Below are 72,089 nucleotides of genomic sequence, written 5' to 3' on the forward strand. Positions count from 1 at the left end.
TGGGATCCTGATGGGTTTGGACGCCCCAAAATGGAAGGAGAGCAGGGAAGGGTTTGTGGGGTTTGTGGGGATGGTCCATGCTGGAGAATGAGATCCTGATAGGCTTGGGTGCCCCAAAATGGGAGAGCTTGGGTTTGGGGAAGTGTGCCCATGTAAGGAGGGTGTTTGATAACAAACCCCACTTCCCAAAGTGGGGAAGGGTTTGTGGGGATGCTCCACAATGAGAACAGGCTGATGGAAAACCCTGGGGTGATGCTGGGCAGCCATGGGGGTTTGGGATTGTGGGGTTTGTGGGGATGCTCCACAATGAGAATGAGATCCTGCTGAGTTTGGGAGCCCCAACATGGAAGAGCAAGGAGAGTTCGGGTTTGGGGAGCTGTGCCCATGTAGAGAGGGTGTTTGATAACAAACCCCACTTCCCAAAGTGGGGAAGGGTTTGTGGGGATGCTCCATGAGATCCTGCTGGGTTTGGGTACCCTAAAATGGGAAGGAGAGCTCGGGTTTGGGGAGCTGTGCCCACATAAAGAGGGTGTTTAATAACAAACCCCACTTCCCAAAATGCCCCCTCAGCCATCAGAGCCTGTTCCATCTCCTAAATTTGCATTTTTCTGTGTGTGCTCACCCCCACTCAAATTATCCATCAATAATCAGGGGCAAGACAGATGCTGGAAGAACAAATGGCTGTGCCACGAGGAATTTGAGCCTAAAATTTGGAATGCTCCTCCTCCAAGCCTTCTTGATTCTTTCTCAGGCCACTTCTCCCCATCTGTGCCTCAGTTTCCCCTTTGTGAGACAGGATTTATGCATCCTGTGAGAGGAACACTCCTGGAAAACAGGACAGCCCCTGATGCTGCGTAAATAGGGCAGGAAAGAACCTACATTTCCATGGGAAGAGTTGCTTTAACCCAATTATTAATACACCATTTACTCAGAATTAACCACAATGAAAAGCAGCAAACTCCCAGTAAGTGACATTTCAACAGGTCCTGCTTTTTCTGCAGGACAGACTCGGCCTGGGGATGGGTTTACAAATCATCTTTACTCAAAATGGTTCTGTTATTTCAACTTCTCATTCCAAATTGGCAGGTGATGGCATTATCTTTTTGGGATGATATTTGGGATAATAATAATAATAATAATAATAATAATAATAATAATAATAATAATAAGAATAAGAAGAAGAAGAAGAAGAAGAAGAAGAAGAAAAATATTATATAATAACATATAATATACAATATATTATATACAATATATTATGTATTATGTATTATATATTATATATTATATATTGTATATTATATATTATATATTATATGTTATATATTATATTATATTATATTATATTATATTATATTATATTATATTATATTATATTATATTATATTATATTATATTATATTATATTATATTATATTATATTATATTATATTATATTATATTATATTATATTATATTATATTATATTATATTATATTATATTATATTATAACAAATCCCCTTCCTTATTTCAGATTCAAAGTCAGGTTATGTCCCTCCACTCTTTGTAATTTGTGTGACCACCTGTACTTCAGCACATCATGATAAAATGAAATAAAAATTCTTTTTTCCCACCTAAGCTTTGGAAGGATCCCCTCCCCCTTGGAAACATGTTTCATACTTTAGGATTTTTTAAACTAGATTTTCCTCCTAAAAACCACTGGCTCCACTTGAGAAAATTCACAAAATCTATATTTTAAAGTTTCATTTTTTAACTCCACATCTTTCATTCCTAAAGACCCCTATGTGCATCTTTCTGTGTGCATCCAACAGTTCAGTCCACCTTGAAAATTCCTGGAATTTTTGGATTTTTTTGTTAGATGGCACAGCACTGTAGGGAAAACAACAATTTCAAATCCATCAATGAATTCCAAATAATTCAGCCCAAGGAATCCAGGAAAGGGAGGCAATGCTGAGGGAGGCACTACTCAGCAATCCCCATCTCAGGAATTAAATGAATAAAAGCAATCTGAAGCAAAGAGGAACAAAATAGCAGAGCACACATTTCCACTTCCCCTGGCATCTCCCTCTCTCAATCATCTAAATGGTTCATTTAACCTGCTCCTAAGTGCCCCTGTGGAAAAAAAAAAAAATGCAAATTTTCATCCAAGTCAAAATGACTCATCACTTAAACAGGAGGATCTGCACCCAAGTCAGCAAAGAAGTGAAGAGTGAAATCAGGGACGCAGATAAGCCACAGAGCCACCAGCAAAGCTGAGCCTACATCAAAGAGCAGCAGAGAAAACCCAGCTTAAAAACGGTTCTGAGTGCCAGAAAGTCGTGTTTGGGCCTGAAAGATTCCACCAGAGCATCAGCAAGCCCAGAATTCTGGGACCTGCAGCAAAATCCCTCCTGTGGGAGGGCTGGATGAGGAAGGTGGATGAGGAAGATGGATGAGGAAGATGGATGATCTCAATGTTGGGATTTCCCCTGTTGGTTTCCTGTTTCTCCATCCCAAACTGGTTTGGATTGGAAGGGACCTTCAATCTCACCTCAGGGACACTCTCCCAGCTTGGCCTGGACATTCCCAGGGACGGAAACACCACAAAGAGCCTTGGCCATCCACCACACTTCCCTACCCTCCCAGCTGCTGAAATCCAGAGCTTTTTCTGCCTAGATGAAAGCTGCTCTCCACTCCAGACATAATAAAGCACAAAAAAAACCACCACGCAGAGGCTTTTAGAGAGCCAGGAGGAGAGAAGGAATTAGGAAACCCAACACCAGAGAGGCCCCAGCAGCACTCAGAGCTGGGTGAGGCCTTTCAGGCTGAGCACAAATATTATTATTATTTATTATGTAACACCTGGGATTGCTGCCTTTTCTCTTCACCCACAACCACCTCCTGGAGCACTTACACTGCCACTGTCCCTGCTTTCCCAGCTTTCTTCCATCCAGGTAAATACAGAGGCAGCTGAGTACCTATTATACCCTGCTGCTTCTGCCTTGCACTTATCCTATTATGCCATTACAGCTGCTCTAGGGTCGGGTGTTTTCTGTTTTGAGACATAATATTGTGGGCCTAAATCCCCCCCTGCCTGTCCCCAAAGAGCCCTTCAGGTGGCAGCAGGCAGGGCCACCCCTGTGTCACCATCCAGGAGCTGCTCCGTTCCACAGGTCCCCCTTTTATCCAGAAATCTCCTCCTGGGAAAAGAGGAAAAGGCAGCACCAGGAGCTGCTCATTCCCACAGGTGCTGCAGAGCCTCCCTTTTATCCAGAAAATCCAGAAATTACCTCCTGGGAAATAGAAAAAAGCAGCACCAGGAGCTGCTGCTTCCCACGGACGCTGCAGTGCCTCCCTTTTATCCAGAAATTAGGGAAATGGGAAAATGCAGCACCTACCCCAAAGCAGCAGCCAGCTGCAAATAAAGGCACTTGAAATGTGCAAAGAGAGACAAGCTGGAGGCCTGGCATGTAATATTATGTACAGGGAATAAATATTTTTTGGGTCCCACGAGCAGCTGAACTCACACAGAGCTGCTGGGATTTCAGCTGGACCTGCCACAGCAGCACAGGAAGGTGTGGCAGAGCTGTTGGTGGGATTATGGCTGAATCAGACAGCAAATATCTATTTATATGGGTATATATGTATTGATTAAATAGATAAATATATGTATTTGATGGATATACTTCTACAATTAAAATATATAATATTATCAATTAAAATATATAATACTATGTGCAGTGAATACATACTTTTGGGTCTCACAAGCAGCTGAACCCACAGAATTCTGTGACTTCAGCTGGACCTGCCACAGCAGCACAGGAATGTGTGGCAGAGCTATTGGTGAGGTTATGGCTAAATCAGACAGCAAATATCTATTTATATGGGTATATTGGTATTGATTAAATAGATAAATAGATGTATTTGATGGATTTATTTCTACAGTTAAAATATATAATATTATGTACAGTGAATACATATTTTTTGGGGTCCCACAAGCAGCTGGACTCACACAAAGCTGCTGGACCTGCCACAGCAGCACACACACATGTGGCAGGGCAATTGGTGAGATTGCGGCCAAATCAGAGAGCAAATACCTATTTACATAGATAGCTACATACTGATTAAATAGATAAATAGATGAATTGGATAGATATATCTCTATAATTAAAATATACAATATCAATTAAAATACATAATATTATGCACAATGAATACATATTTTTTGGGTCCCTCAAGCAGCTGAACTCCCAGAGCTTTTGGGGTTTCAGCTGGACGTGCCACAGCAGCACAGACATGTGGCAGAGCTATTGCTGAGGTCATGGCTGAATCAGACAGCAAATATCTATTTATATGGATAGCTACATACTAATTAAATAGATAAATATATGCATTTGATAGATTTATTTGTACAATTAAAATATATAATATTATGTACAGTGAATGCATATTTTTGGGTCCCACAAGCAGCTGAACTCGCAGAGTTTTTGGGATTTCAGCTGGACCTGCCACAGCAGCACAGACGGCTCCTCCTGTGAGGGCTCCTGAGTGGGACTGAGCTCTCCAGGAAAGCTCCATAGGAAATGGAAGCTGCTGACCTGGGAGTGCCTTTCCTGGCACAGCCCAGGCTGGGAGCAGCAGAGCACCGGATCACTTTGCTGAGAGGAATTACACAGAGTTTGGTGGCTTTTAAAATCCCGTTATTGCCACTTTGTGCCACTTAGGGGCTGAGTTCTGCCAGCAGCTTCTTGTGTAGAGGGGTGAAAATCTCACTGTCAATGAGGGAAAGTAGAGTAATCCACATGTTGGGAAGAGTTTGACCCAAAAATCCATTGGAGCTCCCTGAAAGGCTCCCAGCAGTTTGTTGGCTGTGAAATCAGCTTCCAGTCCAGCATTCCTGTAGTGAATTTTCCCCACAAACTATTTAATTCTGTTTAAACCTCCCAGCTTAAATTGTACCTGACAGAGATCCTGACACAAATTTCCTCCTCTGTGTGTCTGGTTTGCACGTGCTGCCAGCGTCTGTCAGTCTTTTCCTAAAGGCAGAATCACTTCCCAAGGTTTGGATTTCACTGAAATCCATGCAGAAATCACCAAGAACAGATTCACAACTTACAGCAGCTCCATAATTTTCCATAAAACCATATTTCTTTTTTATCACAGTAATATCCTTGTTCTGGAGCCTGTGGTTCATCCCACTGAAATGGGGATGAGATGAGAATTTGGGTTATTGTTTCTATTCCTCTTGTAAAAAACCCAGTGAGCATCATCATCACCGCCCATCTTTAGGGTGGATTAGTTCATGGAGATGTCTGAAGTCACCTCCTCTTAAAATGAGCCTGGAATGTCACAGAAATGAAATTATTTCAGTGGTTCATAAGGTTTTCATCTCCCAATGTGCAGCCCAGGGCATTTTAGGCTGTTGGTTTGTCAGAGCTGCTTTGTCCAGCTGGCCCAGCACTGGCTCAGGGTTAAACCAACAATTCCAGCCTGGGCTGCAGGTTCCAGGTCTAAAAGCCAAGACAGAGCCAGTTCCTCTGGGTTTGGGCACTCCAGTGATGCATGGAATCATTAATGTTGGAAAAAACCTCCAAGATCATCAAATCCAACCAGAGCTGAGTGCCACATCCAGGGACGCCTCCAGGCCTGGGGACTCCAAACCTCCCTGGGCACTCTCTGCCAGTATTTCACAATACAGAGCCAGTTCCTCTGGGTTTGGGCACTCCAGTGATGCATGGTTGGAAAAACCTCCAAGATCATCAAATCCAACCTGTGCCCAATTCCCACCAGAGCTCTGAGGGCACATCCAGGGACACCTCCAGGGCTGGGGACTCCAAACCTCCCTGGGCAGCCCCTGACAGTATTTCACCATACAGAGCCAGTTCCTCTGGGTTTGGGCACTCCAGTGATGCATGGAACCATTAAAGTTGGAAAAAACCTCCAAGACCATCAAGTCCAACCAGAGCTGAGTGCCACATCCAGGCTCTCCTGTGACACCTCCAGGGCTGGGGGCTCCAAACCTCCCTGGGCAGGCCCTGTCAGTATTTCACAACCTTTCCATGGGGAAATTCCTGCTGGTCCTGCCCCGAGCCGTTCCCTCTCCTCCTGTCCCTGTTCCCTGGAGCACAGCCCGACCTGGGGCTGTCCCCTCCTGCCAGGAGCTGTGCAGAGCCACAGGGTCCCCCCTGATCCCCCTTTTCTCCAGCCTGAGCCCCTTCCTAGCTCCCTCAGCCCCTCCTGGTGCTCCAGAGCTTTCCCAGCTCCATTCCCTGCCCCGGACACTCTCCAGCCCCTCCAGGTCCAGGCTGGACACAGCACTCGAGGTGTGACCTCACACAGGGACCATGCCTGAGATTATGGCTGAATCAGACAGCAAATATCTATTTACATGGATAGCTATGTACTGATTAAATAGATAAATAGATGTATTTGATAGATATATTTCTACAATTAAAATATGCAATATTATCAATTGAAATGTATACTATTATATGCAATGAATACATATTTTTTGGGTCCCTCAAGCAGCTGGACTCGCAGAAATTTGGGATTTCAACTGGACCTTCCACAGAAGCACAGTCATGTGTGGCAGAGCAGTTGGCGAGACCTTGGCTAAATCAGAGAACAAATATCTATTTATATGGATATATGTGTATTGATTAAATAGATAAATAGATATATTTGATAGATTTATTTGTACAATTAAAATATATAATATTATTTACAGTGAATACATATTTTTTGGGGTCCCACAAGGAGCTGAACTCACACAGAACTTCTGGAATTTCAGCTGGACCTGCCACAGCATCGCAGAAATGTGTGGCAGAGGTGCTGGTGGGATTATGGCTGAATCAGAGAGCAAATATCTATTTATAGGGATAGCTACATACTGATTAAATAGATAAATAGATGTATTGGATAGATATATTTCTACATTTAAAATATATAATATTATCAATTAAAATATATAATATTGTGTACAGTGAATACATATTTTTACAAATCAGCACATCCAGCCCCCATATGATCCGTACATGAAGGGAAGCTCAGCCTGAGATTCTGTTTCCAATTAAAAGCAGCTCTGCTGCAATTAATCACAGCCTGCTTGATGAAGTACACACTGAAAGGACAGCAGGGATTCGGGGACGCTCAGCCTGTCATCTGCAGCCACAACAAGTTGGATTTAAACCTCAGGACAAGGAGGGTTTGTCACCCAGCCCCTGGTCTGAGCTGCTCCCAACACTGTCCCCAAACCAGATGGCCCAGAAAGTCCCCAAATATAATTTATTAAAGTTTCAATTTAATAAAAGTCACTTAATAAATTAAATAACACCCATCCAACACTGGCTTTGAACACTAAACTCTCACTACTTTTATTTATCATTATTTTAATTACTGAACTCAACTATAAACCTGATTATTTACCTCCTTCCATTCTGTGTATCCCCATCCCATTTTCCCCTTTTGCACCTCCAGATGTTGAGCCACCCCTGGAAAGTTTACAAAGCTCTGGGATCATCTCAAATCCCGTGGGATGACACAAAAGTATTTGTGCTTCTTCCACAAAAGTATTTGTGCTTTTCCCAGCAATTCTAAAAACTTCAGCCAAACTGAACTCCTTCTCCATTTCTTTGCAAGGAGAAATTAAAAAATAAAACCTCTCCCAGGGTTTAACTCACTGAGCTATTACAGTTTTCAATAGGAAAAGGTCTGAGTGAAAAACTCCTCATCAGCTTTTGTTTTAAACTAAGGGCTTAGATTGTATCTGAGGCTGAAGCCACTGCTAAACACAAATCTTTTTTCTTTGCTCACAGCTTCTACAGGTGCAAGATAAAAATTAAAAACAGTAATAAAAAGGTTGTACCTTTCTTGTTCTTCTTATATTCTAAGATTCTAAGGGAATCTTAGAATATAAGAAGAAGAAGAAAATATTCTATTCATATTTAGAATAGAAATAAATTCTAAATATATTCTGATATACTTTTACAATGGAGAAGTGTTCTTTGGCTTTGATAAAGGCCTGGACGGGACTGTTCAATTCACAGAAATCATGGAATGGTTTGGGTTGAGAGGGACCCTAAAGCCCATCCCATGGGCAGGGACACCTTCCACTGTCCCAGGTTGTCCCAAGCTCCATCCAACCCTGCCTTGGGCACTCCCAGTGATCCACGGCAGCCACAGATTCCTTTGGGAAGGAATTCCAGCCATGAATTCCTTCCCAAAATCCCATCTCAAACTCTCCAAATGCCTCCAAGTCCAGCAGCGACTGAAAAAGCAACCAGGCCCTCAAAGGTGACGTCACACGAGTGTCCATTCTCAAACCACGGACGAAAAAATGATGGAAAACCCAAAGAACAGCAGGGAACACAATCTGTGAAATTCCATTTCGAACCTATAACTCACACCCAGGTTGAGTCCTTCATAGTCAAAGCGAATGTAAAGAAAGAAAACAATGCCCACAATTTTCAGGAATTTCCACCCTGAATTTCCACAATTCCTGTCAATGGAAGTGGGAATTCCATGCACAGCCTGATGAAAGCAATGGAGCAGATTGCAGGTGTATAAATACAACTGAAGTTGTACCACAAATCATCTTCCCACCCAAAACACCTTGTCGCAAAGAGAAATAACGTTCTGAAAGGAATATTTCAGAACATTATTTCTCTTTCCCACAAGGTGATTTGAGCACATGAGTCACTTCTGTCACAACACCAAAACAAAGCAACTGACCCATTAAAAAAATCCTTATTTCTCTTTCTTGCCAACACTGTCACATGAAAGTTTTCTGCTGTGCTCTCTCAGAGCCTGGTTTGGTTAAACTCTGGCACATGTTTTGTGCCAAGCAGGCTTTTCCCAGTGGAAAAGAAGTTCTTTCATGCCTTTTTTCAGACTCTTCCACTTTTAAAGAATCTCTTTTCTGCCAAGCTTTGCTCCCATCAAGGGATGAATTCCATGAGCAGGAAGAAGGAAAGCAGTGGGAATCCCCTGGGGAGGTGCTGCCCATGGCATGCAGAGCCCACCTGGACACAAAATTTCACCCTGAATTTCCAGAATTTCCACAATTTCCACAATCTCCGTCCTGGCTCAGGAAATGCATTCCTGTCAATAAAAGTGGTGCTTCTGTTTAAAACAGGGGCTCAGTTCTGGGGGTTTGCAGCCCCCAAAATCCTGAAAAGGCAGAGGGCTGCCTAATCCGTGATTTAAAGTGGTAACAAAAAATGGATTTGGGGTTGGCCAAAGGCTCATAACCCAAGTTCAGCTTTTCCTGACAACTCTCTGGGCTGGTTCTTGCTGCATTTTAGACTCTAAAAACCTCCACAAGTGTGCAATGGCATTCCGGCCATGGAGAGGACAAGATCCCTGATTAATGCACCGAATTCTCATCACATTTTGATGCAATCCAACCTCACTGAGACAATTTCTGTGTGTGAGAACTCATAACACCAGTGAAGCTCCAAGCAGGGGAATGTTACTTGCCTGGAGCTCGCGGTGGGATGGAGCTCTGGAGAAGTGAAGTCCTCCTCTTGTTCCTTGGGTAGCTCCTTCCTGCAGATTTCTGGCCCTGACTCCCAGCTCCAGAAGAATCCAGGTGATCCTTTCTCTTTTCCATGAGCAATTCCCACTGAAGTTACTCCTATGAGAGGGAAAAAAAAATAATAAAAAATTGAGGTATATTTATTTCTTTGTAGAACAGAGCTGTAAGTGTTGCTCATTGAAATCCCACAAGAAAGAGTGAAAGAGGTGCCTGGAACTTGAGCTGGCAGCACACAAAGCACTTCAACTTCAGATTACAGAACAAAATCTGGGGCAAAAAAAGCATTTTTATATTCTTATATAAAAGCAAAGTGAGCACAAGTTGTTTGGATTAATAAGGAGACAAAACAAATTTAAACCATTAAACACAGAGTGAAGTTTTCCCTTCTCCCCCTGAAACAGATCAGGTTGGAACACCTCTGCCCCTGAATCGCCCTTTTTAAAATTCATATGTGGGGCTAAATGTTTTTGCCTTTGCTCTGAAAAAACTTCTTTTTATCCCCCTTTTTATCACCTGACATCTCAGCCACGCTGGAGTGCCCAGACACATCAAATTCTCTGAGATTCCCCTACCCAGACCTACCTAAAGAAAACCCCACCAATTTCTCTGAGATTTCCCTACCCAGACCTACCTAAAGAAAACCCCTCATATCAGACATTTATTCCTAGATTTGGAAGGTCAGGGAGGAAGAGGAGGAGGAGGAGGAAGAGTGGGGCTCGGGGCAGTGCTGGAGTCACTCAGTGGGCACCTCTCAGCGGGAGTGCCAGGGCAGAGCTGTGCCTGCAGAAATCCCTGCCAGATCAACCCACAGCCTCCAAAAGCAAAGAAATGAGCCAGGCCTGATCCTGATTCATCAGCATTCAGTTGTGGATTCAGAGGGACAGCTCGGAATTGCCACTGGAATAAGGAAAAATCAGGATTAGGCACCATCTGTCTCGGAGAGGGGAGCGCCCAGAATCGCTGCGCACGTTTGAATCCTCTTCCCCCATTTCTTTAATCTCCTGCACATTCCAGGTTTTCCATTCAGCTCCGGTGACAAAAGATTTTTTTTTTTACAAAATGACAGTCCAGATTGAGAGAACAGAAATTACAACCCCTGACAAAAGAGATGCCAAACTTTTTATCAGCGCTAAGTGCTCCTTCCACGCAGAGCCTGGGCTGCAATGGGAAATATAAGGCAGATGTCGAATGGAAATTAAACATTGTGCTCCCAGGGTGGCCTCAGCTGCATTCAGGGCTTGATTTAAAACAAGGCCAGAGTTCTTTCATCATTTCTTCATGAAAAAAAAGAAAAAAGTTTCAAACGTAAAGATATTCCAAACAGGCGCATACTTGACCTAGAACTTGGCGGTGCAGGGCAATAAATGAGTGTAGAAAGCACCAGCACGGGGGAGAAAAGGCAAAGCGAGTTGTCTGGGAGAATTTGCTCCTCAAATCACTTCTATTTCGGCATCCTGAGAGTTAAGAGGGAACCCAGGTGAAATATTTTGGCCATTTTTCTAAATTCCCACCAAAACCTCTCCTTTGGGAGGCTCGGCCAATTCGATTTTCTGCACCAGAACCAAAACCAAGCCCGAGCACTTTGAGGAGAATTTCTCTGCGAGCTTCTCTAAGACTTAAACCATATTTACATCTGTGCCTGGTATTATTAGACACGATAAAATAGCACGAGACGTTTGCAATGGCTCAGATATTCAGCCTCGAGCAGCACATATCTGAACGGTCTGCAGTGTTTGCTTTTAATAATTCCTGATCATGTAACAGCTCAGCCAAAAGAAAATAATAATAGGCTTGCAAAAAATTAAACCCCCAGACTGTTAAATATCCTGTACACTGAGGGCAGTGAGGAAAAATTTAAGGATTGAAAGGATGATGCTAAAATTTACAGAAAAAAGCACAAATTGCATTTGCTTCTCTTTCAGTTTGTCAGATTCTTTTTTAACGTAAGTAAAAATAAAATATAAAGTGAAACGAATAAAATATTTACAGCTTGAGCACATAAATATGTTTGCACTCTTTTGGGCAGCCCCTTTGTAGAAATAATTTTCTCCTCTCAGCAATTTCACCTCAAACGCAGTAAAACAAAAAAAACTTTTGAGGCCACGACTTTGTAACCTCCCTGAAGTTTGGAGCACGGGCAGAGCTGGCCTGTGCACACAAGACAATCAAACACACGCTGAAATGCCAACCAAACTCCTGCCTGCATTAATTTTTTTCCCCTCTCCACCAAAGGAAGAAATTGTGACAAGATTTTACTCTGAATGCCCTGACAAAGCACGAGCAGGACACTCATCCCCCTTCATCTCCCAGCACAAGATTCAATCAGCTGAAACACAAACCTCATTCTGCACTGAGAGATTTTTTTTTTATTATTATTATTATATTTTTTTCCCCCAAATAAAACCAACTTGCAAACAGCCTCCCTGTCCTTTTTAAAACCCGTTTTCAATTGCTTTAAAACATAAAATAGAGATGGATGGATGGATGGATGGATGGATGGATGGATGGATGGATGGATGGATGGATGGATGGACAGCTAGAGAAATGCTTTCAGTCATGCTTTCTCCCCCCACACACACCTTTAAAATTGAAAAGCATCAGTATCCAAATAGCAACAGGAAATTTTTACCTTGTGGCTAAATAGCTCACTGTTCACTTTGCAGCTGCCTCTATTTTTTGCTGGGCAAAAAAAAAAAAATTAAAAAAAAAAAAAAATAAAAACCACCAATACAAAAGTCTTTCCTAAGAAAACCAAGCTTTTGACATAAGGGCAGCGCCAAACGCAAACCTACAAAGAAATTTCCTTTTTTTTTCCCCCCGTCCCGTCGTTATAATTCCTAATTTTGTGGGATGTATTGCTGGGGCTGTTTATCATAACAGTGTGCAATAAAAAGGACGACTAACTCTTGCAATTTTCTCCCTACTCCTCCCCTTGACAGGGGCCACTGATAGGGAAAGAGGCTCGGAAAAGCAGAGCAGTGAAAGGCTAAGAAACAATAGGCAACCATGGCTTTGACAATGCAGCCCTGAACCCTTTTTGCTCCCGCTGTGACACTTGCATTCAAGAGCAAGGGCGGCTGCCATCATAAGAATGGACAATGGCATAAGGAATACAAGGGAGAGAAGGAGGGGGGGGAGATATATAGAGAGAGAGAGAGAGAGAGAGGAAAAAAAAAAAAAAAAAAGGAAATCAGATGAATTCAGAGCTAAGATGGCAGAGCTCTCACCTTTTCCGCTTTTTTCGAGTAATCTGGATGGAGACGTCCCGCGGAGAAGAGATAAAAAGGGTTGTGCTGAACTGTTGGATGGTTCTGAAGACTTCTGCATTTGCAAACGCATTTTAGAACTATTTGTAGGGGTATATATGCTGCATGCCATCTCTCTGTCTCTGTCTCTCTCTCTCTCCCTGTGTCTCTCTCTCTTCTGTTTTATGTCCTGCTATCTCCATCACACACCTCTAATAGTACGAAGACTTTCTGCCCGTGGAAGTAAGTGAGAGTGTGTGTGTTCCTTAATGTTTGAATCCAAGACACACGTCTGCATGCATTTCTAATCTAAGGAGCCTATAGCAGTTACTACAACTATCAATTAGTCAGCAATAGCTCGAGATCCCCATGTGTCTGGGTGAACAAAGGTGAGAAACACATGCAAATAGTCCTCCAGCACCTGGGTCACGTACAGTAACTTAGCCAGCAACAAATAATTGCATCTGTTTCTGCCTTTTTTTTCTCCGTGCTCCTCGCTGCTCGGGATGCAAAGTTGCAGGTTATTAATGTGGGATTGCAGCACAATTAGGCATGGCACTGTATATTTGCAGCCCAACGACACAATAAAAGGGAATTAAGCTGAGCTGGGATGGGAATAAACGGGCGACGTTGAAGGGTTGAAAGTAAAAAGATGCTCTGAGCTGTAGCAACGCTTCGATTTTTGTTTTAGTTTTTCTTTTTTGGGATAACTGTTGCTGGGTTAAAGGATGTAAGATGTATTTGGTCGTTTCATATCTGTTAGATAAGAAACTGATTATTGCAGAGGAGACAGAGTGGATGCCTAATTTCCAGAAGTTAAGTCCATAAAGAGGGTAAGCTAAATCTGTTACTATTTTTTTTTTATTAATTAAGCGACTGTTACTTCTAAGACCATTTTAAGGGTGTTTTTTCAGATGTTTCAGACTTAAGCCAAACAATTAAGAAGAAAGATACGGTACCTTTCACTCTCTCCTTCTTCTTAACCTCACAAAAAAATGAGCCCCACCTTTAAAAACTGTCAGAATCAAAACGGACTACAAAAAAAGAAACGAAAATAAAAAAAAAAACTAAAAAAGATTAAATTAAAAAAAACCCAAAAATTAAGAGCAATAAAATGCAAAAAGCTCCGAAATCCAGCACCACCCTGACTCCACCACAAGAAAAGACAGAGCTAGGCTGCGATCCAGAGAGCATTTCAGAGGTGACAGCACAGGCTGGGGACAATGTTATTTACACAGATCTGATCAGAGCGGCCACGGGCTCCAAACTCTAATTGAATTTGCAGAAATTATCCAGCCCGCATTTCGGAGCGCGGGGAACTCCGAAAATGAAGCGGTTTCACAGAGTTTGGGGCTGAGAATAAACATTTTTTTTCCCCCCTTTCTGTAGAATACGCTCAGAGTCCTGCAAGGCTGCACAAACTCTCTCGTTGTGTCCCTTTCTCCTGATCTCAGCTTCCACGGGAGGATAATCTGTGACACCAAAGGCAAAATATCCTCGCTGCTTTTTGGGCTCGGAGGAACTGAGTTTATTTAGCTTGAGACAGCATAAAGGAAAAAAAAAATTAAATTAAATCATCTTAATTTCGAATAACTATTGAAAGCAGCCCCTCCCCAGCTCCCTCACCTTTTAGGCACAGCCTGTGGCTGGAAGGTTGGAGCTGCTAACGGCACTGGAGGTGCTCAAAATTAAAGGAGAGCTGCAGGAACAGCCTGAGGAGCCCTGGCTGGGAGCATCCCAGAGCCTGAAAATAAAGCAAGAAGGGGCTGGGAAAACCCCGCTGCTCAGTGGGTGCTGCGCTCTGACCCAGCTCCATCCCCAAACTTGGGAATTGCAGAACTGCTGGAGATTCCCAGTGTGAGGAGGAGCAGCACCTGCAGTGGCCGGGACCAGGGCAAACCCTTCCCCGCCAAAAAAAAATATGTATATAAAAAAAAAATCCCTACAAAAATAATCTCAACCCTCTCGCCGAACAATGAGACCTTAAAAAATCCACGTTGGGGAGGGTATTCCATGCAGATAGGCAGGGGGAGGGGGCGGGGGATGAGGACAACATTTCCCATCAGTGCCGTTTGTTCCTCAGGCTCGGGGAGAAAAGGCTCTTTGCCCACTTCAGTGGGAATTGCTCATCTCGGTCATGGGGCCGGGCTGGCTGCCTGCAAATGTCCAGCCCAGGTGGGAAAGGGCATTTGTTTCAGGGGCCAGGTAGAGAGTGATCACTTGATGCCTTCCTGGGGGTGAAAAGTGGTTAAATGATGGTAAAAAAATGGTCATTTCTGTGCTCATCTGCCTGCTAAAACATTTAGGCACGCAGGTCCGGGGATGGGAAAGGAGCTGAGGGAGGAGGATGGTTAAGGCAGAGAGCTGCCTGTTCCCACCACGATTTTACATCCAATTCTTCCAGCTTTCAGCTTTCTCAACACAGCCCATTCCCATAAAAATAAGGCAGCTTTCTTGAAGAACAAAAAAAGCCCCACGCAGATGAATAGACAGCACTAATCAGATGGAATGTAATCGAATACTCTTCTTCATCTAATCTGCCTGCTCTGTGTAATCTCGCTATTCTCCCAGCTCCAGCGCTTGTAACAGGCATGACATTGATTCCCATCTCGGATAATGTTATTTCAGTGTTTTATTCTCAAATGAGCCCACGAGTTGGGTGGCTGCTTGGCATTCCAAACTCTTCATCAACTTTGCACGGTGATCTCGGGGTGTAAAGAGGAGCGGGGCTGCTCCTCTCCCGCTGCTTTTTGGAGTGGTTGCACCTCCCAAGCACCAGAGCCTGGCAGGAATTTTGGTACAGACAAAAGAACCCGCAGAATTTAACCACGGAACAGCAAAATAATAAAAATTAAATAAACCCAAAGCTCATTCAAGAAGATCTGCCTGCAGCCAGCAGGCTGGGAAAAGCTGATATCTTTGCACACAGAGCTGGTGTTTTGGGTTAGTTTTATTTTTTTTTTAAGTGTTTTCTGAAATGCAGAACGATTTCCTTAAATAAACATTTCGGCAGGGTCCACCTAGGTTTTCCCCAAAGAGGAAGGAAAGCCTGGTGTGATTTTCCAGGACGAGCAGGATTCCCAGCGAGTCGGACAAATCGTTCAGCCGGGGGAATGACAGCAGTGGGGAGAGCAAACAAACCCTCCCAGACAAACAAATATATTTGGATGTAATAAAAATGTTGACAACCGTTATGTGATTAAAGCAATTGTTTTATTCATTTAAGGCCTCACCATCAGAATAATTTAAAATTAAGTGAGAAACATCAGCCCCTTGGGTTTTGCAGAAGATATTTAATTTGGAGGAATAGTTGTGGGGTTGTCTTTTTTTTTTTTTTTAAACATAGCTATTTTCAACGTTGCAAGATAAAGCTCTCTCTCTCTTCTTTTTTTTTTTTTTTTTTTCTAATTTTATTTTAAGAATAGACCCCATTTAGGATTTCACATTGTAAATCTCCCTATGTCTGAATGCTGTTACAAGGTTTGACAATGAAAGAATAATTCATGTCAGACAAAAAGAGCCCTTCAATCAGCTTCATGCAGCTTTTCTCCTGCAGGGCTATGCCAAAACGAATGTGGAATCCTGAACTGAACCATCCATCACATTTCCAGAGTCTTTCAATTAATGACACTGCAATCAGATCGATGGCGTGTAATAAGAAAAGAGCTTTGCATTTCTATACCTATTAATTCGCTGAGTAACTCCACTGGTAAAACGTGACCAGAAAGGGAAGAGAAAAGAAAATTTCATCCTCCTGGTGAGGTTTTGGGGGATTTTGAAGCCACGCTGGACAAGGCCGGGTGTCACCCCAAGCCCTGCTCAGAGCAGGAATCACACAGGTTTTTTTGCTGTTTTTTAAAAGCAGCACAGTCTCTCTTGCAGACAGGTATTTTCTGCATTTTCTAGGGAGACACCCTAAAGAGGAGCCTGGTTTTCTTGCAGGCTGGATGAGGGTGTCCCAGGGCAGGATGTGCAGCCTCGTTTTGCAGAGCAATTCAGTAATTAGCCATCAAACTCCCAGATCACACCACACAAAAAAGAACATTTCATCCTCCTGGAGAGATTTTGGGGGATGCTGAAGCCACGCTGGACAAGGCTGGGTGTCACCCCAAGCCCTGCTCAGAGCAGGAATCTCAGGTTTGTTTCTCAAACAAACAACAGGGTTTTTATTGTTGTTTAAAAGCAGCACAGTCTCTCTTGCAGACAGGTATTTTCTGCATTTTCTAGGGAGACACCCTAAAGTGGAGCCTGTTTTTCTTGCAGCCTGGCCCAGGGTGTCCCAGGGCAGGATGTGCGCCTTGTTTTGCAGGGCAAAGGCAGCAATTCACAAATTCCCAGATCACAACACGCAGAAAAGAACATTTCATCCTCCTAGTGAGATGCTGAAGCCACACTGGACAAGGCTGGGTGTCATCCCAAGCCCTGCTCAGAGCAGGAATCACACAGGGTTTTTGTTGTTTAAAAGCAGCACGGTCTCTCTTGCAGACAGGTGTTTTCTGCTGCTTAACCAAGCATTTTCTAGGGAAACACTTTAAAAGGAGCCTGCTTTCCTTGCAGGCTGGTCGAGGGCGTCCCAGGGCAGGATGTGCAGCCTCGTTTTGCAGAGCAGTTCAGTAATTAGCCACCAAATAATTCCCAGATCACAACACACGCCGAGGACGGAGCCGCCTCACGCAGCGACCGAGCCTCCACCAAAACGAGCTGGGGAGGGGGCGAGGGCAGGCAGGACACACACACACACACACCAAAAAAACCTTCTACAGCAGCCCTGGGATGAAATCAGGGTGACCTCGCGTTGGTGAAGTGGCAGAAGATATTTTGGATCGATGGCAAAATATTCTGGAGGCTTTGCTGCCTCACATTTCAATTCCCTTCCTGCAGCGCTGGGGGGATTGCTGGGAGAAGCAGGGAGCTACAGGCAAAAGGGAAAAGTGCAGCTCACCAGAACACAGGCGTGATTAAAGGAGATAATTTGCAAAATTTTTTCCTCTTTAAAGGTAGGTTTTGTGCCTTAAATATCTGAAAACTGAGCTTGAACTAAGGGTTTCACCACCGTGGAAGGAAGGAGTGAGACAAGAGAGGATCTGCAGTGATGAGAGACAAATCTTGGCTCCAGAAGGATCCCCTGGTATCATCCTGAACAGGAAACTGGAGGTGAAATGTCCCCAGCAGCCCCAGCCCTTCCTCTGGGCTGGATAATCCTTCAACCTCCAGCCCTGACATGAATTTCAGCAGCTTTGGCCTCACCTCAAAGGAAAAGGAGCTGCAGCTGGGACGGGAGATGGACCTGGGTCAAAACCTACAGAAAGACCTTCTTTAGGGAGCAATAGACTTTCAGGGAGGTTGTGTACTTTGGAAGTCTTCAGAAAAGGGAAAAAAAACAACTTTATGAGAGAAAGCAAGGAATGGAACAACAGGAAACAAGGGAGGTTTTCAAGGTTCACTTCCCCAAATATCAAAGAGTGCCCTTAAAGGATCATTCCTGGCTTTGCCTCTTGACATCTTTTACGAGCAGATTTCAGCAATTTTGAATATCAGCAGCGTCTTGAAAAATAAATTTAAAAAAAAATAAAATAAAAAAATAAAAAGAAAGAAGGGAAAGAAGGCAAGAAGAAAGCTTTGTGAGTGCTGCAGCTGAATGTGCCCACACAGGGAAGTACCCAGGATGGGAACTGAGAACTCCAGGGCAACAACAGCAAAATGGGGCAGTGCCCATGAGCTGACTTGCAAAATAACTGCAGCTCCAGCACAGGCTGAGGTGCCCAGACAAAGAACAATAAATAAATAAATCATGTTGGATCACAGGCAATTCCTCTGCAATAAAACAGGAGAGCTGGATGCTCCAGAAATCTGAAAAAAATGAAATCTGGGATGAGGAGGGAAGAGGCTGGAAGGGAATTTGAATAGGAAGGCAAATGGAAAATATTTATATTGCACGTCTACCAGCACATCTCTGCCTGCAGGGACACAAAGACACAGTGTGGGTGTGTCAGGATCCTGCAGTGTTTTGGGGGAGCAGGTTTTGGAGCCTGGGGAGCCCTCACACCTCAGTGACCTCCCAGGAACAGCCACGGCACCGTCCTGGCCCACAGAAAACCAGCCCTGAGTGGTTCCAGTGAGTTCAGCAGCCCCACACAGGGAGGTGTCTGTGATTCCAGGGCTTGGGGCTGTTCCTGCCATCCCACAGGGTCCCGCAGCTCCTCCCTGCCCGGACATCTCCAGCTCTGAGCAAACCCCTGCCCACTGCTTTTGGATAGAATTTTTTTTTCTGATCTAGAGATGGAGTGATGAGAGGTGTTTTAAAATCTTTTATTTTAGTTTTATGAGAAGGCTGAGATAATACAATGTTATCGTTTATTTTATCATAATTAGAAGGTGTTTTGCCATTCATAAAAAGACTTCAAATTCCTAGAAATCACTCCACGACCTAAAGAAGATCAACAAGATCACAGAAAACAAAAAGCCTCTACAACATACACTTCCCTCTCTGTTAATATTTTTAAGAAAATAGCCTCTTGTTGCCATCAACTTCAAAAAAATTCTTTTTTTCATCATTCCACTACATGCAGAAGATACTCCCCAATTTACCTTTCCCCTTCCAACCATTGCAAGGCTCAGTTTGTGCTCATGGCTCAGTAAAGCCCAAATACCCTGTTGGGACTGAAGGGCGCTGCTGCCTCCAGCCACGGTTCCAGCCCTGGAGCTCACAGAGCCCCACAAGGCTTGGGCAGCCCTGCTTGCATCTGCTTCTGCTGCAGCAGCACACAGACCTGCACACTGCTATTTTCTGGGGTTTTTTTTGGTTTTAAAATAGGTTTGGACAAGCTTTTGGGAGGGTTTCTCAGGTTCCTTCTCCTCCTCTCTCTCAAAGGAGCTTGGGGAGCGATCGCTGCAAATGAAGTTGATGAAGAGAAGATTCTCTGTTTGCCTTGCTCAGGGCTGGGGCAAAGGCAGCATCTGGGCTTGGGGTGAATCATCTGTCTGCAAAAACTGTGGGGCCTGCCAGCAGAGCCAGGGACCTCCTTGCTTCTGGACAGACAGACAAAAATTCCCTACCTGGAATGCCCAGAGCAAAAAAAAAAAAAATCCCCAACTGAGCATCCCAAAGGAAAAAAAAAAAAAAACCCACCTGGACATCCCAAAACAAAAAAATTCCCATCTGAACTGCCCAAAGCAACAAATCCCCATGTGAACTGCTCAAAGCTAAAAATCCCCACCTGAACTGCCCAAAGCAAAAAATCCCGACCTGGACATCCCAAAGCAAAAAATCCCCACCTGAAAAACCCAAAGTAAAAAATCCCAAGGGAGTAAAATCTCTCTCTGAGCTGCCCAAAGGAAAAATCCCCACCTGAACTGCCCAAAGCACAAAAATCTCCACCTTGACTGCCCAAAGTAAAAAATCGCAAGAGTAAAATCTCTCCCTGAACTGCCCAGAGCAAAAAAAAAACCCCACCTTGACTGCCCAAAGCAAGAAATCTCCACCTGAAAATCCCAAAGTAAAAAATCCCAAGAGAGTAAAATCTCTCCCTGGACTGCTCAAAGCAAGAAATCTCCACCTGAACATCCTAAAGTGAAAAATCCCAAGAGACTCAAATCTCTCCCTGCCCAAAGCCATGGCCAAGCCCCAGTTTTGGGGCCAGCCCTTTGTCCTGTGCATTTCTGGGAATTCAGCTGCCCAGGTGCAATCCCAGCATTGCAATGTCATTATTGCTTTGGCTTCCTCCCACTGCAGAGACACTTTCTCCATGCTCCTGGTGCTCCTGGCCGTGATTAATCCAACAATCCCAGGTCAGCATTAAAGCAATCGATGCAACAGGGGCTCTGCTCCTCAGGCAGCACCTTTAGAACATCCCTGGTGCCTCATCTGGGAACCCAACTTCAGCTTTCTCCACATCCAGAGTGCTGCAATTGTCCATTTCTAGCTAAATAAAAGTATTTTTATACATTTATCATAAATAAATACCTGGCAGCATGAGGTTACTGAAAGATAGATGAGAAAATGAAAACCCAAGGGTGGGTGAGATGACAGAATTAAAGTTGGGTTGGGTTGAAAAGGACTTTCAGTATCATCCAGGTGCTAAAATATTTGGAGGATGTGCATGGAATTACAAGGTTAGACATGGTTTAGGTGCTTAAATAAAGGGAGGGACAGATATTAGGACAATTCTGTAATTTCTGCGCACCTCAATGGGACAGGGGATGACAACAGGACGAGGAGTCAAAGCCCAAGGTGGGGTCAGGATCATCCCAGCTTCCTATTCCTCACCGTGCCATGAAATTAAATTTTGGTCTGGGGTCTCTCCACAGCCTGCCCTCACCCCTGGTAAAATGGAATCAAATCCCCAAATATTGGCAGCACCCAGGCTGGATTTTCCCGGTGGAGATTAGTCCAAAGGGGCTCTGATCTCTGGGGCCACTTCTGCTCTCAGCTGACACCAAAATGCATTAAACTGGAATGACAACAGGATGAGGAGTAAAAGCCCAAGGTGGAGTCGGGGTCATTCCAGCTTCCTATTCCTCACCATGCCACAGAATTTAAAAATCCCTTAAATTTTGGTCTGGGCTGTCTCCACGGCCTGCCCTCCCCCCTGGTAAAACAATGGAATCACATCCACAAATGTTGGCAGCTCCCAGGTTTGATTTTCCTGGCAGGCCCCAAGGGACTCTGATCTCTGGGGCCACTTCTGCTCCAAGCTGACACCAAAACGCATTAAACTGGAATGACAACAGGATGAGGAGTCAAAGCCCAAGGTGGAGTCATTCCAGCTTCCTATTCCTCACCGTGCCACGAAATTAAAAGATCCCTTCAGTTTTGGTCTGGGTTGTCTCCACGGCCTGCTCTCACCCCTGGTAAAGCAATGGAATCACATCCACAAATGTTGGCAGCTCCCAGGTTTGATTTCCCTGGCAGGCCCCAAGGGACTCTGATCTCTGGGGCCACTTCTGCTCCAAGCTGACACCAAAACGCATTAAACTGGAATGACAACAGGATGAGGAGTCAAAGCCCAAGGTGGAGTCATTCCGGCTTCCTATTCCTCACCGTGCCATGAAATTAAAAGATCCCTTCAGTTTTGGTCTGGGCTGTCTCCACGGCCTGCCCTCACCCCTGGTAAAGCAATGGAATCTCATCCCCAAAAATTGGCAGCTCCCAGGCTGGATTTTCCCGGCAGGCCCCAAGGGATTCTGATCTCTGGGGCCACTTCTGCTCCCAGCTGACACCAAAATGCAGCTCCCAGGCTGGACCAGCCCGTCCCAGGGTGTCCCAGACCAGCTCAGCCCCCCAGGCCCATCTGGAACGGGATCAGGATGCACCTGACGGGAGGAGAGGCACAAAAATGAGTTTATTCATTGTCCCTTCTGGGATCTCTGCTCAGAGCCACAGGGCTTGGGGTGGTGATAACCCAGTGGGTTTATTTCTCCTTCTGGAGGGGTGGAAAACTGAGCCACAGCAGGATTCCCAATGAAACGTGGAGGCAGCTCCAAAGCTGAGAGCAAGAAACGGCACCCACACAGCCTCAGAGCCCATCCTCAGCCAGCCAGCAGCAATTAAATCCTGTTGCCTCATCAGCAGCCTGCCCTCAGTCATTTAATCAACAAAAATATTTCAGTGGTGCCAACTGGTTTTAAAAAGAATCCTTTTCTATTTTTTTTTATTTCAAAAGTTGTGTCTAGAGTTGCTAGAAAGATTTTCAGCATGATGGGTTCTACCTAAAAACACACAAAAATCACCAATCAGCCTCTGGGTCTTTATCTGTATCTTCCAACTACTAAACTTTTAAATTCTGGGCATTACATGTTTGGAGCTGACACTGTATTCATGATTTTTGATCAAAATTATTGAGGAAGTCGCCCCACACAAGAAACACTTCTAAGAAACTCATTTTAAATAGTTCAGATCATTCAATCTCTGGACTTGCCCCTTTCTCTTCACAGGTTAAGCAGATTCCTGATTTGTAGATATTCACATCTACATTCTTAATATTTACCAGCATTCCTAAATTTTAGATATTTCCATCTACACCTCTCCAAGTGTGTAGCCCTGGGATGAGGAGCATGAGGATTTCCTACAGGGCATTCCTAAATTTTAGATATTTCCATCTACACCTCTCCAAGTGTGCAGCCCTTAGAGCATGAGGATTTCCTACAGGGCTCTGGCAGCCAAAAACTGATAAAACTTTTGAATTTCCTCTGACATTTGAAAATAATAAATTTCCAAAGTCTCGGTCATTAAACTGTCCCGCACAACTTTGTGCCATTCAGACTGATCAGTTTTGGGAATTCCTTGAGTTGTGAGAGTGGTGATGGGCAATGTTATTTGTGCTAGTTAAGCAAATATCTCATTAATTCAAATATCTAATGATTTCCTTCTGTTAGTTACCTTGGTTCTCACCCTCTTATTGTTCTTCTCCCTCTCCTACTCTTTTAAGCATAACACAAAAATAGATTTGCTCTTGGCAGATATGGTGATAACTCACAGAAAAAGGAGCTTAATCTTAAATAACGCCAGGACACAGGAACAAAACCAATCTATTCACCTTCCTGTGGGCTAGAAAATAAATTTTATTCACTCCAAAGCTGAGGAATGGCATAATTGGGCCCCATCAGATGCTTATCAGATTGATGCCAGTGGTTAGTGAGCCTTAACTGCAAACACAGAAATATCAGTGCTCCTTTTGGAGGGAAGTCACCTCTCCTCCAAGGCTCCATCAGTCACAGGGAAACTGTTGAACCTGGAGAAATAAAACTTTCCTGGTGGTCACAGCAGTTGCCCGGTGGAAGAGTTTATTACCCTGACATCAGGCTGTGAAATTACCATTATTATTGAACTCCAAAGTGAGCACTGCTTTTTTCAGCAGTGCATTACAACAGGCTGAGCATGCTCTGAGTGGGTTCAGAGCTCCAGAGGCACAAAATGAGGAATTTCAGCTGTTTGGGCTCACGGGAGGATGTGCAGGAGCTTTAACACCCATCCAGGAGAGGTCAGGATTTTTGGTTGCCCATAAAACATCCCCAGATCAACCCTACTTAAGGTTTGCTATCAAAACCTTACATTTAGTAAAAAGACAATTATTTTAATTATCTTTTTGTCATCTAAAACCACAGAAGAGATGATGCAACAGGGGTCTGGACTCTTGTGTTCATTCCCCAGGGAGCAGAGACCAAATGCCCTGGGCAGGTTGGATTCACCTTCCTGGGGTCCTGGACATTCCAGGTATTTATCCAGCACCCCTGGGCTATTTTCCAAATTTTTCCAGTTTCTTCCAGGAATTCACCTTCAGAAAGAGGTTTGGGAAAGAACAGCATTACCACATCATAACTCTCATTACCTATGGGTTTGCTAAATAAAACAAAGTCTGGAGAAGCCCCTGCCCTGGGCAGGTTGGATTCACCTCCCTGATGTCCTGGACATTCCAGGTATTTATCCAGAACCCCTGGGCTATTTTCCAAAATTTTCCAGTTTCTTTCAGGAATTCACCTTCAGAAAGAGGTTTGGGAAGGAACAGCATTACCACATCATAACCCTCATTACCTACAGGCTTGCTAAATAAAATAAATCCTGGAGAAGCCCTTGAGAGGGAAATTCAACCTGGTCTGAGGTGGTGGGGTCAGCAGTGAGGGTTTAGCCCATTTTTTGCCATTTTTCCCATTTTTCCCATTGGAAATCAGGCCCAGTGAATGCAGCAGAGCTGCAAAAACAGCCATGCACAAACCGTGATCAGAGGCTGAGGTTTCTAAACCGTATTGAGGTTGCAAAAACAAATTGACATCAACATATGGGGGAAGTCTGAAGTTGCAGCAAACATTCGCAAATGTGAGAAACTTTGGCATGCAAGAGTCCCCATTAAATTCAAATACACAATGCACAAGATTAAAGTTATTCAGAGGCATTAATGTTTGCGAGATCAGACCCCTGAGATGTCTCTGTGTAGTAACAGTTACTTTAGGTTTAATCTGTTATTGCATTAATATCTATAAAGAGCATATATAAATACAAATCAGATGGCAGCTGCAGTCTCGCTGAAGAAAAAGATTGAAGGGCCTGGGGGGAACTGAAATTTCCACACGATGGGAATTTCCAGTGCCATGTATTTTGGGGATTCTCATCCTGCTCAAACTGCAGCTTTCTTTTTCTTTTATTTTTTTTTTTTACACAATGCACACACAGATATGAGGACAAAAAAGGCAAAGAGAATAATTAGGGAAAGGAGAGAAGGACAATAAAAATTGTTTTCAAGTGGACAGATTGGCCTTGCACAGGAGCAAGTGATGGTCCCAAGCATGGCAGCCCCCCTCAGATTCCTGTGAAAAGCCTGATGTGCTCTACTTAACACTTAAGAAAATCCACTGGGGAATAATGACCTCTCATTTATTTTGGCTGCAGTGATGTTGGCCTGTGCTTCTGTTCCTCTCACTCTGAAGATTTCAGGCGACTTCAGAGCTGGGGCCTGGCTCATTCTGCAGCCCTGGCAGTTAATCTGCTCGGATATTTCCCCAAATAACCATCTGCTCCACCTTGTATTTGTTTCCCTCCCCGACTATCTCAGCCCTTGCTCCGTCCTGCTGGCTTATTCAGCACTCTTTAAATTTCTCCTCCGGCCTTATGTCTGCTTGCTTATGTTTTGGACAGACAATAGAGGTGATACAGGCCATTATTCATGAGGAGCTTCAAGTGTAACGTGAGAAACATCTCATCTCCTGACCCCTGTTAGCATAAGAATCGCTGATAAAATTCTGGACTGAAAGAGAAGAATCTTCTGGGAAAAATATCGGCAAAAGTTTCACTTGAGATGGGTTTTGTAAGAATAATCCAGATTAATTCTCTGCCTAAGGACCAGATGTAACTCCTGGTGCAGTCACCAGGACTCTGAAGAGATGCTGTGGCAGAGACCTTGGGGGTCTTGGAATTTTAAAGGGAATAATATTCTTAATATTCTTTACACTCCCCCAGCCTGTGTTCCTGCATTTCATATTTTTTACCCAAAGATCACAAAGTGATTTCCACCCTCGAGTGAATTTAGCCTACAAACACTCCCAGAGAGGGTGTAAATATTGATTCCACATCTGGATCACCTGAATTAAAGAGTGGAGATATCTCCTTGGATCATGTATCACCAAGTCACCAAATTTTAACCATTTTGTGCTCATTTTAGCAGAGTTACATCTGAAAGAAGTTGGGGTGAAGCAGTGGGAAAATCACCATTCAAAGATCATCACCTGATCATGGGAAACAAATTTTGGAAACACAGTTTCTTCTTTTTCCTCGTATCAGCCCCAGGCAGACTCACAAGCAAGGAATTGATGCTGTTCATGCCTCCAGTGGGATTTATTTGCCATCAGTGGGGTTGATTTAGCAGGAGCAGAGCCCTGAGTCTGCTGAGCACAGACTCAACACCCCTTTGAGTGAAAAATGTGAAATAAATGGCAAACAAACCAATTAATACCCCGGGATGGATTAATGGGAACAAAAATCTCACTCCAAATATCCCAAACCCAAATGGAAAGCTGCCAAGGGATGTTTATGGATGCTCCAAGGGCTAATGGCATGCAGAGCCTCATCCTTCAAATCTCCCAGGTCAATGGAACAGGAATATGTGCATTTCCAAATGCTCCTTGCTTGGCTGATCCATCAATATGATAACTAATACACACTTAAACTCCTCGATGGACTCCCTGAAATTAAAACAACCAGAGAGCGCTGAAAAAAGCTTAAATAACCATTACCGATGGATTTCGGATAAAAGTCAAGGAATAATTCCACAAAGATCACCCAGCACAATTGCAAAAAAAAAAAAATAAAACAGTTTTGGGGGTGGGAAATGGAACCAATTCCATTTTATATGCAGAGATAGTTCAGTAAAAACTCTGCCCAGATTAAAGCTCAACAAAGTTGCTCTCCTCGCTAATTAATGTGATAAAAACATCAGTAAATGAAGAATTTTCTCCTTCCAACAGTGACAGAGCAGATGTTTGCTCAGAGACAGGGTTTGGGGACAGGCTGCACCTTTTCTCTCCTCATTTATGGAAATCCAGAGTGGCTGCTCAGTATTATTTTAATGTTGAGCATGGTGTGGGAGATCCCTGTGGTCACTCAGGGTCACTTGTCCTGGCTGTGTCCCCTCCCAGCTCCCTGTGCAGACTTGTTGAAGGGTGAGGTGCAAAAAGGGGCTCTGTGCAAGCTCTGCTCAGCTGGAACTAAAACATCCCTGTGTTATCAGCTCTGTTGTCAGCACAAATCCAAAACACAGCCCTGTGCTGGCTGCCATGAGGAAAATTAACTCTCCTGCAGCCAAAATTTCAGTTTTAGCATCACGCACAGAGGTTTCAGCTGAAATGAGGGCGCCTCAACGCTACAGACACACTCCCCTCTCACTGGGGGAGTAAGGAAAATATCAAATATTGCCCAATTCCCCACAAAAACAGGCAAATGAGGAGAACAACCTCAGCTGTGAGTCCTGAGAGAATTTCCAGCACAAAACAAGTGAACCAGGGGTGGGGGTTAACTCTGAACTCTCACAAATCTGAGGAAAAATCCCTTTGTGTAAATCCAGGTTTGGGGCTCCCCTCTCTCCTGGTGGAACCTGCTGCTCTTGCATTGGCCTGCACGTTTGCAGTGTGTCATTCCCAAAGCTGAGCCTTCCCAAAGCTCAGATGTTTTCCTCTCGGAGCTGCAGGAGCATTATCTGTGCTTAGCAAGGACCAGCCCACAGCTGGGTTACTCTTAAAAGCTTTCAGGGTCTCCAGAAACTTTCTGAGATTGGGAAAACCATGAGGAGAGATGGGAGACGTTTCCCTCAGGATTTCAGCCTTTGTTTTCCTTTCCCCTCCATGTGCAGCCAGAAAAATAACATCACATGAATTTCTGGTTGTGGAGCCGTTCCTCGGAGAACAGGACAGTGAGCAAATCATGTCCAAAATCATCCAAATCTCCACTTCATGCTCTCTTCTCTCCACACACAGAGTCTCTTCTAAAAAGGGGATAAAAGATGAAGTTTGTGGATTGTGGAGCTTGACTGCTTTAAAAAATCAGAACAAATCAGCTGAGCCCAAATTAAACTGCAGGAGATGGTCAGAGGGGCCCAAACCCCACATCTACTCTAAACCTTGGCACCTCCACATTTCTGAGGCTTCTCTGACCTCCTTTAGCCTCTTCTCCACACAAAATTTGACTCCTATTGACTCCTATTTGACTCCTATGTGGGGGTGCATTTGGAGGTTTTTGGGAAAAAATCAGACAGACCCAATCAGCTGGGCCCAACTGAAACTCCAGGAGATGGTCAGAGGAACCCAGCCCCAGTATCTACACTAAACTTTGGCACCTCCACATTTCTGAGGCTTCTCTGACCTCCTTTAGCCTCTTCTCCCACACAAAATTTGACTCCTCTTGACTCCTATGTGGGGTTGCATTTGGAGGTTTTTGGGAGCTCTTGTAGGTGCTGCTTTCTTTGCAGGGGCTGCAGGAACAGAAATCAGCCCTGAACATCTTGGATTTTCCACGAAGAAATCTTTCCAGGAGCAAATGAAGGGAACGGGCTCCCAGGGCCCCTCATAAATTGTGGCAAGGAGAGGCCTGTGCTTCCATGGAGGACATTTCAGAGCAGCATTTCCTGAGGCACTGCTGAATGCTGTGCATTTGCAGGCAGAGATGATGTCTGCAAAAGGCCCGGCCAACAAAGGTGGCAGAACAATGCAGCAAGAAACAAATGAAAACCCCTTTTTTTTTTCCCCCCCTTCATTTATCTAAAAGAAACGAGGCCTGGTTCCCTTTGTGTGACACCATTCAGTGCCCAGGAGCTCGTCCTGATCTCCTGCAGCACATCCCAGCGCTGGAGCCACCCCAGGTCCCTCCGGCAGCTCCCACACCTGCAGCAAACTCCAGTTCTCCTCATCACCCACTCCCCTGCACGCTTGCTGGTGACCATGAAGGCGATCACATGAATTTGTGAGCGCGAGGTGGGGGAGCAGTGCGGGCCTCCATGGCTGGGTTTCTATGGAAACAATTCCCCCGGCATCCTCAGCCCACATTCCGTATTCCTGTCTGGCTGCCTCCTTCTCACACTCCAAATCCCGCTTCTCCAGACACTCTGCTCTGGAGGGGGATGCCTGCTGCTCCCTGCTGCTCCTCAGTGAGCTGGGCAGGAATGGGATGAGAGGAACGAGATGAGAGGAATGGGGCAGCCACTGCTCACCCAGTGAGCTCAGATGGGCAGGAATGGGATGGGCAGGAATGGACGGGGCAGTCACTGATCACCCACTGGGATGGGCAGGAATGGGGCAGCCACTGCTCACCCAGTGAGCTCAGATGGGCAGGAATGGGATGGGCAGGAATGGACGGGGCAGTCACTGATCACCCCGAGAGCTGGGCAGCACTGGGATGAGAGAAATGGGGCAGCCACTGCTCATCCAGTGAGCTGGGCAGGAATGGGATGGGCAGGAATGGGATGGGCAGGAATGGGATGAGAGGAATGGGGCTGCCACTGCTCACCCAGTGAGCTGAGCAGGAATGGGATGGGCAGGAATGGGATGGGGCAGTCACTGATCACCCACTGGGATGGGCAGGAATGGGGCTGTCACTGCTCCCCACTGAGCTGGACAGCACTGGGATGGGCAGGAATGGACTGGGCAGTCACTGATCACCCAGTGAGTTGGGCAGCACTGGAATGGGGCACTCACTGCTCCCCACTGAGCTGGGATGGGCAGAAATGGGGCAGTCACTGCTCCCCACTGAGCTGAGCAGGAATGGGATGGGCAGGAATGGGATGGGGCAGTCACTGATCACCCACCGGGATGGGCAGAAATGGGGCACGCACTGCTCCCCACTGAGCGGGACAGGAATGGGATGAGCAGGAATGGGGCAGCCACTGCTCACACCTGAGTTGGGCAGGAATAGGATGAGAGAAATGAGGCAGTCACTGCTCCTTCCTACTCCCCACTGAGCTGGATAGAACTGGGATGGGCAGGAATGGGGCAGTCACAGGTCCCCACTGAGCTGGGCAGGAATGGGGCAGTCACTGTTCACCCAGTGAGCTGGGATGGGCAGGAATGAATGGGGCAGTCACTGTTCCTTCCTGCTCCTCGCTGAGCTGGATAGAACTGGGATGGGCAGGAATGGGGCAGTTACTGCTCCCCACTGAGCTGGGAAGGGCAGGAATGGGATAGAGGAATGGATTGGGCAGTCACTGATCACCCAGTGAGTTGGATAGAACTGGGATGGGCAGAAATGGGGCAGCCACTGTTCCCCAGTGAGCTGAGATGTGCAGGAATGGGGCAGTCACTGCTCCTCACTGAGCTGGGCAGGAATGGGATGAGAGGAATGAGATGAGAGGAATGGGGCAGCCACTGCTCACCCAGTGAGCTCAGATGGGCAGGAATGGATGGGGCAGTCAGTGCTCCCCTCTGAGCTGGGCAGGAATGGGATGAGAGGAATGGGGCAGCCACTGCTTACCCAGTGAGCTCAGATGGGCAGGAATGGATGGGGCAGGAATGGGATGAGAGGAATGGGGCAGTCACTGTTCACCCATCGAGCTGGGATGGGCAGATATGGGGCAGTCGCTGCTCCTTCCTACTGCCCACTGAGCTGGATAGAGCTGGGATGGGCAGGAATGGATGGGGCAGTCACTGCTCCCCACTCCTCCCAACCCAAAGGAATTAGGATGGAGGTAACGGCGCCACAATCTCCACAGGTTCTTTAGGGTTTTGCAGTTTTAGCACTCAAAATTAGTCCTAATCACAGAGGTTTGGCCCCTTTCACCCCTCAGTGAAGACCATGGCTTACAAAGGAAACTGATATTTGTGGCAACTTCCACGCAGGAGCTGCCACCTTTCCACCTCCTCCTCCTCCTGCTCCCTGGCAGCTTCAGCCACCCCATAAAAGCAATTACATATGGGAAAGGTGGCAGCTTCTCAGCTCCCCGTGCAGCCAGGCTCAGCGGGCTCCAGCCCTGGGACGGGATCTGTCCCTGCCCAGCTGGAACAGGGAGCAGGGGAGGCAGCCAGGAATTAACCTCTCATTCAAATCTGGCCACCGTGTCTCAATTAACACCCCATGCTCAGGACAAGTCCCATTCCCAAGCACCAGGGCCTCCAGCACTTCCCTTCTGAGACTGTTCCTCAGCCCAAGGGGCTTCACACTTCATTTTCCCCCCTGTTTTTAATTGCTCAGCCTCGCTGTAACTCAATCCCTGCGAACAATCCGTGCCTTGTGTGTGCAGGGCAGCCACCACCCCAAATCCCCTGAGCAGGGACAGGGCTCTGGGCTCCTGGGGCTGCCAGCCTGAGCTGAAAAGCTGGACTGCCCCAGCCAGCTCCACTCAGGGCCTGGCTACTCACGGACTGCTCCACTCAGTGCTTTGGTACTCATGGACTGCTCCACTCACAGCCTGGCTACTCATGGACTGCTCCACTCACAACCTGGCTGCTCATAGACTGCTCTACTCAGGGCCTGGCTGCTCATGGACTGCTCCACTCAGGGCCTTGGTACTCATGGACTGCTCCACTCACAGCCTGGCTACTCATGGACTGCTCCACTCACAGCCTGGCTACTCATGGACTGCTCCACTCACAGCCTGGCTACTCATGGACTGCTCTACTCAGGGCCTGGCTGCTCATGGACTGCTCTACTCAGTGCTGGATACTCATGGACTGCTCCACTTAGGGCCTGGCTACTCACGGACTGCTCCACTCGGTGCTTTGGTACTCATGGACTGCTCCACTCACAGCCTGGCTACTCATGGACTGCTCCACTCAGTGCTGGATACTCATGGATGGTTTTACTCAAGGGCTGGGTACTCATGGAGTGCTCTACTCACTGCCTGGCTACTCATGGAGTGCTCCCCTGGGCTGGGTTACACCTGCAGCCCCTCAGAACTTCACCCCACAGATTCTGGGGCTGTTTCAGACTTTTCTCTCCTATTTTAAAGCTGCCTTTGTTTCTGCAAGAGCACAGAAACAGAAATGCCCTCCCTGCCTATTATTTGCCAAATTTCAGCCAAGCAATTAAATGTTTTTTAACCTTGCTGGCCCTTACAGCATTTTGCAGAGGGGCTATAGAAGGAAGATACCCAAAAATCTTCCACATTTAACCCCCATTTGACCAGGAGTTACCTTGCAGGAGTTAAAACACCATTTGCCTCCCTAAACTACCACTTCCACCCCTGCTGTGCCAGCTTTAAAGGAGTGCAAGGGCCACATTTTCAGACAGAATAATTTGGCCCAGATCCCCCAGCTCCATTGTTTGCACTGGCACTGGGGTAAGTCACACCAGATGAGGATATTGCTCGGAAAAGATTTTCCTTTCAAACAAACACACAAACAAAACCATGTTCAGACAAGAGCAGGGATGGTTTTTTTTTTGAAGCTGCATTCCTGTCTCCAGAAACTTCCAACCACTCGCAGTAGTCTGTGCTTCACCAAGCCACAAATTTGTAACGCTTTAATCTTTCCATGTAAGTCAGTTCCTCTCCTCCCTTAATTGTTTTTGTTGCTCTTCTCTGAATTCCGTCCAATTTACCACACAGTGCAGACTCCATTACATCCAAAGGCCACGAGGATGGTGTACAGAAGCTCATTTTCCAATCCTATGACCTCAGCTCTTGGGAGGATTTCAGAGCTCAGACACCGGGCTATAAATGAAGAATGTGAGCCCGTATAGCTGGGTAATTTAAATGCATTTTCTGTGAATAAATCTACTCGGTACTTTCTTGATCTGTACAATCTTCTGCCATAGGGGCCTAACATAAAAATACTTCAAAGGCTCCAACAAATTCCCTCAAGATGTGATCTTCAGCATTTCAAAAGCTGAAAGACATAGACAAGGTTTAAAGTGATCATGATATATTTTCAAGGTAACACTCCTCAGCAACTCCTGTTCACCCATTTCATGAAAGTGAAATTCTATCACCTCTCTCTACACAGATCTTTTTTCACTTATTGACTCGCTTATGAGCAAGGCAAAGATGAAGTGAATTTGACTTTTGGTTAGGGTTTATTAGACCTCATTATCTTTAAATGAAGCACAGCAATGCTTCCTTCCTTCAAATACCTACGAGACAGGGCCAAGTGGAAATGCTGCAGCCACAGACCCCTCACCACTTCCCTCGTGCAGCACTAAGAAAGCTTAAATTTGGATTCAAGTTTCAGCCTCCCTGTTTCAAGCTGAAACACGACCCTGCCCAGTTACACTCCAGTGAAAGATTATTTTTATGTCACACCTCAGTCCCATTTCTGATATTAATTATGCACTTCGAGACTGAAGTCAAAAGAGATTTTAAAGCTGGTGCTCTGGGCTGAAACCAAGATTCCTCCTGCCTGCCTTCCAAGCAGTTCCATAACAATCTCCCCGAGACTGCAGCATATTTAATGAGAATGCAGATGATCAATTGCAGCCCGCCTTGCACGGTTAACTCAATCAACAAACTACTAATGACTCCAGCATGTTACAGCTTTTTTGGCTAATGAGAACCGCATTGAGCAGATTTTTCCCCTTCTCCCAGGATCAAACAAGCCAATATGGAACGAGTTCTGCTCCAACTGTAACTTTAGCCTTCAAGCCAAACCCTGCCCGGCCAGGGGACAAAGCCTGAGTGTCATTAGGGAGGGGAAAGAGCCCCCAGAGCCCTTCCCAAGGATGTGTCTGGCTGCTGAAACCAAACTCCTGAGAAACGCAGAGCTCCCACCTTGGTGCATTTCGAGGCAGAAAAGCCTTTTGTTCTGCACCATCCCACTCCTCCTCCTCCTCCTCCCTGCTTTCTGCTGCAGGGTAATTTGTAGCAGGTGAGAAGTAAATACCTTCTGCTTCCTCTCTCTTTCACTTTTGTTGCTGCAATTTACCTCCATTTTTTTTTTTTTTGCTTGTCTCCTCCTCCAAACAGAAGTAGATCGATCTCGTGAAAGAATTCAGAGACGTGTAGAGATCACAGAGCTAAAAAATGGGAGTCTTGCACCTCCTCATCACCAACAGGGACCATTTTCCACATGGGAATCCAACAGCTCACCATGCTCTGAGTGAGGAATAATTATTGCAGAGCTTGAGGTGGGAAACAGCTCCTGGGGTGTTTTCCAAAAAATGGGAGTCTTGCACCTCTTCATCCCCAACAGGGACCATTTTCCTGTTGGTGATGAAGAGGTGCAAGAAGATGGATGAAGGTGCAAGAAGATGGATGAAGGTGCAAGACATGGGAATGAACCCAAGGTGAACCCAAAATGGCCCCAAAATGAACCCAAGATGAACCAAAACGGTCCCAAAATGAACCCAAGATGACCCAAAATGGCCCCAAAATGCACGAGCGCTCCCGGGGTCTCTCCCTGGGATCAGTTCTGCTCCATTTGCACCTTGCAGTTCATTGTCCCATCCCAGCTTTAGCCCAGGCAGTCCCACCCTGCTTGTTTTTCTCTCTCCAGCCCACGGTGTTTGTGCTCCTGGGCTGAGATTTGGATCATTTGTCCTTGGTGCCCAGCTGGAGCAGGAATTGTTTTGTCTCCCTGCTCTGTGCACAGAGCTCAGCATCCCCTGATGTGAACCCAGACCCACACACTAAAGCAGCACAGAATGTGAAAAATAGAAAAGCTAAAATTTGAGGCACCACAATCATTAATCCAGGTAGGAGCCATTCCCTCCCAGCCTGGTTTAGGAGATGTCAAAGTCACTTTATTCTCCTGGGCATCAAGAAGCCAGGCCCTGAAATATGGGTCTGGCAACTCCTATGGAAACTAAACTCAAGTTACACTAAAAATAACTTTGCCAATGCTCTGGGTTCTCATTTGTAAATGGACCAGGGCTTTAGCACCGCCAGGTTTTGGTGCTACTTCCTCAGATTGCTTTTAGGTTCATTAAGCTCCAAGCTTCAGGAAGAAAATGGTAGCATTTGATTTATGGGTGCGGGGGAAGAGGGATGAAATGAGCGATAAATCTCCCACCAGTGGTGTTCCTCCAGCTCTCTGCCAGCCACGGCAAGGAGCTCCCAGCTTCCAGCCCAGGATTAACACCTGGTGGCCAGGGAAAAACAATCCCCCTGTTCCGTGCCTCAGTTTCCCTGATCAGAATAAGGTGATGCCAGCTGTGAGGCTGAATTCTGTGACATTTAAATAGGAAACTGCTGACTGGAAATGAGTTGTTTGTGGCTTCTGAAGCAAATATGAGAAAATGAATGGATTTTCTGCCTCGCTTTTTTTGCCTGTTTTTTTATTGCCTTCAAGGAGCACAGAGGAACGGCCAGGAGGTTTTCTGGCCAGATCAATGAAAGTAACACCCAACAAATGACCTTTCCTCAGTGTCTCATAAGTACCTGTCAGCTTCAGGAGTGGCACCACCCTCGAATGGAGAGATTTAAAGCCAGACTATTCATTAGAGAGCAAACTATTATTCCAGAGGTTTAAATGAATTGGCCAGTGGCCAGCCTTCCTCGCTGCTTGGGGACTACTGGGAAAAGGGAAAGCGGCTGCTGTTGGGTTTGCAAAAAAAAGCAAAGAAAAAAAATAGGATTTAAAGAGCAACAAGAAGCAGGCTGTGATGGGCTGACACTCTGGGAAGGTGGCACGAGGGGTGAGGAGATTTAAGCACCATCAGGGAAGCACAAAAACAAGTCAGTAAATAGCAGAGATGGCTCCTGCTTTATGGCATCACTAAATCAGCCAGCTCTGAGAAATGGCATCAAAAGGTGAAAAGGTTTGGAGGGTGCCTCAAAACCCCAATTTTTGCTGCGGTAGATCCCACCCACTTGCCACGTGCAGTTCTAAATTAAAAGCTAAATATTCTTCTCTGCTGTAACTCAGATTTGCATTAACTCTCAAACCAAGAGTTACAAACCTCACTCAAAATTTCCTTACCCTGCTGAGGAGCCCTGAGCTGGTTCTGGGTTACTCTGTTCTGCAAATGCACCAGAATATTGCAATTTTTTTCTCCATGAGGGCAGCAATTAAAACTATTCAAGTGGGTTTTCCATCCAAAACTGCACCACAGCAGCACCACAGGATTTCCATTTGGGTTAAATCTTGCCCCAGTGTTGCTGACAGCCCTGGGGGGAATATTTTATCACAAATTCAGCCTGCAGCTTCTGCCTCACTGCTGCTGGTGAGGATGGTCACCTTCATCCGGTCATGAACTCTTCCAGGGACACCTCCCACAATCCCAGGGTGCTCCAGGCCCTGTCCAGCCTGGCCTTGGATATTTGGGGTGTCCAAAACTCCTCTGGGCATCCTGAGCCAGAACCTCACCGCCCTCGCAGAGCAGCATTTCCTCCTGAATGTCCAATCTCAGCCAATTCTCTGCCAATTCCTTTTGGGAAGGAATTCCTGGCTGAGAGGGTGGGCAGGCCCTGGAGTGGGATCGCCAGAGCAGCTGGGGCTGCCCCTGGATCCCTGGAAGTGCCCAAGGCCAGGCTGGAGCCACCTGGGAGACTGGGAAGTGTTTGACCCATGGTGGGACTGGTTGGGCTTTGAGGCCCCTCCAACCATTCCAGGATTACATGTGCTGGTTTAGATGGGATTTTGGGATGAAATGTTGGGAGAGAGGCTGGGACGGAGTTCCCAGAGCAGCTGTGGCTGGGATGGGATCCCTGGAAGAGCCCAAGGCCAGGCTGGAACACCCTGGGACAGTGGGAGGTGTGGAACGTATGGTGGAACTTGTTGGGCTTTGAGGTCCCTCAAGCCATTCCAGGATTCCACGTTTAGATGGGATTTTGGAATGAAATATTGGGAGATGATGAGGGTTAGGGTTAGGTGGGATTTTGGGAAGGAATTCCTGGCTGGGAGGGTGAGGAGGCCCTGCCATGGGATTCCCAGAGCAGCTGTGGCTGCCCCTGGATCCCTGGCAGTGCCCAAGCCCAGGCTGGAACATCCTCAGACATTGGGAGTTGTGGGACCCATGGTGGGACTGTTTGGGCTTTGAGGTCCCTCAAACTCAAAGCATTCCAGGATTCCATGTTGAGATGGGATTTGGGATGAAATATTGGGAGATGGTTGGGGTTAGGGTTAGGTTAGGTGGGATTTTGGGAAGGAATTCCTGGCTGGGAGGGTGAGGAGGGCCTGGGGTGGGATTCCCAGAGCAGCTGGGGCTGCCCCTGGATCCCTGGCAGTGCCCAACTTTGGACATTGAAGCTGTTCCCCCTCTCCTGTCCCCACCTGCCCTTGCAGATAATGTGAGCATAACACACAAAAATCACACACAAAATCCTCAGGCACTTGGATGACTGTCCCACATCTCCCAAAAAGTTGGATGTTTTAATAAAATTTTGCAAGATTTGAAAGACGAAGAAGTTTCATCACAACATCCCCACAGACTTTCTCCAGACACTCAGCCCCACCACAGCGCAAATCTCCTAAAATACCAAGCTGGTTTTGCTACTCCACATTTAATTTTAATTAAAACACAAACACAGAGATCTCCCTACCTTTCCATGCCCCGTTCCCTTGCCAGTGACACACCAGGCAGATGTTCCAGCTGCAGGGATTTTGCACTCACAAACCAAAATGTTTTTCAGGTGTGAGCGCCTCAAATCCTGCCCTCCACATTCCCCGTGGTTGTTTCACCTGATTTTGGGCTCTGTCACCTCAGCACAGTTCATCTGCCAGGGGAATCTTCCCCTTTTGGTTTCCCAAGAGGTTCCTACCCCATCCCACCACTTTTGTTTGTCTTGAATCTGTTTAAAAACTCCTCTGCAGCCCCTTGGAGGAAACTCGAGGTGAGTGGTTGTTCCCCAAAAGGAAGGCTGGACATGACACACAGACAAACAGCCTCACCATGTGCAAAAATCAGATTATACCACACAAAGCTGGCCTGCAAGCGCCCAGCTTTGCCACAGATAAGGCTCAGCATGCAAATCAAGCTTTTTTCCTCAAAAAAACCCTTCCCCAGCTGCTGGAGGTGCAAAAAGCAGAATTTTATGTAAAGTTTTTTGTTTCCATCTCACTCTGCTTATGATGATTTAGCTGAGTGAGTGGATCCAGAATCTCTCCGAGTAAAACAGGTCAGGGTGGGAATGGGAAAAGATATTTCCATTCTTCAAAGGCAGAAAAACAATTTTTCATCTTTTTTTTTTTTCTGACTGGATACAGTTAAAGAAGATTACAAGTGGTATGATTGCTTTTGGCAGCCTAGTGTTTGACCCATCATTCTGTAAAAGCATAACCAGCCCTCCATATAGTGACTGTCAGGAATTTTCCCCCATGTGCATTTTGTTCTCCTCCTCCTACTTTATATGGAAAATTCACGGTATAGATCTGCATTTAAAGCTTCCTTGGCCTATTTCACCCACAGACAGAAGAGATTAAAGGGAATAGAACATCAGCACAGCTCAGAGCTCTGTCTGCTCACAGGGTTAAAACTCATCTCAAGCCTTGGGCAGGGACATTTCCACCAGGCCAGGCTGTCCAAGCCCTGTCCAACATGTCCTTGGACACTTAGACTCAAAATTCAACAATAAAGTCCAGCTTAGCTGCTCCAGAATCTTCAGGAAGCCCCTAAAACCCAGTTTGCCAAGAGTTGAGAGGACATAAAAAACACATTTATAAATATTTAATGCCTCTCACCCCTGCCAGTGAGCAACAACTCAATCTTTCCTTTGCTGCCACCGTGCCACCCTGAGCATCTCAGCTCCACCAGGGCCCTGCTTTCTCCATCACCAGGGGAAAACCCCTCCAAATTCCCTCCAAATTTCCTCCAAATTCCCTCCAAATTTCTTCCAAATTTCCTCCAAATTCCCTCCAAATTCCCTCCAAATTTCTTCCAAATTTCCTCCAAATTCCCTCCAAATTTCCTCTAAATTCCCTCCGAATTTCCTCCAAATTTCCTCCAAATTTCCTCCAAATTTCCTCCCAATTTCCTCCACAGGCCTCTCCCCTCATGCGGAGCACCCCCAGCTCTTCCCCACTCAGGGATTTCCTCGGGATTTTTGTTGATGACCAAGGCCTTGGCCCAGGATAGAAAATCCAGATGAAGGCAGCCAAGCCCCGTGCAGCTCCCTTCCTGGCTGCTTTAAGTTTAACTTTCCCTGTTTACCTTTTAATTTAATGTATTCTTTTGATCTCTCTTCCTCTCCTTTCTCTTGTCTCCCCGAGTTTGCTGACACAGGAGAAGCATGACAAGCTCAGACAGGCCTAACCTACTTTTTCCCTTTTCTCTGGTACATGTGAACGCTCCCACTCTCCTCCCCAGCATATGAAAGCACATCCCAAGGATCATTATAATGATATTTCCAGTCCCCTGTGAAGCAATTCCCCCACTGACAGGTGAGGAAGCTGAGACACACGCTGAGCTCCTAAATTACCTGCCCCCAAAAGGGGGAATAAAACCCACCAGGCTCCTGCTTTTCTTGGTCTCAATCTCTATAAAATTCACATTTCTCAACCCACCACAGGTTTGGAAAGTGCCTCCATTCCAGGATTCCATGTTTAGATGGGATTTTGGGGAGAAATCTTGGGAGAGGGTTGGGGTTAGGGTTGGGTGCGATTTTGGGAAGGAATTCCTGGCTGGATCGTGAGGAGGCTCTGAGATGGAATTCAGGTTTAGGTGGAAGTTTGGGAAGGAATTCCTGGCTGGGAAGGTGAGGAGGCCCTGCCATGGGATTCCCAGAGCAGCTGTGGCTGCCCCTGGATCCCTGGCAGTGCCCAAGGCCAGGGTAGAACATCCTGGAACATTGGAGAGTGTGGGACTCATGGTGGGACTGGTTGGGCTTTGAGGTCCCTCAAACCCAAACCATTCCAGAATTCCATGTTTAGATGGGATTTGGGATGAAATCTTGGGAGACGGTTGGGGTTAGGGTTAGAGTTAGGTGGGATTTTGGGAAGGAATTCCTGGCTGGGAATGTGAGCAGGCCCTGCCATGGGATTCCCAGAGCAGCTGGGGCTGCCCCTGGATCCCTGGCAGTGCCCAAGCCCAGGCTGGAACATCCTCAGACACTGGGAGTTGTGGGACCCATGGTGGGACTGTTTGGGCTTTGAGGTCCCTCAAACTCGAAGCATTCCAGGATTCCATGCTGAGATGGGATTTTGGGAAGAAATCTTGGAAGAGGGTTGGGGTTAGGGTTGGGTGCGATTTTGGGAAGGAATTCCTGGCTGGGAAGGTGAGGAGGCCCTGCCATGGGATTCTTAGAGCAGCTGTGGCTGGGATGGGATCCCTGGCAGTGCCCAAGGCCAAACTGGAACATCCTCAGACATTGGGAGTTGTGGGACCCATGGTGGGACTGGTTCGGCTTTGAGGTCCCTCAAACCCAAACCATTCCAGAATCCCATGTTTAGATGGGATTTGGGATGAAGTCTTGGGAGAGGGTTGGGGTTAGGGTTAGGGTTAGGTGGGATTTTGGGAAGGAATTCCTGGCTGGGAATGTGAGCAGGCCCTGCCATGGGATTCCCAGAGCAGCTGGGGCTGCCCCTGGATCCCTGGAAGAGCCCAAGGCCAGGCTGGAAATGCCTGGGACATTGGGAAGTTTTGGACTCATGGTGGGACTGGTTGGGCTTTGAGGTCCTCAAACCATTCTAGGTTGGGGAGAAATCTTGGGAGAGGGTTGTGGTTAGGTGGGATTTTGGGAAGGAATTCCTGGCTGGGAATGTGAGGATGCCCTGCCATGGGATTCCCAGAGCAGCTGGGGCTGCCCCTGGATCCCTGGCAGTGCCCAAGGCCAGGCTGGAACACTCTGGGACAGTGGGAGGCGTGGGGACCATGGTGGGACTGGTTGGGCTTTGAGGTCCTCAAACCCTTCCAAGATTCCATGTGCTGGTTTAGACGGGATTTTGGGATGAAATACTGAGAGAGGGGATGGGATGGAGTTCCCAGAGCAGCTGTGGCTGCCCCGGATCCCTGGCAGAGCCCAAGGCCAGGCTGGAAATGCCTGGGAGATTGGGAAGTTTTAGACCCATGGTGGGACTGGTTGGGCTTTGAGGTCCTCAAACCCTTCCAGGATTCCATGTGCTGGTTTAGATGGGATTTTGGGATGAAATATTGAGAGAGGGGATGGGATGGAGTTCCCAGAGCAGCTGTGGCTGCCCCGGATCCCTGGAAGAGCCCAAGGCCAGGCTGGAGCACCCTGGGACAGTGGGAGATGTCCCTGCCCATGGGACTGGATGGGTTTGAGGTCCCTCCCAGCCCCTCCTGTCACTCCATGGAATTTATTCCATCCCAGCCATGGATATCCCTCAGCCAAGCTCTTTTCCCTCCTTGCAGGGGATAATCAGTGCTAAACCACTTGACAGAAATCAGATCCCCAGTTATGACACCAGCTAAAGTCCCATCACTCCCTCCAGGGCACAGAATAAACCCCAGCATTTACAAATCTGAACTTCCAAAAGCAAAATTAAAATTAGACTAAAATTATCTGAATTCAGATATTGACACCTTTGGGGTTCATATTCTCAAAGATGTTCTCTGCAACACCTTTTTTTTTTTTTTCTTGTGAAAGCTGAAATTAGCACATTATCTTGGAGTCTGCAAGGCAAAAAAACCAAATACTGCAAGGAGAGAATGATAAAATCCAATCTGGACTTTGAGCATCTGCAGCAGAGCACTCAAGATAACCAAAATATATTAATTAATTTTTGGGGTGAGTTAGTTGAGAACTGTTAAAATCCCGTTTAGGCTTCACAATAAGAGTTGCTTGAATTTGTTTTCACTGCATTTAGTTTGGAACCAAATCAAGTTTACACAAAATCTCTTCCACCAAGACCAAGAGTGACCACAAAGTCACTCAATGCACTTTATCTGTGCATCCCCACTTTCATAAAAATCAACTTCTGCCCACCCCAGTGCAGACAATCCCACAGTTCTTCCCACCTAGAGGTGCAATAATTCTCCTTTTCCAGCTCAGTTTTGCTTCTGCTCTGATGTTTAATTATCTCCAGCGCAGCAACAGCCACTGCACTCCAGAAAGAAATCAATTCTCCCTTTGCTGCCAGCTCTAAATGCATGTATTCCATAATCAGCCTCCCCGAACAGACATTTGGGGCTGCACATCTGGGCAGCACATGAGAGGCCACCTCAGCTCTTCAATTATTTTGCAACCATCCCTCTCTGACACAGCTTTGGGTATTTTTTTTTTTTTCGCTTTGTTTTGCTACCAAAACAAAAAAAGAAAAAAAAAAGAGTGATTTTTTTAGTTGATAAGATGTTAATTAATAAAAATTCAGCTGAATTAATGGGATGCTTTTCCGTCCTAAAAATCCCCCATTACACCTTGGACATCTTATCTAGAGGGTTTTGCTGTTCTCTGTTCCTGCCATCAGCCCTGGGACTCATTTCTCCCCTCACAGTTGCCTCTGGGGTTAACCTGAGCACCCCAACACCTTTTTAGGACGCCCAAAATCGAGGAAAAAAACCCCAAAATCTCCAGAATATCAAGGAAACATCAACTGAATTCATGTCTTCAGTGCTGACAGCTCTGAGGGTCTAAAGGAGGAGAATTCCCACTGCACAGCTGCTCCATTGAGGGTCTGAGCATTTTATTTATTCTATTTCCCCTTTCTTTAATTTTCAACGTTGCCCAGTGCATGCAGGGAGAAAATATCAATGAAAAAAGCCGGGATGGTGTGGAGATGAAATTGAGTGTCATTAGGAACCAAAAAGGCCAGAGCAGAAATTTTCACCCTGTCCCACCCCAGCCTCTGCAGCAAGAGCTGAAACCTCTGTCAAAACCTGGATTTTAGGGAGGGAATCACAAAATCAACGAGCTGCCAACATCAATTAATAATCAAACATCATTCAGAAGCACAAAGGGATTTTGGTAGAGGTAGAGAAACCCTGAGAACCTCAGGTTCCCTCCAGCTTGTGAGCTGCTCTTCATTTTCACTTCAACTAAATATTATTATAAGGAATATAATAATATATATATATTCCATAAATCCTAAATCTTCTTTTGATTCACATTTCTACTCAGATTTGTCACCTCCCGTTCTGCTTTTTCCCCTCCACCAAAATATTTCTGCGCAAAATCTTCGGGCTAAGGAAACCAAACTTTTATGGCCGTGGCACAGGGACCCGTCGGAAGCCAAATCCCACAGAAAATAACCAGATTTAGCTGCAAACTTTAAATTTGGCACACAAGCTCCACAAATGTGGCTCCACAGGCCAGGGTGGTTGAATTTTCACTGAATTCAGCTATGCCAGGGTAATTCAGTGCTTTCTGTAGCAGCAGCTCCCAGAAAATCAGCTGGAAATGAAACAAACCCAGCTCCAGAGTGCTCTGCATTGCTTTGAATGTCGACTTTCCCTTCTGGCCCCACTGCCCTGAGCCACAGCAGAAACCCCAGGGCAGCTGCTCCTGCCTCAGCCCTTCTGAAGGACGAGCCCTAAATTCTTTAAATTTAAATTTGCTGCCCAGGGAAAGCAGCGAATCGGAATGGCGCAAACTCCTGTTTTATAAACCCCCTCTTGTGCTGCAGAACCTTGAGCTGCAGGAAATCACCCTCAAACCACCACCCTCATCACAGGATGACCAAAAACCCAAAATTTCACCCAAAACCCCAAAATTTCACCCAAAACCTCACCCAGGTGGGAGGAGGGAGCCTGGAAATCCCTGCAGCCACCCCAGTGCTGCCTGCACTGCCAGCCCAAGGTTTCCAGAGCTCTCATCCAGCACAGGATGCTCAGCTTTCCCCCAAGGGAACTCAGGAGCAACAAGTTTTCCCCAGGGAAGTGGATTTAGGATTTAGGATTCCCTAAATCCAGCTATTTAAGGTAAAGGCTGCAGGGCACAGGCAGGGCAGGAGAGAAAACCCCTCTGAGAGAGGGGCCAGCAGCTGCAGTGTTTAAATCTCATTTAAATTCATATTTAAGTTTATAAAAGCTGAACAGGAAAGTCAATGTGATGCAAGACAAAATAAAATTAAATTTAAAAAAAAAAAATAATCCATCAGCCTGCCTGCCAAAATGAGTTTTCAGCACAAAACCCAAACCTTTTGCCCATCCACACACAAATTTCCAGCGCTCAGCTCCAAAAGCACTCCCAGGCCATCAAGGTGAGGCTTTTCCATTCAGGTTCACAAACTAAGATGTCATTGTAAGTGGTTTAGAAGCCCAGCAAATTTTAATATCCATGCCAGCGTGTGTGACCAAAGGGATTACCCACAATGGCTCACCTGATTAGTTATACAAATGCCTGCCTTTTATTTTTTGGGTTTTTTTTTTCCCTTTTTTTTTTTTTTTCTCCTTTTTTTTTCTTTCCCCCCTTTTTAATCCAAGAGCGTGCAGAATGCCAGGCGGGAGAATGGGCTGTGTGCTGGAATGTCTGAGGGCCGCAGCCTCGGGATTTCTATTCCGCGCCGGATTCATTGTTCTCCCTCCCAGCCCCTGCTGCCCTCCAAGCCACGCTGCAGCCATGACAGAAATAAATTAGCCCGAGGTACAGGTCACACCTTCAAGGGCAGGCAGAGCTCTGGGTAAAATCAATAGAGAAGATGGGAGTCTCTAACAGCTGAAGCAGAAAGAATGGCACATTGAGGGCTTTACACGTCCCCACACAAAGGCACTTTGCACAAACGCCGCCCGGGGAGCACAAAGCTCGTTTCTTCAGCCACCTGAACCCCCAGAGCAGCTCAGAAAAGCCCCGTTTCTATGGGGAATTTGCATCTCGATGCACAAAGTTCCATTTCTTTGCACCTCTGCCCGGGCAAAGGGGATTGAGATGCTGAACTCTGGCCCAGGTTGTAACTCTAAAAAACTTTTTTTTTTTTTTTTTTTTTTTTTTTTTGCAGAGGGCAGGATCTGCACTGAGCTTCAGCTGAAATTTTGCAGCACTCCCCAGCCCTCAAACAAAAATAAAAAAAAAACCTTCCCTGAACTTTGGTGAACTCCACAAGGCAGCAACACATGAAATATGTGTTGCATTCATTATTTTAATTTGTGATCCGAAAGCAATGGATAAAACACCCAAAGTCGTTGAGAGGCTCAAACTCAGGCTTCGGAATTTCTTCATTTCAGCTCCTCTGGAACCAGGAGATAGAAGATTTATAAGGATTTGGATGTTTGGAAGATTGATGCAGGAGTCGAGTGGGTTTTGCTAATGTCCCTCTGGTGAGTTAAGAATTAACTCTCACAACCTGTTCAGACCCTTCCCACATCCCACGGGGTTCCCACCTGCCTTGCCAGGTTCCTAAAAGCTTTAAAGGCTGATTTCAGCTCCCACAATCCTTCTAAAAATAGGAGTTCAACTTGTGAGTCCCGCAGGAGTTTCTGCAATTGCTGCCCAGGAGGTTTCTCAGCAGACAGAGCTAAAAGCTTTTCTCCTCTCCTGTCCCCTCCTAGACTTCCCCAGAGACAACTTTGGCCCAAATGCAGCTGGATCTAAATCCAAATGAACCCTGATTTTCTGCAAGGCCAGCAGGAAAATGTCAAATAAATAACTTTCCCCTGACCTCCTTGTTTGTTTGCTTTTTCTTTAAAAAAACCCCGCACAACATCAACGCGAGTCTTGTGCTTTGATCTCGTGTTGGACTCACACTTCCACCAAAAGAAGTGGCAAAAGAAATTCTGTTTGTACTTACATTTGTGGAGCCTGTGTGGCCAAACAGATTTGCTTTCATTTCCACTGCTACCTGCAAAAATAAAGGAGGAATTCACCATTAACACCAGGAATTGGTTTTTGCTCATGTTTCAAACACCTCTCTGCCTTTTAGGAGAAATTGGGGTAAATTCAACAGCTTGAGGGAAAAGGTTTTATTTTGAACTTGTAAAGAGATTTTATTTTGAACTTTTCCAACTCCTCCATGGCTCATTCCCTGCAGCAATTTCCATGTGGGGGACAGGGAAGGTGGCACAGAGGAACATTCTGGGTGTTCCCAGGGGTGTTTCAGGGCAAACATCAGGCACAGGATTATATTTTATATTATATTATATATTATATTATCCTGAATTATATCTTCACATAAAATAGGTTTGTACAAATGTGCCCTGCCCTGCTGTTCCTTGGTTCTCCTCGAGGACAAGACGGTGATGGTAATGCACATTTCAGCCTCAGACACCTCCAACACTGCCCGAGGCACCATTTGCAGTTTTCCCCTCACACTTCTGCTCTAGACATGAAAAAATACAGTTGTTAATGCCTCCTCCAAAGAGATTCCTCCAAAATAAATCATCTCTGCTTTTCTACCTCCCTGAGCTCTCCCATATGGAGAATCCTGCTCTTGGGAGAACATCCCAACAACCACAGGGTCCTTTACCTGCAGATGTCACATTTAGGAACGTTCCTAAATCCCATTTAGGATACGGGAATGACCCATCAGAGACATCCCCATGTGGGGCTGTTCCCCTCATCCCTGCTGCCCCTCATTTCAGGGTGTTTCAGATGGATCTTGACATCCTGATCCTCAAAATGCTCTGAGAAGTCCCCATCTTCAATAAAATATAAAATAAAATAAAATAAAACAAAATAAAACAAAATAAAATTTAAAAAAGGATGTGTGAGCACTGGGAGAGGTGCCTGAAGTGCTCCACAATTCCAAGAGCAGCCCCACAGCTAATGGAGATGGGATCCAACCCGTTCCTCTCCTCCAAATCCTCCAAATTTCACCCCTGCCTCTTGATTGTGGCTGGATTCAGATGGAGACATCTCCCTTCCAAAGAGAAAAACCATCCATGGAACTTTGGAGGGACACATTAAGGGGTTTTTTTTCCCTATTTAAATAGTTAAAAAAAAAAAAAAAAAAAACAGGATTTGGCACAAAAATGGAAGACAGAAAATGAGGTTAAGCCCATTTGCAATGGTTTGCTCCACTCTGGAGGTAAATGAAAGCTTGGAAATGGTAAATGAAACCTTAGAAAGACCTGAGCCTTTCCAGGAACTGTGGAATTCCCCTCCCTTGGTTTAGAAAGAAAAAAGGATTTAAATGAAACACATAAACAGGAGCAGACTTGCCTTGGGAATACCTGGGGAGGTGGAGGAACAAATAGATCTAAATTTAAGGATGAAAACAAAGGAGGACAGGAGAATAAATGGATTCTAGGCCAAAACCTGGCTGATCCTCATTTAATGGATCTCAGTATTTCACGTCACAGGTGAAAGTCTTGGCTCCGTGGGCCAAGAGTTGTTTCGCACTTGCAACACTTGCATACCTACAAATTGCAAAATCTCAACCCTGAGGAGAGAAACTAAACAATCATCAAATATTTCCTGTCATGAATTGTAATTTTACACATGAAGTGGGTTTGTACAAAGCTGGATTTGTGCAATTTGGGTACCTGCAAAGGAACAATGGGGACCTGAGTATTCCACATCACAGGTGAAAGTCTGGCCTCTGTGGACCAAGAATTTTTTTCTACTTCCAACTTTTGCAAACCTACAAATTGCAAAATTTCAACCCTGGGGAGGGAAATTCAATGAATAAAAAGTATTTCCTGTCTTGAATTATAATCTTGCACGTGAAGTGGGCTTGTAAAAAGCTGGATTTGTGCAATTTGGGTACCTGTAAAGGAACAATGAGGATCTGAGTATCCCACAGGTGAAAGTCTGGCCTCTGTGGACCAAGAATTTTTTTCTACTTCCAACTTTTGCAAACTTATAAACTGAAAAATCTCATCCCTAAGGAGGGAAATTAAATAATCACGAAACATTTCCTGTCCTGAATTATATTTTCACATGAAATGGGTTTGTACAAAGCTGGATCTGTGCGATCTGGCTACCTGCAAAGGAACAAAGGCGGAGGCCACGTTGTTTGTGCCTGGGTGAGGACAATGGATCTGGGATCAATCTCAGGCACCAAACCCTGTGTTCAGCACTCAGACGAGGATGCGCAGCTTTGCAGCCCGGCTTTATTCACCTCTCAAAGCACAAGGCAATTTTTTTTTTTTTTTCCTCTCCCATAAATATGCAAAGTGCCTCACAAAGGACCCTCCCCATTCCCCAGGAAATGGAGGGCTGGAATGTCCAGGGGCAGAGAGAGCCCCGTGGCCGCCCCGCGTCCATCTGCAGCACCACCATCCCCAGCAGGCCCCCAAATCAAAAGGCAGAGAGCGTTTCCCTCATCAAAAACTCCCCTGGATCTCAGGGGGTGCACGCAGGGGAAGATCAGAGAGCTCCAGCCTTGGGTTTTTGCAGATTCCTTCTGCCTGGCCTGGCTGCAGGTAATCCCCAGTGGGGATGTCCAAGGAGATCCAGCAAAACCCAATCCTCCTCTCCCCCTCTGCACAGAGGGGTTTTTTTTGCAAAATTCTTGGAGTTTGCAAAGATATTTTCCACTCCCAGTGCTCCAGCTAGGAGTTATTCATCATACCTGCAATCCCTTTTTTCCCTACTGAGATCCTCTGCATGGGATAACTCCCAGTTTAGAACAACCAAATAATAAATATACAGCTTTTAAACACAAGGATTTCACCTTTGCACGTGTTTAAGTCATTTCTTCAGTTTCTAAAACAAATATCCAAGTCTGTGCCCACCCCTCAAACACACAAAATTAAATCCCAGCTTCTGATAAACCACATAACTATTCCCAAGTACATCTCAGGACAAAATTTAACACCAGGAGCTGCCAAATGTTTCTGACCCACTTCAAACAATCATTAACTACAGGCAGTTTCTAATTATTTAAATCCATTTCACTTCTTATTCAGTGGTCATTTTGTTTCTTGGCCATTTGGCCTAAGTTCAGAAAAATCTCCATTAGGCAGCACAAAGTCTCACAAAAAGAAGGAAAATTCTCTTTCCCACTCTAAGGTTGGGAATATTTTGGGAGACAGGAGTTTTAAATATGCTTTTAAAAGCAAAAAGTAGAGAACACTTAAAAATTGAAAAACTTAAAAATTCAGGCACCGAGTAAAACTCAGTTATCAACTAAAATTGCTTTCTCTCACCTCTCTGCTAAAAGTTTTGCAATTCCTTTTCCAGAAAGAGCTGGAAAATGTATTAAAAGGCAAAAGCCATCGATGCTGGGACTGGGAGCAATCACATGAACAAGCCACAAGATTTGCTTGATAACACAGAGTTTATTATTCAAGAACGAGTCTCATTTTCAGCTCTAAGGCAGAGGGCGGGGAGAGAAAGGGGGGAACAGCTTTTAAAGCACACGCTGGAAGCCCAGGCTTGCACTGAGAGGAAAAAGAAGAAAGAGAAGAAAAAGTGAAGAAAATAAAAATCTCTCTGAGCTGAACTTTTGCAAGTCAGCTTTGCAAAAGTTAAGCTCAGCTCCCAGCAAATTCGGGCTGTTTTCACTTAAACCAAGTTTACCTTCAGCAGAGAGAATGAGCAAGCAGAAAACTGCTGAACAACTGCTGAACATTTAATTTCTTTTTTTCTTTTTTTTTCCCCTAAAAAGTTCAGCTGTGCTGGAGATGGGAAGGGATAGAGGAGAGCAGAAGGAGGGGAGTTCAAAAGTCACCAAAAGCTGCTGGCAAAGTTCCTCTGCGCCCCCTCGTACTGACCTAAGCAGTCTTCGTTTCACAGGTAGCAAAGTTTTGTCTCCTTCTCCAGGGCGAGATTCCCACTCGCAGGAAAGCATCAAAAGAACATTGTTTGCGCTCCTCTGAGGAGGAGGGAAGGGAGAATTAAAAGAAAGCAGCCCAGGCAGGTAGGGTTTCTTCCTGAAAAGTAAATCCGGCGTTCTGGACCGAGTTCAAACCTCGGGCTTGACAGGCAGGGCAGCGAAGCTTTTTTGCACTGAGCATGCTTGGTCCTGCACTGCCTGCACACTTAATGAACATTACTTCCTTCCCAGTGGTTGCTCCTAGCAGAAATCCACACCCCCTCTCCGAGAAGTGAGGAATGCAGCTGAAACCAAAGTCCAGAAAACATGCCCGGCACCCAGACAAGGCCCCACGGATCAATAAACTCAGGTTGTGACCCGCGGGTCAGTTTGTCAAACAGGACATCAGGGTGAGTTTTTTCTGCACTTGGTGGAGTTTGCTTTATGCCTCGGCTAATGCTGCTGGCTCCCCAGAGAAAATAAAAAACTCTGCTGCCTTTTGGAGAATGATTAAATGCTCCAATAACAGATGGGAATTCTCTCCTTCAAATCTTGTCTTTCCAAACCTGCTGGAAAGTGAGGAAAGAAGTTGTGTTGTTTTATTTTTTCCAGACTAAACTCAGTTCTTGGACTCCTGAACAAAAGCTGTTTGAATTTGTTGTGGGGAAGGAGTATCTGGTGACTGAAAAAAAAAAAAAAAGCTCCTTTTATTTAGTTAGGGTCTAATCCTGTTCCGTTTGCAATCACATGGAGTTTTGTCATTACCTCCAGTGGGAATAGAGCCGGGGTTTTAGATTACAAATGCTTGCAGGCAAGAGCTGTGTCTACTCCAGTGACCTGCACAGGCCAGACTGGTTTTGGCACTTCAATTTGCAATTTACACCATTGCTGCGCCTGAGCCCTGCACAGGAGCGAACCCTCCCCTTCCCCAAATTCACAGGGAATTGCTGGAGAGAAGCAATTTTGCAAAATTGCATGGGTTGTTTTTAAAGCTTTTCATTGTGTTTCCAGGGGTTTTTCCACTTTGCTCTCATGTCTCAATCCTCCTCCACAAGAGGAGTAGAAATTTTTGTCCGGGAGCCTCTGCTGGTTCTGTCACAGCCTCCAGGAAAAAGCCAAGTGCAAGAATTAAAATGAAATAACACAGGCCATAATGTTGTCAGGGTGAGGAGCACTAATCCCAGTCACAACTGCAAGGGACATTACACTCTGAGGCCCCTAAATTTAAAATAAGTTAAAACTCATCATGACCTCGGTGCCTGAGCAAAGCCAGGCTCCACAGGGCTGCAGGTCCTGATGGGAGCAGGACAAACCACGGCAGAAATTCCATTTCTGGAGCCCAAATGGGCCAGACCTTGAGAACACAGACCCAATTTAGGCTGCAGATTGTGACAGTGCACAGTGAGAATGTATTCACACAAATCCAGTTCAGAACCACGTTGCTCCTAAGGGCAGCCAAGTGAGGTCATTTCTTTAAAAAATTGTTTCCTTGCCCACACGTCTCTGGTTTCTCTTGTTTCCTTTGGGATCATAGGAGAAAAAGTCCAAATCCTACATGACAAAACCAAGCTGGGCTGCATTTCCAGTGCACGCAGAGCTTGAAGAGGTTTTGGAAACCCCCAGAGAAAGTTTTTGGCTGGTTTGGAGGAGCAGCCATGGCAGGCTAATTAAACCCAAATGCAGTCACCAAAAAGCTTTTTTCTCTTTGCTGTTTCCACTTCACATCCCAAAGCTTTCCTGTGCTCAGGAAAGTCCCTGGTTCCCCTCAGATGCATCAAGTCCCTAACAGGAGACTTTCCTAACAGGCAGCTAAATTGGGATTTTATCTCCTCTGGACCATCTCAGAAGGTTTTTTGGGATGTGCCAAGGACTAAAATCAGGTGTTTATGGCTGTCCATGGAGAGCAGAGGGCAGGGGCTGAAAGGATTTACCCGGAGCTCTGAACTGATAACACAGAGTGGAGATTTTAGATTTCATGTCCCTCAGCTGTTCAGAGACTCCTAAAATGGTTTGGGTTGGGAGGGACCCAAAGTCCATCCCATGGGCAGGGAATCCATCCCATGGCAGAGACATGGCGCCATCCCAGGGCGTTCCAGGAGTCCTTCCAGCCTGGCCTGGGGCACTGCCAGGATCCAGGGGCAGCCCCAGCTGCTCTGGGCACCCTGTGCCAGGGCCTGCCCACCCTCTGGGTAAGGCATTCACCCTCCCATCACAGGGGTTTATTGTCATTCTGTTCCTTTCTAGCTTGCTCATACATCATCTCTATTCTTTAGTGTAGTTTAGTATAGCAGATATGATATGATATGATATATGATATGATATGATATGATATGATATGATATGATATGATATGATATGATATGATATAATGTGGTATAATGTGATATGACATTAATATAATATAATATAATATAATATAATATAATATAATATAATATAATATAATATAATATAATATAATATAATATAATATAATATAATATAATATAATATAATATAATATAATATAATATAATATAATATAATATAATATAATATAATATAATATAATATAATATAATATAATATAATATAATATAATATAATATAATATAATATAATATAATATAATATAATGTAATATAATATAATATAATGTAATATAATACAATATGATATGTTTTATGACATGTTTTATTTTTTCTCCTGAGAAGCCTCAGAAATTAAATGCAAACAATAACTGTCTGATGGCTGTGCAATGTGGTCTGGAGATGTTTCACCAACAGGTGCATCTTTGATTGGTCTCATGTGGTTGTTTTCACTTGGTGACCAATCCTGGTCCAGCTGTGTCGAGGCTCTGAGCAGCCACAGGTTTTGTTATCATTCTATTTCTTTCTAGCTTTCTGATCTATCCTTTCTCTCTATTCTTTGGTATAGTTTATTATTTAATTAACTTCTGTATATTAAATATGTAGATATAAATATATATATATATATATATATATATATATATATATATATATATTAAAATAGATATAAATCTCATGTGGATTGCTTTGACTTTATGACCAATCACAGATCCAGCTGTGTTGAGACTCTGAGCAGGCACAGTTTTTTATTATCATTCTGTTCCTTTCTAACTTTCTGATGTCTCCTTTCTCTCTATTCCTTCGTATAGTTTTAGTATAGCATATACAATGTGATATGATGTAATATATTATACGATACAATATAATACAATGTAATATAGTACAATGGAATACAATGTAAATATACTATAAAACAATGTAATACAATGTAATACAATGAAATACAATGGAATACAATGTACCTATACTATAATACAATGTAATACAATGTAATACAATGTAAATATACTATAATACAATGTAATACAATGTATTGCAATGGAATGCAATGGAATACAATGTAACTATACTATAATACAATGGAATGCAATTGATTACAAGGTAAATATACTATAATACAATGTAATACAATGTAATACAAGGTAAATATACTATAATACAATGGAATACAATGTAAATATACTATAATACAATGGAATACAATGTAAATATAATATAATGGAATAGAATAGAATAGAATAGAATAGAATAGAATAGAATAGAATAGAATAGAATAGAATAATATGATACTATATAATATATAATGATACTATATAATATAATATTATACAATATAATACAACACAATACAATACAATACAATATAATATAATACAATATGATATAATATAACATAACATGACTAATATAATATAATATAATATAATATAATATAATATAATAAATATAATATCGGCCTTCTGAAACGTGGAGCCATGATTCTCCTCTCTTCCCTTGCAAATCCCACCGCAGGGTGAGGACAGAGCCCAGCAAGGCACGGGCACCATCCATTAGGAACATCCATTGTTCCTTCAGCTCTGCCACTTTTATCCGGAGCCAGCAGCTCCAGCTGGGACAGCTTTGCCTCCTCTTCTGCCCCTCAGGAGGCACAAACCGCGTTCCTGCTCTCCTTCCTGACACCAGTGGAGCCTGGATCGGTTCCCACTGTGCTGCGAGAGCTTGAACCGTGGCCATGCTATTTCCAGCATCTCCCTTGCCCGGGGGCGTTGGAGGCGCATCCCGATTTTTCCAGCATATGCAAACAGCGGGCACTGCTGCCTGTGCCAGCCTTGCCAGCCCTGCCCTACCTGCCCGTGCCGCCTTGTGCCCGCTGGAAGCGCTACAGAGAGAACAAACTGCATTTCCCCAGGAGCTGTGTCTGTGTCCCCATTGTTTCAGCATCCATCCTCCGGTTCTGGGTGGGAAAGGACAAATTGAAGCAAGGCTCTCCAGGGTTTGTGCTCCTCTGAACTGTCATGTTCGCTTTTGGCTGCTGAAGAGCTTTTCAAAAAGGCTTCCAGTGAGTCAGAAACCTCAAATCTCTTGGTTTTCAGCAGGAGCTGGGCTCCTGCTGGAGCTGCAAAAAGCATGTGACTGTCTGGGGAGCCATCCTGGCTTTTCCATGGGCATTTCACAGCCCTGGCACAGGCTCTGGGTGTTTGGGGCTGGGATATAACTGGGGTGACTTCTGGAGCCTGTTGGGGTGGGTGGAGCTGCTTCAGAAAAGCTCATTCCAGTCTTGCACTGAGAGCAAAATAACCCAGGAGGATTCATTGCTATGGACAGGGCAAAAAACTCAGAGTTTAGGTCATGTCAGAGAACGTTCAAAACCGGAGAACTCAGCCCAAGTTTAGATAATGGTGTGTCCCCAATGTCCCCAAGAGAGAAACCTCCAGGAGATCAGATAAGGGAGCCAAGGATGCCAAGGAGGGACCTCCAGAGCTGGTACCAGAGGCAAAGTCTGACTCAAAGGGACTTTGGGGCTGTTTCTGTTGAATTCAGTTAAGGAAATTAAGATTGCATACCCTGCTAAAGAGCTCCAACCCACAGCAGGCAGAAGCAGAGGGAAGAAACGGAGTGGAAGTGTGTGATGTGCACAAAAATGTACAAAAATGGAGTGGAAGTGTGTGATGTGCACAAAAATATATAAAAAATGGAGTGGAAGTGTATGATGTGTACAAAAATGTACAAAAACAGAGTGGAAGTGTGTAATGTGTACAAAAATGGAGTGGAAGAGTGTGATGTGTACAAAATTGTACAAAAAAATGGAGTGGAAGTGTGTGATGTGTAAAAAAATGTGCCAAACTATTGGTCTCTTCCAACTTTGGGACCTATTAAATAAAGAATAATTTACTGCATTAATTTGATTAAACACTAAATAAGAGTGGCTGGCAGGCAACCCAGACATGTTTAATGTTAAATTACAAGAAAATTGAACTTTGAGGATGGTGCAAGGGCAGGCCAGGAAGCACAGCAGCTCCCAAGGCTGTCCCAGCATCCCCCTGATGTTCCACACAACTTTGGGCCCTGATTAAAAGTGATCAAAGGTGGCTGTGATAAAGCTGAGGCAGCAAAAAACGCAGCCACAGAATTTCAGGGGGCTCAACTCAGTCTAAAAAATTAAATTAATGATGATTTTTTTTTTTTTAGTGTCTTGTTGTAGGGTAATAAATGACAGCAGGCATTTACCTGTGACAACCTCTGGTTTTGTATTAAAAATAAAGTTGATGGAAGGAGGAGGAAAAGACAGACTGCACAAGCAGTGGCATTGAGCTCAGGGAATTTAATTTCTCTCCCCTCTCAGGAGAGAGCTGTCTCAAGGCTAAATGTTTTGTGTGCACAGGTACCTGTGATAAATACTCGTGGAGAGATGTTGAAGTGCAATTCTTCTGCAGGAGCTGAGCTGCATCACTTGTGCTGCAAGTGATTCCTAACCTGCAAACAGCTCATCTTCAATCAGACATGATACTTTCAATGAGAAGGGAAGAGAAAAAAGGGAAAAAAAAAAAAAAAAAAAAAAAGGGGAGGGAAATCAAGATTTGTTTGGAATTTCATCAAATACACACCCCCTGCCTTTTCCAGGCACTGCCTGCTCACTGATTTATTCCAAGGACTCTCCTTTCTTCTCGATATCTCCCTTTTCCTTTCTTTGCCTGTTGGGAGCTTGGCTGATCCCCTTTAAGGAGTTTGCAGGGTCAGAGGGGGTGTCAGGGGATGTTTGTCCTATGGCCCATGAATTTAAAAGTTCCTTGTCCTGCAAATGCTGCTGTCCCTGTGGCTGCATTACCCCTTTCACTGTACACCACACACAATACTGTTTAATTTCTTTAATTATTATTTTTATTATATTTATATATATTATATAATATTATATGTAATCATATATTTATTATATTATTAATTTTATTATAACTTTTAACTTTTTAATTTTTTTTATGAGCGCCACATTGTGCACCACACACAACACTTTTCAATTTTTTAATTATTAATTTTATTATATGTATATATAATATGATATGATATTATATAGCACATAATACATATTATATATTATATATTATATATTATATATTATATATCATATATCATATATCATATATCATATATTATATATTACATACTATATATTATATACTATATATAATATATTATATATTATATATTATATATTACAAATTATATAGCACATAATATATATTATATATTATATATTATATATTATATACTATAGATTGTATATTGCATATTATATATTATACATTATGTATTATATATAATATATAATATATAATATATAATATATAATATATAATATATAATATATAATATATTATATATTATATATTATATATTATATATTATATATTATATCTATTATATGTTATATAGAATATAACATATAGTATATAGTATATAGTATATAGTATATAGTATACAGTATATAGTATATAGTATATAATAATAATTATATATTATATGCTATATATAATATATAAAATTAAATAATATTATATAAATAATATCTATAATAATACATAGTATATAATATATAATATACATTAATAATATATATCATATTAATAATATATAATGTAATGTAATATAATGTAATATAATGTTATATTATATTATATTATATTATATTATATTATATTATATTATATTATATTATATTATATTATATTATATTATATTATATTATATTATATTATATTATATTATATTATATTATATTATATTATATTATATTATATTATATTATATTATATTATATTATATTATATTATATTATATTATATTATATTATACAATATAATATTCCAGGCCAGCAAATATTCAATATTCCACAAACCTGGAAGCAGCTGATGAGATTAAACACTCCAAAGATGGTTACTCCCATACCATAATAATATTAATTAATAATATTATAATATCAACTCAGCCATATTTTTATTTCTTTATGCGTGATGTTAATTTAGTGACAATTAACACTCCAAGATTTGAACCTCGCAGGGCAGAAAGGAATGGGAAGCGCTGGGGAAATGACTCAGGGTTGTTTCAAAGCTGCTGGAGCAATGCTAAACCCCAGTGAAATCTCTTTTCCTTCATCAAAAGTTGGCATTTCCCTGGAATTTTAGGGGAACTCCAAGAACTTTGCTCAGCTGTGATGACTGAAAGGTGGAAATTGCAGAGCGAGCTGCAGGTTCATCCCAAATAAAGGAAATCCAAGCATGAGTTTCACAGGGGAAATTGGGGGTTGTTTAGGGAGTTTTGGGGACTGCCCAGGGAGTTTGAGGGATTTTCCAGCACCAACATATCCTGGAAAATCAGAATATTTTGGGTAACACCTCTGTGCCACCTCAGGCTGAGTCCTGGAGCTGAACCAGCAGAGTTTTCATCTGCATCCCTGCTCCTCCATCATCACACATTCCCACCTCTCTGCCCTCACCCCAAACTCTGGAATTGGGTGAGAAAAATCCAAATTGAGTCGAAAATTGATGTTCGGGAAGGAAATGGGGTCAGGTCCATCCCTGCTTCCCTACCACACATTCCCTCTGCCCTCACCCTAAATGCTGGAATTGGGAGAGAATAAAACTAAATTGACTTGGAAATGGGTGTTTGGGAAGGGAATGGGGTCAGGTCCATCCCTGCTCCTCCATCACACATTCCCACCTCTCTTCCCTCACCCCAAACTCTGGAGTTGGGAGAGAAAACCCCAAATTGACTCAGAAATGGGTGTTTGGGAAGGGAATTGGGTCTGCCTGAGTTAGAGCAGGTGACAGAACCCATGAGCTCAGCTGGGGAGGAAAAACCAGGATGGTGACCCCATAAAACCCCGGGATTTGGATTAGTGCCTGAATATTTTGGGATATTTTGGGCTGTTTTTGCACCCAGTTTTTCACAGGGTGGGGATCTGAGCGTGCCTCACAGGGAGGGCAAAGCCAGGCCCAGAGCTCAGCACGGCACCAGAAATCCCCTCTGGGACACGGGGACACGGCACAGGGACACTGGGGTGGCACCAGAGCCAGCCAAGGTGGCAGAAAATCAGAATTAATGAACTGCCCTGCTCCAAAGCTGCTCCCACACGCAGCCATTCACGCTCTGCACCCTTTGGTAACCCCATTATCCAGGTCTGCCCATTGTCTGCAGCTGCAGTGGGACAATGAGGGCCAGGCTGCACTCTGGTACCTTCCTCCACATCCCCGTGCCCATCCCTTCGCCTTTCTCTCCACAGAAACAAAGCTCAAAAAAATGAAATATTAAATTTTTTAAAAACCGCGCTTTGGGTTCTGCCCCTGAGCTCTGCCTGGGCTGAACGATCTGCCAGAAAAAAAAAAAAAAAAAAAAAAAAAAAAAAAAAAAAAAAAAAAAAGCTAAATACAAATATTAAATCTTAAGCTCTCATTTCCCACTTAATTAATTAATATTTCTACAAACACACGTACACCTCTCTCCCCAAACTGCTGTGTAAGTCAGCACATTTTTTATTAATTTTCTTCTCACCGCAGCTCATTCCCTAAACCCCCCCAACCCTCGCTCCAAACTTTTATAATAAAGCCCCCAAAAAAGTTCACATCACGTCTGGCCATTGTTTCTCGCAAAGAGGAATTCTCCTCCCCGCCTCCTCCTTTCTCTGCATCTCCGAGGCACCACATGGCACAATGAGAGCCCTTTCATGTCCGAGACTCCCGGTGGTTGCTGTGGAAACTCCCCCAGCCTCAGCGAGTATCCAAATAAATAGCGAAAATTAAAAATCCCCCAGCCCCAGCGGGGCCGGCTGCAATCTTATCTCTGCTCCAAGGGACATTAAGAAGCCAAATAATAACCTTTTGCCCAGATTAGTCACCTAAAAGTGGCGATTATTGGAGACAGAAGGACATTTGTGCTGTTCCAACAAGAATTTGGAGCACAAAGAAGGGGAAGACGCAATGCAGAGCGCCAGTAGGCAGTGGCATCAAAATGCTGCTCTGGAGTTTTTAACCACTTGCAGACAGATTTTGTTCCCTTCTCCTTTTGCTCCTCGACAGCTTCGGGCTCGACACTCCCAGGGAAGATTTTTTTTTTTTGAAGGATTTTTTTTTTTTTTTTTTTTTTAATCTCACAGGCAACGAACAGCACAAAAAGTGTCGTTCAATTGGTAGCTCCTCGCAGGAAACGCTGCTGCGAAGAGAAAAACCGTGTTTTCCCTTTGTAAAACTAAATAAATAAATAAATAAATAAATAAAATTAAGACATTTTTTTCCTTATTTTTTCTAAATTTTTAAAATTTTTTTTCTAATTTTTTAATTTTTTTAATATAAAAAAATTTCTTTTTTAAAAATAATTTTTTAAATTTTTTCTTCTTTTAAAAAGGATTTTTTTATTTTTTCCTTCTTTTAAAAAGAATTTTTTCATGTTTTTTCCTTCTTTTAAATATAATTTTTTAAAATTTTTTTCTTCTTTTAAAAAGAAGAATTTTTCTTATATTTTTCCTTCTCTTAAAAGGAACTTTTGAATATTTTCCTTCTCTTAAAAATAATTTTTTAAATTTTTTTTTTCCTTCCTCTAAAAATAATTTTTAATTTTTTTTCCTTCTTTTAAAAAGACTTTTTAATTTTTTCCTGCTTTTAAAAAGAAATTTTAAATTTTTTTTCCCTTCTTTTAAAAAGAATTTTTAAATTTTTTTTTCTGCTTTAAAAAATAAGATTATTATTTTTTTTAATTTTATTTTCTTTTTTTTTTTCTTCTTCTTCTTCTTCCTTCTCTCCCCTCCCTCTACGTGCCGAGACAAGCCACCGCTTGAGGCCCCCGAGTCTCTGCTATTATCAGTTAAGTCACGTCTAGTGCCAGGCAAAAAGGTCATTTCAGGTCACTCCCGAGATGAAAGGCAGGGGTAATGTATGTGAGAATGCCTGAACTGGCAAGCGAGGAGAAAAAAGGGCCAGGGGGGTGATGGAGAAAAAAGGGAGGAAGGAAAAAGGACGCGAGACGAGGAAGAGAGGGATGGAAAGAGGGAGGGAGAAGATGGGAGGATGAAGGCAGGCTGAAAAGGAATGTTCAAATAAAAGAGCCCGGACCGCAGCACCTCTGCTGGCACGCTGTGAACTTGATTCCTCATCAAATAAAAAGGCTGCCGCGTTTTCCGGGGTCATCTTTTTAATTCATTCCTTCAATTAAGGGGTTTCTGGTTGGTTTTGCTTTTATTTTTTTTTTTTTTTTTAGCCTTAACTGCTGAGAAAGGCAAATGCTTAAGGGAGACAGGACCATCCATTGTCTGGGGTGTCTGCTTCAGCTTCCTTTGTCTGGGAATTAGAACAGAGAGAGGTAGAGGCTGCTCGCTTGCCTTTTTTTATTTTTTTTTTATTTTTTTTTAATGCACCACCACCACCAAAAAAAAAAAAAAAATCAATTTTGCATTTAGCGGCGAAAAATAAAATACCACGGCAGCCCAGCCTTTCTCCATTCGCCTTTTCTCACTTCTCCCCCTTCCCCCGCTCGGCTCAGCCCAGCCCAGCTCAGCCCCCTTTCCCAGAAGGTGGAAATGGGATGAAATGTTCAGCCGAGCCCATCACTCATCCCCAGGCTCCTCGCAGCCTCCTCCCCCTGCTCCCACTCCCGGCTGGCCTCGGCCAACAAATCATTTCTGCAGGACGAGCTCTGCCCTGGACCGGCACAGCCCGAGCGCGGTTTTGTTGGTGGTGCTGCTTTATTTGTAAAAACATCCCCCGTTTTGGGATGCCCTCCCCCTCCTCCTCCTCCTCCTCCTCCTCCTCCTCCTCCTCCTCCTCCTCCGTGCTCAGGCTGACCACGCTGCCTCTGCCCGGAGCCTCCGCGGAGTGTTGGCAATGACATCACATGAAATTCTCCTTTTATCAGGGTTCCCCTCTGAGCACAGCAGCCTCACCCAGCCCCATAAAAACAGCTTCTTTGTGCTTTATCCCCCAGAATCTTTATTTATTTTATTTAATTTTTTTTTTTTTTTTATCCCGGATGGTGCTGCTGTTTCTCCCTCCCCATCCCACTGTACCCGTATGGATTTATTTTTCCTTCCTCAAATCCCCAATATGCTCCTTTGCCCTTTTCCTTCCCAAAATCCATACTGTGCTCCTTTTGCTCTTTTCCTTCCCCAAAAATCCACACTCTGCTCCTTTTGCCCTTTTCTTTCCCAAAATCCACACTGTGCTTATTCCTTTTGCCCTTTTCCTTCCCTAAATCCACACCATGCTCTTTTTGCCCTTCCCCAAAATCCCCACTGTTCTCCTTTCACCTTTCTCCTTCCCCAAAAATTCACACTCTGCTCCTTTTCTCCATTTCCTTCCCAAAAATCCACACTGTGCTCCTTTTACCCTTCCCCAAAAATCCACACTGTGCTCCTTTTACCCTTCCCCAAAAAATCCACACTCTGCTCCTTTTATGGATTTAGGGCTTCCTAAGGTTTGGAAGAAGGGAAAATTTCCTGGGGATGTCTCACAGGTTAACAAAGACACCCCCAGGTAATTTTGGGTGTTTAGGGGGCTGGGGACAAGAGGGTGGGTGGTAAACGACCTCCAAAATTTGGGGGGCTGCTGAGGGCCTGGGTGGGCACAGAATCACAGAAGAACTGAGGTTCAAGGCACCTCTGGAGATGACCAAAGGCTGTGCCACCCCACACTGTCCTTTTAACCGCACAAAATGTTTCAAACCCCCATGCTAGAATAGCTCTGGACACTCAGAACCCCCCAGGCGAAGCCTCTGGTAACGGTGGAATCCCACCCCAGGCCCATCTGGAGGGGTTTTCCTGGTTATTGCTCTGGCAGAGCCTGGAACCAACAATTAAAATTCATTTCAAGCTTTTGCAGAATCCTCAGAGAGCCCCAGCAACTCCGTGGCTGGAGCTGTGCACCACCAAGGTTTCAGTCCCATACCTAATTAACCAGGCTGAATTAAGTTCCCTCTCTCCTGCTGATGGTTCTCCATTGCCAATAAATTACCCTGCGCATTTTTATTTTTTCCTCCAGTCATGGTAAGTTTGCAGCAGCCCCACTCCTGTCCCCCATTTGTCACTTTTATGGCAGAGACTCAGAGTTGCAGGCACTCCATCAATCCTGCCCGGCTCTTGTGGCTCTCTGCATCTTGCTGCAGCTCTGGAGAAGATCCCTCCAGGGTTCAGGATCTCCACTAGGAAATTTTGGCATCCTTGCTTGTCCATTTATTTCCTGATGCTGCAAAGTTATTGCTGAGTTCGCCTCCTCAGAGCTCGCTGCCAAACAAAAATCACTCCTGAAATATGGGGATGAAACAAACTCAAAGGTGGCACAGGAGTCACCCCAAATCCTGGGATTTTTTTTTCACCTCCCCATCCTGACGTTTCTCCAAAGGGTTAAAGCCGTGGAGATGAGGAAGCTGCAGGTGTGAGAGCACTAACGGGGTGGCTGAGCAGTAATGAAGGCAAGCTCGGTGCAAAGGGGGGTTTGCAGCACTCTGAAAAACCCCAAACACAGAATTCTGTGCAGGGAAATGAAAACCACAGTGAGCTTGGCACCCAAGGTGTGTGATTCCACCCCAGTGGGGCTGGTCCCGCACAGCCATGCTCGGTCTGGCCCACCTGGGGATGGCAAAGCCCCATCAGCTCCTGCTGACCAAATTCACTTTGGGCTGCAAGCCCAACCCAAGCTCGAGCTGAGAAACAGCCTGATTATCTGAGCTATGATGAACACTTTAATATTTAAGTAAAAATTCAAATTTTTAGCCAGAAGCCAGGAGAAAAAGGAGTTTGGCTCGCATAGGAAATATTATTCATTATTAGAGGCAAAAATTCCAGTACTGGAAGGTAAAAATATCCCCAGCTATGGTTCAGTCCAAGCCCTGGCTGTATTAAGGTTGAGAACCACAACAAAAGCAACGTAACTCAGAATAAATAATGACCCCAGCAGCTTTTGGAGCTCCCAAAAATCCATGGAAGAGGCAGGGAACGCCTCCAGGGGTGGGGCAGCCCCAGTTTCTCTGGGAAACCAGTGCCTGGGCCTCACCACCATCACAATAAAGATTATTTTTCCCAATATCCAACCTAAACCTACTGACTCCTGTCACTCCTCATGAGAGACACCAAACCCTGAGAGGGGCTCTCACTATGGAATTATTGGGGTTTTATCCCTCAGATGGGTATCAAGGAGCACCCCAGACCTCACCCAGGACTTGTCTATCACAGCTAGCCAGGGATGCACTGCAGAGACTCCTGAAGCAGGGATGAAAAATTAGAAAAAATTAGAAATGTAAATGCATTTATTTCTGATATCATGTTCAGATTCCATCCCCACACCCCACTTCCTGAAAATCAGCGTGGATAAGGCTCTGCCATCAGATTTCCAAGACAGCTTCCTGCAGCAGCACTGGAGGCACATGCCACCAGCACCTGAATATTACTTTGTTGTCAGGGACCAGCCATATGTTTCCTATTTGAAAAAATTACTTTCTATCACAGGAAGCCACTTTTTTTTTTTCCTAGCAACAATAGCAGAGGTTCTTGTAACCATTTCACCCACGGAGGGGCGGGAAAAAATAATGCCAGAGCACCCCTGTGGAACGGCTTTCTCCCAGTCCCAAGTGGAACCTGGCTTTTGAGGCTTCATATTCAACAAATCTTGGGTTGTGATTAATTTATTCAGTGGAATGGTGCTGCTGCAACAGCAGCCAGGGGAAATTAAAAGACTTCAGGATATGAACAACATGTTGGAATAGTGTCAGCTTCCTCCGTCACCGAGCCGGGAACCAAAGCTCAGCTTTATATAGGGGCAGAAAAGACGGGATCTGACAGAACGTTTGGCGCTCTGACAAGGAGACACCTCTCCACCATGAAAACTGAGACCCAGCCACTCAACACAGAATTTCCAAAATCACATTACAGGCAGCTCCTGATGCTACACACAACCACAACATGGAGTGTCTGCAATGGGAGGCAGATGGGAGCCTGCCAAAACCATATTACGGTTTTTTTTTCATTTCAGAAGGAAACTTTCTTTCAAACAATATTATTCGCCCTGACAGTGATTTTCCTCCTGGAAAACATCCTGAGCACATTTCCATGTGAAGGGGAACTGCATCACCCCCGAGCCTGGGACGGGAGAGGGACCAAGGAGGGATTAAACAGCACTGCAGGCACAAGGCACCAGGATGTCTTATTGCTGGAACCTAAACCATTTGGGTTTTCAACTACAATATTTAGTATTTGATTTCTAGCAGGAATAAGGAAAAAAAAAAAAAAAAAAAAGAGAAATTTGTCTTCATCAGAAGCCCTTCTGGAAAAGCTCCGCATCCCATTCCTGCTTTGCCAGCTGGCCAAGCCTCCAGAAACATGGCACTGAGCTTGTGGATATTTATTTCCCTCGGATATTGAGGTAGACATTTGATGCGTCTCTTGACAGAAACCGAAAAGTTTCGAGGGAGAGCAACAACAACCAAACAATCAGGAAGGTTTTCCACAGATGGGAGGGGTCAGTATTTTGGTTTTATGGAGGTGCTCTGGCTGTGGCAGGGGTGCCTCCTTCCCAAGAAGGAGATTTCCAAGTCTCCAGCTCTGCTCTGGGAGAAGCAGCTCCATCCCGCTCCTGTCTCAGCTCCAGCTGGGACTTCTCAGTCGCCAAGGTCACAAAATCCCCAGCCAGACACAGCAGAGCTCTGAATCTGGTTCCTCATCTAGTTTAGGCTGTCACAACATGTGCTTGAATTCCAGCTGAGATTCTCCTGATACTTTTGGGTGAAATGGAAATACATGGCAACCTTGTTCTACATCTGAGCATTTTAGCTTTTATACCCCAATCTAAATTTCCTCCTGGGGAGTAAAGTACTGCCCGTGTAAAACCCCACAGCCTGGCCCAGTTTTGACTCCTTTTGCATTTCAACACCCTGAACTTTAGTCTGCAAGGCAGCTCTGGTGCTTGTGGGGCTCTGCTTTACTCCCTCTTCAGAAATGATTGGCGACAAGGCCGATTCCACCTTTGCAAAATTTAATTGTGGCTTCAAAGGACTGGAATTCATAGTGTCCCGCTGAAATTGCCACAAATTCGGAGTCAGGAAAATTTCAGGCAAAGCTCTGATGGAAAAGTTTTCTCGAGATAATTTGATGCTTCCGGCGCTAACGAAACCAAATGTGCGAAAATCCGCGAACGCTTAAGGTTAAAAAAAAAAAAAAAAATTAAAAAAAATTTAAACAAATTATTATTAATTTTTTTTTTGTCAAGTAGATGTTTTGGACAAAGGCCGTGGCTGGCTGTGGGGTGGCTCAAAGTGCCATCTGCATGGCAGACAGTAATGGGATGTGATGGGAGCGCAGACACAACACGGCTCTGCCTCACCCCCACCATTGTCTGCGAGCCTCTGGGAGCTCTGCCTGCATCTGGCAGAAAAGTTGATCAACTTGGGGTAGCTAATCAGGCTGCTGCAATTTCCGGCCCTTTCTTTCCCAGATTCCTCAGATCAAAGTTCAAGTCCCAGAATTATTATTCCCCGAATGCTTAATGAGCTCCAACCGAGGGACACCAAAGGCACAGCTCAAACATTGACCGTGCACTTCATTGAGTTTGGCCAATGCGCCTAAAAACAAGAGGGTGGGATCCATGGCATGCAAAATCACAATATACAGATTTGGATTTTAATCCAATTAAGATTCCTGCGAGGGGATGGGGATGGCAAAAGGCTCTGGTGGCTTTGTAAAGGGAACTTTTGCTTTTCCTCATCGCTTCCCCCCCCCCATATATGAAAATTTTGGAATCGGCCTCGCCGTCAATTATTTCTAAAGAGGGAGAAAAGCAGAGCCCCACAAGCACAAAAGCTTCCTGGGAGACTAAAGTTCAGGATGTTGAAATGCAAAAGTCAGATTTTGCCAGGAGGCATGATTTCTGAAGCCAGATGATTCCACCTCAGATTAACTTATTGAAGATCTTTGCATGCAGAAACATTTCTTTGTTCTGGCAAACCCTCCCCAAGTTTTCTATTCACAAATCCTGACCCTCAGGAAAGCCAGCCAAGATTCTTTTGCATTATCAGGTCACAATGTTCAGGGCCCAATTATTTTAATAGTTACAAAAAAAAAAAAAAATAAAAAGGGGAAAAAAAAATAAAAAGAACCTGACAATGCTTCAGAACACCAGTGAGAATAGAATTCAGGGACTTAACAAGTCACTCACTCTAACATCTGGCATGTTCTTTGGAGAAGACTAAACACATGGAGAGCCTTGCTGCAAAAAGTCAATGGAGAGGAATGATAATTGCTCATTAGAATGCCTCCTCCACAGGTTATTTTTAACTTCCCCTACCCTTTCTAATCACGGTGCACGCATCAGATGCTCCTGAAAGGGGGTCAGCGCTTGGGTTTCTCCTCTGCAGAGCACACTTGGAACAAAGCCCTTTGACCAAGCTGAGGGTTCACAGGCTGCGCCCAAAACACCTGCTCAGGGTTTAGTGCCTGAGCAGGGGCCCAAACAAAAATGGTCCCAAACCCCCTCGGCCAGCCTAGGGCAGAGCTGTGCTCAGTCTGTGATGCTGATTGTTCTCCCTCAGCTTCAGGAGCAGAAACAGCCCCAGGTGCCCAAATGTGAGAGGGCAGCAGAGCCCCAAGGAGCTCAGCACCAATAAAGCAGAAGCCACCAAGTGTCAGAGGAAGCAAAACAGGTCTCTAAGCACTTTTGGAGGAGGAAAATTCTGGCTGGGTTTTGTCAGCGTGTTTCACCCAAGGCAGAGCTGTGCTCAGTCTGTGATGCGGATTGCTCTCCCTCAGCTTCAGGAGCAGAAACAACCCCATGAGCCCAAATGTGAGAGGGCAGCAGAGTCCCAAGGAGCTCAGCACCGATAAAGCAGAAGCCACCAAGTGTCGGAGGAAGCAAAACAGGTCTCTAGGCACTTTTGGAGGAGGAAAATTCTGGCTGGGTTTTGTCAGCGTGTTTCACCCAAGGCAGAGCTGTGCTCAGTCTGTGATGCGGATTGCTCTCCCTCAGCTTCAGGAGCAGAAACAACCCCATGAGCCCAAATGTGAGAGGGCAGCAGAGTCCCAAGGAGCTCAGCACCAATAAAGCAGAAACAACCCCAGGTGCCCAAATGTGAGAGGGCAGCAGAGTCCCAAGGAGCTCAGCACCAATAAAGCAGAAGCCACCAAGTGTCAGAGGAAGCAAAACAGGTCTCTAAGCACTTTTGGAGGAGGAAAATTCTGGCTGGGTTTTGTCAGCGTGTTTCACCCAAGGCAGAGCTGTGCTCAGTCTGTGATGCGGATTGCTCTCCCTCAGCTTCAGGAGCAGAAACAACCCCATGAGCCCAAATGTGAGAGGGCAGCAGAGTCCCAAGGAGCTCAGCACCGATAAAGCAGAAGCCACCAAGTGTCGGAGGAAGCAAAACAGGTCTCTAGGCACTTTTGGAGGAGGAAAATTCTGGCTGGGTTTCCCCTGAGTGTTTCACGTGATGTTTCCGAGCCTGCGGAGACAACTCAGCCCAGCCCTGCCCAAATGAGCGCAGATCTTTTGGCTGAGCCCATCACCACAGCACTGGGGCCTTTGTGAGGGACACAAAAACCATTTCCATGGGTCACCCCACTTCCTCCCAGCCTGGCTACGTGAAACTCTTCTCTTTATTTTTTTGTTTTGTTTTGTTTTTAATGGGGGTTCAGCAGAGCATTTGGAAAAAGGGGGAGATTCTTTGTGGTGTAACATCAAAGGCTGCACACGAGGAATCTTGTTCTGAAGCCTCTCGCCAGGAAAAGCCAAAGGAATTAAAAGCTCACATCAGACACTTCCAAGGCAGCAAAGACAACGGATCCAGAGGCACAGGGAATGCTGAAAGCCAAGGGTTTATGGCCAAGACCGGGGAGGCTGTGTCCTTATTTAAGGCTTTCTAAAACAGCAAAAAGCTGTTTGAAGAGGAACCGAAGGACATGCTCATAATGGGCTGTAATTTGTTTGTTTATCTGTCTGTTTTTAATGAAGGAACCGCAGAGCCTACTGGAGAATATTCGAGTTTCACTTCTGTCACCGGCCCAGCCATTCTCTAAAAAGCGCTGCCACCACATCAAACAGCTGCCAGAGCTCCCTGGGAACGGGCCTTAGAACACATTTCAGAGCCCTGAGGGGAGAGAGTGGCTGGACAGAGCCCCTGGAATCTGCCGGAATGCAAATCCCCTTTCAGCAGCCAGCAGCCGTGCGAGCATCCCTCGCTCCTCCTGCTCCAACCTGCCCCCAGACCACCCTGGGAGGAGAATCGCAGGAGGAGGGACCGGGCTCAGCCGTGGAAGGGCTTTTCAAGCCTTGATAAGTGGAGCGGAGCCGCGGCTGAGCCACAGGGAGGCTGCTCGTGGGGTGGGCAGGGTGAGCTGCTCCAGCAAATGAATTCAGGGGGCAGCTGGGCCGAAAGCAGGGCTGGAACAGCCTGTGTGCACCCCAGATTGGAGCCATCGAGGGCCTGCTCCCGGCTCCCCAAGGCGTGAAATCCGCACCGTGCTCCTCGGGCCATTCTCCTTCCCCAAAATCCACACTGCACTCCTTTTGCCCTTCCCCAAAATCCACGCTATGTTCCTTTGTCGTGTTCCTTCCCAAAATCCACACCCTGCTCCTTTCCTCCTTTTCCTTCCCCAAAATCGACACTGCGCTCCTTTTGCTCTTTTCCTTCCCCAAAATCCACAGTGCCCTCCTTTTGCCCTTCTCCAAAACTCCACACTGTGCTTTCTCCTTTTGCCCCTTTCCTTCCCAAAATCCACACTGTTCTCCTTTTCCTTCCCAAAATCCCCAGAGTGTTCTTTTGCTCTTTTCCTTCCTCAAAAATCCACACTGTGCTTCTTTTGCCCTTTCCTTCCCAAAAAATCCACACTGTGCTCCATTTCTCCTTTTCCTTCCCAAAATCCCCAGTGTGCTCCTTTGCCCTTTTCCTTCCCAAAATCCACACTGCCCTCCTTTTACCCTTCCCCAAAATCCACACTGTGCTCCTTTGGCCGTTTTCCTTTCCAAAATCCCCAGTGTGCTCTTTTCCTTCCCTAAATCCACACTGTTCTCCTTTGCCCCTTTCCCAAAATCCACACCGCCCTCCTTTTCTCCTTTTCCTTCCCAAAATCCACGATGTGCTCGCTCCTTTTGCCCTTCCCCAAAAACCTGCACTGCGTTCCTTTTCCGTCCCAAAAATCCACAATGCGCTCTTTTCCTTCCCAAAATCCACACTCCTTTTCTCCTTTTCCTTCCCAAAACCCACACCATGCTCCTTTTCCCCTTTTCCCCTCCCCACCTGGGGCACATCCCCGCTCTTTCCACCATCCCATCCTGCCCCGGCTCTGCTCAAACTGCCCGGCAGGAATTCTTCACCTCCCCTCCGGGTCAAGTTTTCCTCCAAGGCCACTCTGGCCCTTCCCATTGCCATTTCCACAGTGCAACACTGACCTCCTGTGGCTGCGGCTCCTCAGCCCTGCCCCGGAGCACCTGAGCCAGATTTAGATTATTTTTTGGGGAAAAAAAAAAAAAAAAAAAAAAAAAAAAAAAAAAAAAGCCTGAAAAACTCGCCTTGTGAGTATCTACTTGTGTTGTCCACCAGCAGAAAGGGGGTGAAGGGAATTGTGACTTTCCTGGCATCAATCCCGACAGAAAAACAACTTTTAGGATATCAAACTTCCTATTTTGTGTATTCCTACAAAACAAGGAGTGTGGTGTGCAGAGTTCTTGTGGAATTGCTGCAAGCAGGTGGAGTCCACCCCTGATAATTTTTTTCTCTTTTTTTTTCCTCTATTTTTTTTTTCTCTCTTTTTTTCCCCCTCTAGGAATTTCTCCACTCAGGACTATGACAAACCTGATTACAGGGATCCCTTGGGGTGCTCAGCATATTCCCAGCTCCAGCAGCCCCAGTCTGACTCTCCAGATATCACCAGACACCTATTGGTGTTGCTGCTCCTCCCTAGCTTCAAACAATCCAGGATTCTCTTTAAAATAACCCAGGTTTAGAAGATTTTTTATCCTGAGCAGCAGCAACACCCCCTTAGAGTCAAACAGGAACTCAGCAGGGACCAGCTCATCACACAGAGGGAGATTTTACCTGTTGGGTAGGATCACCGCACAGGAGGAAACAGCAGATCCCTCTGGGAATTTCTCCACTCAGGACTATGATAAACCTGATTACAGGGATCCTCTGGGATGCTCAGCACATTCCCAGCTCCAGCAGCCCCACTCTGGCTCTCCACACAATCTCCAGACATCACCAGATATCACCTGTTCGTGCTGCTGCTCCTCCCCAGCTTCAAATATTTCAGGATTCTCTTTAATTAACAACCCAGAATTCCAAGATTTCTACTCTGAGCAGCAGCAACAAACAAACAGGAGCTCAGCAGGGACCAGCTCATCACACAGAGGGAGATTTTACCTCCCAGGTGGCTCTAGGGGACCCCAAACCCTGTCAGGGTCCCCCAGATCTGGCTTGGGAGCTGCTCAGGGGGACAGCCAGCCAGCAGCTGTCCCTCGCCACGGAAGGGACACTTGGACACTTTCCCTGTCGTGCCAGCAGGCAGCGAGAGGGAGCCAAGCCCTGCTGGCCTTGCCAGAAGCTGTTCATCAGCTGGGCCCTGCCCCTGCACACAACAGGGGCTCCTGCTGAGCTGAGGGCTCTCAGGCTGCATTTCCACTGCCTGCTGCCCCCGTCCTGCCCCTTGTTTGGAGCACGGGGTTGTAAATGATGCATAACCCTTCTGGGCCTTCTGCCTGGGCACAGGAACCCTCCCGCAGCAGGGGAATTCAAATCTAGGTTAAACACACTTGGCACTCCAGTCAGCTCCTTAAAGCAGATGTAAAAGACTTTTTCTTTTTTTTTTTTTTTTTTTTTTTGGTCACTTCTCGTTAGATTTTTGTGGTGAGATCCCCTGTAAAGGCTGGAGGTGTGAGATCACAGCAGAGAGGAGAGGCACCTCTGTGTGCTTCACAGGCTCCTTCTCCCACAGCTTTCAGCCATTCATACATTTATTTTTCCAGAGTTTATCAGTGAAAATCCATAGCAGTCACGTGAGAGGTGAAACTGGCAGGACACCTGAGTGCACTGATCCTTAACTGAGCAGGGTGGAGCTCCGGCACCTCCAAAAAACCTGTGTGGGATGTTGGGATATGAAGCATCCCAACGCACAAAAGGCCAGGTCAACACACAGGGCATCTCCTCTGACAGCTCCGTGGAGGCCCAGAATGGTTTGGGCTGGAAAGGAGCTTAAAACTCATCTCATTCCACCCCTGCCATGGGCAGGGACAGCTTCCACTGGGAAAGGTCACTCCAGCCTGGCCTTGGGCACTGCCAGGGATCCAGGGGCAGCCACAGCTCCTGTACCAGGGCCTGCTCACCCTCACAGGGAGGAATTCCTAATTCCCAATATTTACCCCAAATTTCAGTTTGATCCCACTCCCCTGTGCCAGGGCCTGCCCACCCTCACAGGGAGCAATTCCTTCCTAAATTTCCACCCTAAATTTCGGTTTGACCCCACTCGCCTTTGTCCTGTGACAGAATCGCTCTCCAGCTCCCTTGGGTACTCTCCAGACACTGGAAGGTGCTCTGAGGTCTCCACAAAACCTTCTCCAGGCTGAGCAGCCCCAAATCTCTCATCCTTCTCAGCCTCATGGCCTTGCTCCAACACTTCCACGTCCTCCTTTCACTGGGGTCACCACACCTGGGCACAGCACTGTCACCGTCACCGTCACATTCTCTGAAAAATCTCTTTTCCAGGCTTTCTTCTGGGAAGCTGAGAAGCCTCAGAGAAAAATGAAAACAACAATTATCTGATTTGCTTCTCCTGTGTTTTGCTGCTTTGGAATGTGTTTGGAGATTGTTTACCCACAGGTGCAGGTTTGATTGGTTTCATGTGAATTGTTTTTACTTAATGACCAATCCCCATCAGCTGTGTTGGACTCTGAGGAGTCAGGAGTTTTTCATTAGTATCTTGTTAAGCATCCTGATGTATCCTTTTCTGTTCTGTAGTATAGTTTTAAGTATGGCATAATAAAATATAATGTAATATAATGTAATGTAATATAGTATAATATAGTATAATATAATATAATGTAATATGAATAATATAATATAGTATAATGTAATAGAATGGAATATGAATAATATAATATAGTATAATATAATGTAATATGATATGATATGATGTAATATGATATAATATAATGTAATATAATATAATATAATATAATATAATATAATATAATATAATATAATATAATATAATATAATATAATATAATATAATATAATATAATATAATATAATATAATATAATATAATATAATCCGTTAAGAACATGGACTCAGATTCATCAATTCCTTCAATTCATCAATTATAATAAATAAATAATATATTATACAATTATTTACATATATGTATTATATTATATTATATACATTATATAAATCTATTAAATAAAATATAATAACAAATTAGCCTTCTAAGAACATGGAGTCAGATCCATCAATTCCTTCCATTCATGAATTTTAATAAATAAATTATATATTATATAATTATTATATTATTATACATTATTATCTATTATTGTATATTACAAATATAATATAATATAATATAATATAATATAATATAATATAATATAATATAATATAATATAATATA

At 44.8% G+C, this 72,089-nt stretch overlaps 1 long non-coding RNA gene across 2 annotated transcripts; it reads right to left on the minus strand.

Annotated features, from left to right (window-relative positions):
- Positions 1-9,455: 9,455 nt before the first annotated feature.
- On the minus strand, positions 9,456-49,341 carry LOC134430656 (uncharacterized). 2 transcript variants are annotated; one of them, XR_010030888.1, is made up of 3 exons: positions 49,086-49,341; positions 45,218-45,268; positions 9,456-9,611 (listed from the first exon to the last, which is right to left on the minus strand). It is a non-coding gene; the product is annotated as an uncharacterized LOC134430656 (long non-coding RNA). The 2 variants fall into 2 exon arrangements; XR_010030887.1 differs by lacking the exon at positions 9,456-9,611 and adding an exon at positions 23,298-24,030.
- Between the last annotated feature and the right edge of the window lie 22,748 nt (positions 49,342-72,089).

The sequence above is a fragment of the Melospiza melodia genome, chromosome 29 (assembly GCF_035770615.1).
Source record: "Melospiza melodia melodia isolate bMelMel2 chromosome 29, bMelMel2.pri, whole genome shotgun sequence".
NCBI lineage: Eukaryota > Metazoa > Chordata > Aves > Passeriformes > Passerellidae > Melospiza > Melospiza melodia.